Below are 51,397 nucleotides of genomic sequence, written 5' to 3' on the forward strand. Positions count from 1 at the left end.
GTAACTGCTAATTGCTAACGCCTACGCAGGCACCAGGCGGGGATATTGATTCCTCATCTTCGCACCTCAAACATCCTGAACGACACTGAGAAACCAGTGGCGATAGACTGGCGCATTACGGGGCCCCGTGCCGCCAGAGGAGGGTAATTTACCGAGAGGATGTACATACATGCAAATACTGCCGCGCTCGCACTTAAAAAACCCCTTAGACTGTAACACGTGTGGACAGGTGACGAGTGGTTGGTGAGAAAGAGGCATGCCAGGGACGTGCTTGCTCAGACGTAAAGTACAGCATCAGCAGATGTAATTAAATCTGGGGTTTTAGAAATCAAAGATTCAGTGTGTTTAATAGATCAATAATGATGGACAGAGAAGACAAAGAAGATTAATCAAAGTGCTCAGAAAATAGAGCACTTAGGCAAGCAATTAATATGTCAAGGAAACCTCGCAGGGACAAAAGATCTGTTAAAATAAATGTAAGAAAGGCTTCAAGGGCTATTACTTAGGATCATCACCATTGATTTTGTCTATTCGTGTGTGAGTTTGACGTTAATATCCCTATTGATTCGCCACTTTTGAGCAGCTTTTGATAGACACGGGCTAACACATTGCACCCCGTAAAAGGTTCAGTTTCAGATTTCATCACAACGTTCGGACCGTTCCCTCATTTCCTCAAGGATGGGTTGTGAGCATCGATTCGCTCCGCACAGAGCGCATAGGTTCAGCGCATGCTTCGAGGAAACGCGTCTCAACTTTTGTATTAGCGTAATAGTGCATCCAAAACAACTGGGACTGGGAGCCCACGAGTCAATATGGCTGCCGGCCAGGACAGGCTAATTTCTTTGGCTTCACTTCAGATGTTTTGCATAACACGACTCAAACCGACTGACCAAAAAAGTCGAAAGGAGAAAAGCACAGACAGAAGGAAGCAGATCTCACTCTAAAATCTGTACCTTCGCAATCCCTGCAAATCACTGAAAACGGGCGGAATTGTACTGTAAATCACTGGATGTAGAGTGCGTTTGTCCTGCATTTAAAGCAACCGCAGGCCTCTTTTACCTAATGATGACAGCTAATGGTAACGAGCACAAATTAAAGGGCCCATTTTTGATTACGGCTGTTGTTGTTGTTTACCGTGGTTTTATGCTGGACCCACAGGATCTGCAGACTCAATCTACTGCAGCCTGCTTTGTTTCCGGCTCTACTGAAGCAGAAAAGGTGGACTCTTAGTGTATATCTGGGGGGCTTTTCTGGTTGTGATGGTCTCGCTCTCTCTCTCTCTCTCTCTGTTCGATTTCATTAATCAGGAAATCAAGCAGCAATGCTATCTTATACCATTGCTTGGTTCTCGTAACCTCCAAGCACTATTGATTGCAGAGTACAATATACAGTATATACTCTGCACAATTGATTGCAGACTATATATATTATAATCTAACTCTAACATCACGTATCACGCATTTCTACAGATTGGATGATTACTTCCCTCTTTCCATGAAAAAGAAAGGTCTTTGAATAATTTTACTTCAAGTTTTAGATTACACTGCCTCACGAAACATCTAGAAACTAGACTCAATGCTGCACTTGACACTGATTTGACACTTTCTGTACTTTCAATGTGAATACCAGCCCCCCCCCCCCCCCCCTTCTTTTCTACATCTGCTACAGCATCCATGTTGTTATTGCCAGATAACAGTAAATCTTTCGACCAAAGACAAGCTCCTCCATCAGCCACTACCCCTTTTACCGCTTCTCTTGCCAATTCGGCCTCTTTAAAAAAAAAAAAAACCACCTGCACAAAGCTCCTCCCTTAATGGAGCACTACCACTATAATGAAAAATTATGGAGGTTCTATAGAACGGGCTGCTCTTTAGTTATCATGCTGGTCCATGCGGAGGCAACTGCAACATTGATGCATGGCGAGTTGAGCCGAAATGCTTAGTCGATTAATCAGTTAAGTTAATTAACAGATGCCATACTTTTAATCATTTCAGCTTCTCAGATGTTAGAATCCGCTGCTTAGTGAATTGCATACATTTGGGTTTTGGACTGTTTGGACTGCTCCAGGACATGTGCTCTAAGACTGCGACCGAATCCAGCGGGACCCGAGAGCCGCTGAAAGATCACTTGATAACAGGAGCCACACAAACTGCACCCTCAGACAGGCAATCAAAACACCAACAAATTACTCACTTGGCTTAATCTTGGTAGAGACTGTGCCTGTTACAGCATTTAGGTTGGGCGACAGCTTTACTTACTATTGATTTTTTTTTTTTTTTTTCCCTTCTGAGCAAACCTCAGTGAATTTCACTGCGGAGGCTCCTGAAAACATTTACGCTCTAGAGAAAAAGTCCGTACGAGCATGGAAATTGTTGTGATGAAAGCGAAGTGGCCAGTTCAGTCAGGTTCGAATGACACGCTTAAGAATCGATTTGTTGTTGATCAAAGATTTTTTTTTTTTCCTCAAGTGATTCTGAACCGGAAAAGGAAATGGACACAAGCCCTCTGCAGTGGCAGTGGATCAGCAGATGGTGAGTGTCAACCACTTTGTCTGAAACAGGGAGTCGCTTTGGTCCTAATTCCTCAGTGTCTGTTTTAGTGTGTCTCAGGCTTCTATCAAATGTGATCACATTTTTGCACGTGTGTTTTTAAGGACTCAGAATTCGTGGCGGATAGGTCCTTTGGGTCAGAAACTCATTTTCACCACCGCTTTAGTTGCCTTATACCCGCTGTGTTATTTCTACACTAATACTGCTCCAATTAGACACTGAGAACTTGATGCGCTACGAACACGCACATTTAATGTCACTCCAGATGTAAATGCTGTTAAGACAATATGGATGTTTTGTAGAACCGTAAAGGTTGATTATGATGTTTCCATGCTTACTCTTTAGATAACACCCTCAGCCTCTACACACTGTTCACAGCAATGCATCTATTACTGCAGATCACTGTAACCCACATCACTGTCAACCTCATAATGACCCTCGCTGGCCCTCTTGTCGTGAGGCGTCCCCAACGCCGGTTTCTCCTGGCGGAAGGTATATCAATCCTACACCACCATACTGCATCCTGTGTTGCCGCCTGCGGACCGCTCACGTGTCCGCATCAGGCCGGATGCGCTCAGGAGCTACAGTGAGCGGTCTGTTGTTCTCTGTTTTCTCGATGTAAAAGGTGCAAGGACAAACGTTTTCACACTTCATATATGTTTATGACCATCCTCTGGAACACTTTAACCCCATTAGTCAGCATTTATAAGCAGTATATTAACACTTAATAAAACTGTTCATAACACACTATAATATACTTTTAAGCAGATATAAGGACTTTTTCTTCAACATTCATTGATTAATTTTTCAAATCTATTCTCTATAATCTATATCTTTTCCTATGAGGCATCTGTAACTGCTGTATAAATCATTAGCGAATGTGTGTTATAAAACATTTTTTCACTTATTATTTAACTTATTATTTATAACCATGTTATATCATAGTGCCAATCATATTCATTAGAGAAGTTATAATGGTTGACAAATGCTTTTTTTTTTTAAATCATTCAGTCATTATCTTTCTATACACCAGTTAGGGATGGAGGAGTTACAGATGTTGACAACTGCATTAATAAACACTTCCTCATATCTGCTTGCAATGACATTACGGTGCCTTATAAACCATTTTTAATTCTTTACATACAACTTATAAATGCTTGATATTGAGGTTAAAATAAAGATGTCGCCATCTGATATCCAACTAAAAGAAAATATTTAGTCCTTGTCAAAAAAATTAATTTTTTCTTTCATAGGATATAAAACCATCTGTTTCACTTTCAGACGCCACACTATGTAATCAAAATAAAAGTCTCAAGTAGTTCTTTTAACACAATAATTCCATTGATGGGTTACTGAACGAACCATACAGAGCCTCTGTATGAAGTGACTCTTAGTATTTCTTGTTGTACAGTCGATCTAACGACTACAAAGGGAGGCAAAACGACCACAAAGAGACACAAAATAGGTAAAGCTAGATGTGAGACGACTCAAAAGAGGAGACAAATGACCAAAAGGAGATGTAGAACGACCACAGAGACACAAACTTCCTCATGTCTCCTTCAGCGCGGGGCCTTTTGTCTGTGCCCAGAGGCCCATAGTCTCATAAGCTGTCCATGATTAATTCACCATCAGGAAAAACTGTGACTTCAATCAGATTTGACTTCAACCAAATACTCTCCATTCTGTTGTGTTCTCTCAGGTCTCCCATGGCTTTCTAAGTGAGAGCTAATAAAAAAAACACTCAGTTCACTGTTGTTTACTGTTTACGGTCTTGGAGTAAACTGCTGATTTAGTGTGTAGACGCTGATTCACGAGATCACAACACACCACAAAGCAGCAAATATTAGGGAATTCAACTTACCGGTAGAAACTGTTTAATTATCAGGTGTTCAGATTTCCTTGAATTGTGATATGGGAGGAGAAAAAAAAAGATAGTTTCAACTAAATATGCTAAATTGACTTTTATGAACTTGTGTGTGGTTTCTCCGACCTCCATGGCATTTACTGTGTTGCCCTACAAGGCAAATTCCAGTCGTCTGGCACTTTGGGCAAGTCCGGGCAAATGTTAAGATGTGCTGTATTTGCAACTATTATCTGCCCCCTTCCACCGCAACACATAATTTCACTCCATTCTCCGCTACATCGAAAAAAGAGGAGCCTCGTATCGCACATCTGATACCGGAAAGTGCTGGGGAATTAGAATTTGCCATTTGAAAGACAGACGAGGTGCCTCCCTACCAGAGCACCACACACCTCTGTATGCACTACAGCTGTGGCAGATGTATAGTAGTATAATTATATGCGGAAATTACAGTTACTTAGGTTTCAAAGGTACCAGTTCAAAGACGTTCGTAGACTCCTCCACCCCACCACCCAGCCCCCCCACTGGCTTTGTTGCCGCTGTCGTCGGGGAGCCTGCTCTTTGTGTCGCAGATGCTGATGTTAGTTTTCACTTTCAGCTTGCTCCTCCACGCTGTATTTTGCATTTGCGACTGATCTCCGAGCCAGTGGTTAACTTACGGATCAGAGGTGTAAGAAAGAAGAACAGAAAGGAAAAATGAACCCATCTCCTGGGTGGGATCTGTATTTCTCCCACAAAGGCGAGAAAAGGTGTTTGTAAAGCATAAAGATACTTCAGAGCCTGCTGCCAGTCTCTTCTAAAGTATGCAATAATGTATATTTAAATAACTATAAGAAATACTTCAATCACCAAAGTAAAATAGAGGAATCTTGAAAACCCCGTCTGTTTGCTGGTGCCTTACTGACCTCTAGTGGTGAGTGTTGGTATGAGTGTAATAAATTGTGTAAACAGCAATAATGCTTAAGTGGAGGGCTCTCAGGCAATATGGTGATGTTAACTGTAAGTAAATTATATGACACTTGACAGGGCCAGTGTTTATAAAGTGACTTCAGCATTGACTTAACCCAGTGCTAAGGACCGTTGCCTCTAATGAGGGTAATGGCCCCAGCAGAATTCCACTGTTTCCCCCAGTTAATTACAAATTGGAGTCACATGAGATGTGGGGGGGTAAATTCACTGATTGGAAATCCCGTCAAAATGACCAATACTCTCAGAATAGGCCGGTTTTTCCTGCAAATCTGTTAGGGTGGTGGGGGTGTGGCAGAGTTTCAGCTGTAAAACGGTAAAACAAGTGTCTCCGTGGATGTGTATTTACCGGTCGAATATTTCACGTAAGACCAAATGTACGCATGGACAGCCGCAGACCAAAGAACAAGTGTGCTAATTATGCCGCTTTACAAAATGTTAAGTGCAAAATTACAGCCTTTTCCCACTTCAATCAATATTTTTGGCAGACGAATCACAGAGGAGTAATCAAATGTAACGTCAAGGTCACTTCAGTTGAGGTGAAATTACTTCCTTTGAATGAAAAGCATGCAAGCAAATTAAACACATCCCGCATGCAAATTAAGATTATAAGGAATGATTGCAGCACAGTAACTTTATTCGGACAATACATATCGATAGACTTCACTTTTTGTACTTATTTTGCCATGCATTTGGAAATTCACTGTGAACAGGGTTTAAGAATATTCTCATTTCTTCGGGATCGGAGCATCATCCCTCTCCGCTGGGAATATTTCGATTTCTTTGATGATCCGGTTAGCAATAACATCGTTGTTTGCTGAAACCATCCTTCGAGACATCAAATCAAATGGTCCCCCTAAAATGTCAAACAGAGCCTTTGTTAAGAGGGGTTTCACCTGCAGTCTGTTTACAAAAAGCAAATCCTGCTTTAGCACTAGCCACTAATTCTCATTCATTCATTTTGGTTTGTATAACTTCGCAAATCAGTGTGATGCTACATAATCAGGTGGTGATCAGATCCGAAAGCATACACACCGTTGACATCTAGTAGTATTCCTCCAGCTTCTTTGACTATAACCGCACCAGCAGCAATGTCCCAGCAGTGGATCCCGATCTCAAAGAAGGCCTCGACTGCCCCCGACGCCACCAGGCACATGTTAGTGGCAGCTGTCCCTGATCCACGGAGCCTGTCAGGGCAGATCAGTCGGGGATGAATGAATTTAAAATCAGCTGCCCCACAAACACAGCGAACTGCGACCACGGGAGCAGTGAAGGAGGAAAAAAAAGGGTTTAAAGTTTGTCAGGCTGGCTGACAAACCTGTGGTCAAATAATTGCCATAAAACCTACATAATGCCTAAAAAATGCAGATACTACCCTCTGACTTCAGATAATCTTCATGGAAAGTAAGGCCAGATTTCCTTTTTAGCTTTTTGTATATTTTTATTAGTTTCTTTAAGAAAATAGATTTAATTTCGATTATTTACTGTTCAGCAACTATTTTGCAAGGCGTCTCTGTCGACTTACTTACTATAATTTTGTATAGAAATCAATATGATGAATACATTTACAATTTAATACACTTAAATTTGTCGTTTCAACTAACTAACCTGATTAGCTTTAGCAGGAGTAGCTGGGTTTTTTCTCTGATATGGTTGGATGTACGGTAAACCTTATTCGCTTATGTTAAATAACAAATTGAACTACCGAGAAGTTAGCTTACCAAAATCTATATTTTACATTTACAGATAACAGACAGGGAACAGATGTCGTCCATTTTAACTAGTTTGTTTAAGAAAATAAACTTCCCTGATTAGCTATTGTTAACAAGTCATAGTTCAAAGGAAATAAAGGTAGCCTGTTTTGCCAGGTGTGCTAGCATTTAATATTTAAACCAAAATCAATATAATGAATTAACTTACAATTTAATACGTTATTTTGTGAATTACACCAAATTGCATTCATTTCAATGGTGTCAAAAGCTAAAATGGCAATTACTAATACTCTGCTTAGCTAGTTAGCTTTAGGTTTAGAGTTTAGCTAGCTGGGTTTTTCCTATCTTGATTGGAGTTATGCTTCATGTAGTTTGCGAAATAACAAACTGAATTAACAAGAATTCAGTTTATCAAAATGTATATTTTTCAATTACAGATTACAGCAAGAGAAAAGTTTGTAACAATTTCGTTTTAGTTTTACCTAAGACTAGCTTGGCTCACTCTATCAGCTCTGCGCTTTTAGCGGTCTAGTTCTGTTGTTCTGCAGTTGCAGAAACTGCGAAATAGGTAAGTGCGACAGAGGTCTATAAAGACCAACGATTTCCCAACTAGAGTACTGCAGTTTGGGCAGTATTACGAAACCAGAATGTAGTAAGTATAGAGCAAAAGTGAAGTAACAACAGTTCCATCCTGTAGTTTCTGCTAATTTTATGTGCTCTTTCACAGGAATTACACATTTCTATGCCTTTAAAAAATTTTCTGATGCCAAGAAGTCAGATTCTAGTCTTTACTCAATTTTTTAGCAATATATAGTGACTGCATTTTGGCTATGAAGGGGAGTACGCAACATAAAAGCAAGTCAGTGTAGTATGCAATGCAAAACCACTCACCCATGCACAGGGATGCATAGGATCTTCTGCATGGATGAGAAGATCTTGGTTACTTTTTCTGGGGACCTGTCAGTTCCATGCTCAGAAATGATAATGGACTTCTTGATATCTGTAATGGCAGCATGCCAAAAGAGTTACCATTATGCCATTACCGGTGTACACACACACACACACACACACACACACACACACACACACACACACACACACACAGCTACTAGTACCTAGTACAGAATGCATATAACCTTTTTGATCTAAAGGACTCTGCTTAAATGCTTTACTAATTTGTTCTTAGAAAGATATGAAAAATATGTAACCTTGAGGTCAGCGATTACTGAATATGGATCTCTTTCCAGATATGCTGCAAAGCTCCACATGTTTCATTTTCAAATATGCAAACCGGTGTGTAGAAGTGTGTAGTAATTATGTGTGTACCTTTAACTGGTACTGCGAGTAAATATGTGACTATTACCTCGTACATCAGACACCTGAATTGGATCGTCGTCACAGAAAGCACCCTTCCCCTTCCTTGCTTTATACATCTTGTCTTCCAAACAGCTGTACACCACACCAAACTCCAACTGAAAACAGATCATTTTTCAAGCTCTCATGTACTAAGTATGGATTAACTAACTTTTTAACTGTAAAATTCTCTCATTTGATATGACATACCTCCTTATTGACAGCAAAGGCAATTGACACAGCCACGAATGGGAATCTGTGAATAAGTATCAGGGTATGTTATTACATAGCTGTATTTAAAAGTATCTAAGATCAAAAATCAAAAATAATGGTTAAGAAAAATCCTTGAAGGAATAGCTGTGCTTTCTGGTTGAGAGTTAGTTAAGAGGATTGATACTATATCTTTATGGTAAATATGAGGAAATATGAAGCTACTGCCAGGAGGCAGTTAGCAAAAACAGTGAAAGGGTTAATAAGCTAGATTGGCTATGTCTGAAGGTACGAAAATCTGCTTAATTTGCTTTTTTGTATGGAACAAAATGAGATATAATATGTTAATTAATGAGTTTAAGAGATGCTGATAGGCAGATTTTTTTTTTTTTTTAACCTTTGGACAGAGCCAGAATAGCTGTTTTCCCATGTTTCCAGTCTTTATGCTAAACTAAACTAACTGTCTCCTGACTCCGATTACATATTTAGTGTACATGAATGACAGTGTTATTGATCTTCTCAAGAGTATTTCCCACAATATTCCTTAAATGCTAGGCTAACAAGAAATACTGAAATAGTGGGCATTTCCCTTTGACTGACTGAAACTACTGTCTTGACCATGGATATCCAGAAACCGAGCTAGCTAAGCTAACCTTAATGATACCTTCAACCTACAGAGAGAGAGATAAATAATGCATTGAGTGTTTGTGTAAGTTTGGGTAGGTATGAAAGAATTATAAAATTCTCCAAAAACTCCTCATTCATTACGTTATCTGTGCCTTTAATCTGGCTCTGTTGGTGGCCAGGAGAGGTGAAATATTGCAGATGGAGCTCATCTCTGCTTATCTCAGAGGCAATTGTCCTAAATGGACGGGGTCCTGACATTTGATTGGGTGGGTCTTTGACCCGCTTAAAAACTGCGGCTCAAAAAAGTGGGATGTAACAGTGGCAAACCACTGTTTCAAACCAATGAACTGAGTCAAATGTATGGATCGACAATCTTATCAACCCATGCAGACGCTATGAACATTTGGTACCATGCTGTGATTGGTAAGAGGGCAAATCATACCGCTAATGCTTCATGTAACACTATTGAGTTTGTCCAATAACAGAAAGTGTTTGGTTTGAACAGGCCCAAAAATAAATCCACTAACACAACACACTTTCCCATTGCAATAGTGACCACTTACCCATGTACAAAGTTTGTGGTGCCATCCACTGGGTCTATGATCCATGTAGGTTTGTCAGTTAAGACACACGGCTCCCCCTTTGCGACTGACTCCTCCCCAATGAAACTGCAGCACAGAAGAACCAATGGACCAATGAGCTATATCAAGACAAGCTTGAGCAACGTTGTGGTTTTTTGTTTTTTTTTAACAAACAGTACTGGTGTACAGAATCATACTGTACATAGGTGTGTGTGTGTGTGTGTGTGTGTGTGTGTGCGTTGGCAGTATTTCATACCAGTGTGTGCCTTCTCCGAATTCCTGTTTCAGAGACCCAATGATGATTTTCTCCACCCTTTCATCAGTCTTAGTGACAAGGTCTACAGTGGAGCTTTTGGTCATGACCCTAATTTCACTCTCCCCAGCTTTCCTAATTTCCTAAACAGAAAAGGAATATTGTTAGCACATGCTTATTTTGCTTCATAAACTTATTATTAATAAGATCTTGAGGTTAAAATAAGGCATATTTCATATTTTGATAACCACAAAACCTCCAAAAGTTTTCAAGTTTTAGCCGAAACCCAGGCGTCCATCCTAATGCAGTGCAAATTCAAAATGCGCATGAATACAGATGGAGGGAAAGTTCATGTTGCCGCCACCAGAGAGGAAATATATTTAGAGACTTAGACATACCGCCCCCGCTTTTCTTGCCACTTCAACGGCAAAGTCATACGCCTTCTGCCATGGATCCTCCATTTTTTCTACTTCTTACTTATGAGAGCTGTAAAGAACATTGACCATTAATATGTCATTCACATGAAATGCAATAAAGTGCAATTTAAATATATATAAAACAATTACAAGCTAAAATTGGTAGCATGTCTGTCATAAAAGGTCTTTACACCTATTCCCCCTATCTGAGACCAACAATGCGACAAACTTGCGTGATTAGTACACTTCCCTTACAACACAATGAGTTACGTAACAAGGGCAGCTGGCATCCATCTGTCCTGCATTGCTCGAACTCACACCCACAAGCCACAACTTTTCAACTTAAAAATCATTGCGACTTACTAACAGCGATGTTGCTAAAGGCAGAGCTTTGGCTTCAGGGTGTACAACTGAAAATTGTCCTATCATGCATACCGTGTAAATTGCTGTATTAGTACACTAACCCTGGTTAAAATCAAATTGTCTTTTTGGACAGAGAGGTCATACTTAATTATTGTACAGTTTTAACATCTTGTTTGTTGCTGTCAAAAAAATATGCAAAAGAGTCGGGAGTTGTATTTTTTAGCCCTGAATAGTACCTGTAGTCTTCTTCTCGGACTTGAAATCTTACTCACTTAAAAAGACTACATCGTGTTCAAAACCACTTAAGCCAAAACTGGTTTTAGTGTTTACAGATGTGTGTTCATCTGTGGAGAGCGCATTGTGTTTTTCAGGGCAAGACACCACACCTCAACCCACTGAACATTGTTGTCATTTTAAGTCCCAGTCCGCCTTACTACCGATCTTCATATGCATTATCTCCGCTTTTAGAAATCTATATTATGTCTCAGAGCAGAGGCTGCTTTTGTGACGAATCCACTCTACGCCCTACACCTGTACACCTTTAACGCACACACATGCATCATCCATGCACTGCTGAAATGAAAGAAAAACTTACTTTGTGAAGTCAGGTGGTGCTGTCAAAGGTAGCTCCCTAGATGCTAGTGCAACCTCTTTTGAAAAACCTAACTTTAAGTGGCCTCAATGTCGAGATGAGGAAACTAAAAAAATCTGGCATGACAAGAGTGGGAAAAGTACTAGCACCGCCCTCACGTTTCCCCATAGCAACCCAAGGAAAAAAAACATTCTGTTCTCATGAAGGCAGACCTGCAATAACATGATGCTGCACTTACCCTACAGTGGTCGCATAAGTGAGTGGAAAATTTTTTGGGTATCTCTGTAATTCTTCTGTGAAGACCTCAGTGAATAATGTGGAATGAGTCACAGGAAGACACACTCTGCTGTGTACGTTTTCTGTGTCCTTTATGTACATGCAACAGCTGACATCACTAGTAATTAAATGCTGAACAATGCGGCGCAGAAAATTCCGTCCTCTTAGGGTTGATGTCGGCTCATACTGACCTAATAAATCAGATTTTCTGGGGAAAAAAGGTGAAAAAGTGAAACTCTTACTTTTTTTTTGGGGGGGGGGGGATTAAAGAGTACATCCCAGCCCCTCACTTAGTTTTGACATGGGATTTGGCTCGACAAAGAAAGCCCCTGCCAGTTTTATATTTCCTGACAGTTTCTCTGCGATTGGGCTTTCCCCTTTATGTTCTTTTATCGTATTCCACTGGTGGAAAATACTTTAAATGGTCCCCCGGTGAGTCAGCGTAGATGTGTGCATGCATGCCCATTTCCTCACTGTGCCTCCTGAAAGTTGGACAAAGTCTGGACGATATCAGTCAAAGTATACACTGCAGACACACATATCTAGATGTATCTGTAGCTAAGATATCTTGTATGTCCGAACGTGAATCCCTCTTAAGTGCTGTCCTGCGGCAGTTATTGCTTTGACAGGTAAAAGCATTCAGTTATGTCACACCGTAAGGTGTGGTAACGTCAGTTTCAGATTCTTTCTCCTCCTTTCATAGGAGGAGATACTGCAGGGTAGATATATCAAATGACAATATAACGATATCAAGCTGGCAACCCTGCCCTTAAAAATATACAGTGTAGTTTACTTAAGTCTGGGATACCACTCCCAGAGATTAGGGGTACAATAGTGTTAAAGACTATTCTCTGACTCCTCTCATATCTAATGATGACAATGTGTCTCATTTGTTCATGGCCTAAAATGTGAGGATAATGGTGGTATGTGGCTCATTTCAGTGGTTCAAAACAGGTTACACATACGTAAAGGCAACAACACTCGACCCAGTCCAACTATACGTGATCCTCTTTCCGATTTTTGTGTACTGAAGAAATCATTATTTTAAGACAGAAATACAGATTCACACCAAATTATGCATTAGGTTCTGCATTGTCTGGCACTTCTGTCTGTGTTAAGGAAAAAAAAAAAAAAAAGAAAAAAAAGGGGGGGGCTTGCTCAGACATGATGTTCATTCACTGCCACACCTTGCATAACTCAAATTTATGTGTGTTGAAATACCCTGACCCTGTTTCCTCTGCTATTGCACTAGTACTGACAGGATGAGCGCCAAAGCAAATGTCTGACTACTACATCAGGGCCTCTTGAAGCAAGTTGGTCACCTGATATTGCTCTTCGTAGGATACCAGTTATGTTAAACTGGTGATAAAGCTAGCAGACAACATTGTCACTGTCATCCTACTATATTAGTTCCTGGATTTGCTGAGAATCTGATGCACAAGCTTTGCAGCTAAAATAATCAGACCCCTGTTGAATTTTACAGATCAGTAAGAGCAACAGGAGAGCAGTTGTCACACTGTCTTCCCAGTTGTGCACTAAATATAAGACACTCTAAAATGTTGGGAGACAGGCAGAGAGAAGTAATAGGACAAGCAAAACAAATAAATCAGTCCTGCTGTCTCCCCGGCAGGTCCATTATGAATAATTTATCCAGATTGACGGATGTGCTGGATCTTTGGTTCCCAGGAAATCACAGCTGTAACTGAAGCCTGCCATGATGCTGAAGTTGCTGTAGGTCAGTGGTGCACCCTGAAAGATAAGCAGGAGCTTCAGGAAGGTTTTGTCTAGTCGCCGAGCCCTTTCTGAGCTGTATTATTTAACAAGAGTCTACAGATACGCAACCAGCTCTGTGAGGCTGGAATTACACAAAGGGGATCAGAGCTAGATGCTAATGTCAGCATGGTAATCTGTGTTACCATGCTAACATGTGCTAATTAGCAATAAACAGTAAAGCTGAGGCTGATGGGAATGTCATTATTTTTGTATGTATTTGTTCATAAACCAAAACATTGGAAAAAAAAAGAAATTTTGACCTGATGATAGTGCTAGATGAAAAGTCAGAAGATCACCAAAGGTATTCCAGTTCATCCTCAGGGGAACATGAATGTCTGCACCAAATTTCCTGGCAATCCACTCAAAACCTCATGGTGGAGCTAGAAGTCATGGGGTCACCAAAGTCAGAATCAGGATTCATCCACTGGGGACCACGAATGTCTATCCGAAATTTCATGGCAAATCATCCAACAGTTGTCGAGATATTTCCATCTGGACTAGACAGATTGACTGACCAACACTGCCGTCCCTGGAGCCATGCCGCGAGCATGGCTAAAATTGAGAGGGGCTCTAAAGACCCAAAAAAAATCACGAGAAAGTGGTTATTTAAGCTTGGGTATATGATATTTAAGCAATATTATATTGTGGGTTGAGTCTGCTGTACAGTATTTTCAGAATTTGAGTTACTATGAATAAGTGGTTTCACATACTGTATGTCTGTCTTTAAATTAAGATGGGAAATTAGTGTTATTAAGAATGCAACTGCTGGCAAGAGGAGGACAAAAATCTTTTCTGATTACACAGAATAATATAACTTTAATGTATTTCATTTTACTAAATGTCAACCTTATGGTGGCACAAGCGCAAAAAGTCAAGGGGGTCGCCAAAGTCAATAGGCAGAGCACAAAAAGACATACTGAGGTATAGAAACAAAACTGAAGATGTAATTGAAACAAAGAAAAAGCAGAAATACTAGATGAAGGCCCAACTAAAGCTGTTTGGGAAAAAATCTAGGCTGACTCTCTAATCTCCAGGGGCACATTTCTGGGATATAGCAGGAAAACACAGCCTTTCCAATGTTCAAAAGAACAATGGTTGGTACTTCCTTTTTCTGGCAACCAGGACATACAATGAAAGAATAAGGACTCAGTTCTTTGTTCACATTAATGAGTCTTTAAACAGGTAAAAGATCATCAAAAAAATCGAAGGAAATCAAAACGACTCCGGAAATCAATCCCAACACTCATGATTACGTCTGAACCCCCCCTGCTGCACACTAACATGGACCACTGATTTCTGTGGAGGGGGCTGGAACATAGAACAGCTGGGTTTGCTCAAGTGTTTTAAAACCATTTGTTAGTCATCAGCAAACACAAGTTGAAAAATCAGAGACAATAGTCCACAGAGAGCAAAACTCAGGGCTATTTCATAGAGCAAATCAGCCCCGGGGAAGTATGTGCAGCATTGGCAGCATTCATTGAAAGAGAAGGGGGAAATGCAACGCAGATTTTACGTGGTGTAATAGCTGTGAATGCTTTTATCTCTCGACTAAATCACAACGGTAGCAATCAGGTTTTTTTTCCCCTAGCGTTTTATGGCGTTTCCGAGGCCCGTTTTCTGTTTATTTGGTTGCCTGTTCGACGCAAGAGACATTTTTTTACTTTGTAGACTTTCCGAGGAGAAAAGACAGTTTATCATTTTTCTAGGTCAAAGCGAATATGAACATTTATTTGTGTCCTGAACACCTGTCTGATATAGGCTGATGTTAGGATGCCACTGAGATGTTTAGGAGCCTTGCTGGAGGACTGAATGCGAAAGAGACTTGTACATTATCTCAGGCTGGAGAAAATTTTGTCTGGCATGGCAGCTTTTTTTTTGAGTAGAAGCACTTTACAGGAATATGTGAGTGAGGCAGTGTCATGACACATTTAATTGCATATCGTTTCCTAATTTAAAAAAAAAAAAAAAATTTTGGTTAATGTATGAATTTCACAGGGAAGACGTCATGGCACCGAAGTCCCATAACTAGTCGAGGAAACAAATTGCTATTTCAGCATTTCCGCACAAATGTTCATACTCGAGCTTTAGTTCTTATCGTCTTCAGTGTACGGGTACGGCTAACGTGCGTGCATGCCGACACCTGTCTCTGCAGAGCTTCAATTACATGAATTCATCCATCTCTGGTGTGTCAAAGAGAGGCTGGGCAAAAGCAGGAAATATTTAGTCTTTTTTATTTTTTTTATTTGCTGCTTTCATTACATTCTTACAAAAACACTTTTAAACATACTGCACACTTTTTTTTAAGAACACCATCAGTGTATTTCACTCTGGACCTGATAAAGCAGCGGTTATACAGTGCAGCAGTTGCAGTATACATACGCGTGCACAGTGTTTGGTGTACATATTCTTGCATTACCCATAGTGCAAACTAGTGATGGCGATAAAATTCAAGAGTATACTTTCTGTATAAATTAATGTATTTATAAAAACATTTTTAAAAAAAACCCACAAGATCCTAATAATGGAAAAGTAATATTGTGACCTGAAAAGTAACCTGAAAACATTTATACTAGAATTACTTCAACAATGTTATAGTGAGGTATATTAATCAGTGAAGTTCCTTGCACTTGTTCTGGCTGCATCATTCATATAAAATAAATGTAAATAATGGCTATGTGATTAGAAACCATAAGAACAGGAGTGGATTATGACACGGATTCCTTCGTCACATCCTACTCATCATTAATCACGTCATTACTGTCCAAATAAGTGACAACAGAACAGAAAGTCTGAATCTGTGAATGGCTAAGTGCGCACACAACAATGACTTAAAACGAAAGTAGACAGAAGGCTGATAGTCCAAGCACTGAGTATTTAACAAACCCACTCAACTGGTCTCCAGAGTTAAGTTCATCGTTTTGGTTCTGAAGGCAAAGACTGAATCCTGACCTGTTAAATACAAAACAGTTGAGTGCGTTTTAAATGACTTTTTGGCTGAGGCGAGTGCAGAAGGTTACAACTCGTCTGTGTCGTCTCGGCCAACGTGACACTCTGTTATCTCCTTCGCAATGCGTTCTGCTATCGCTCGGCTGCTGGCCACGATCAGCCTCCGAGACATCAGATCAAACGGTCCACCTGGTCAAAAAAACGGGAAAATAATAAGAAATACTGTGATAAAGTTGAGCATCTAAGAGACTTATCGTTTGGTCTATGACGAATTTTAAGCAGTGTATGCTTAAAAATGTGTTTACTAGGAACCTGAAAAACCCTGCTGTGGTCCGGGTCAAACATTATCCAGTGCCAGTTTCTAAAATGTGAGGATTTGCTTCTCTTCTCTGTTTTATAATCACTTTAAAAACTGAATAACTTTTGGGTTTGGACTGTTGGTTGGACAAAACAAGCACTTGAAGATGAGAAAATAATCTTCAAAATAAATCAACAATAAACAATAATGGTTAGTTGCAGCCCTAGCTGTTGTGCTGGAAGATCCACAAAAGTCCACGTTTTGCTGACAGAGATTTGTTACAAGGTCTCTTGTGTCCTGATCAAATACATTTCCTCAGTTTATAGCATTGCACTGTTTACTTTGGGTTTTTACACGACAGAAAAATAATACTGACGATATGGCCTAGAATGATTTATTATTGCGTCGCATTTTTTCAGCACTTCCCAGCGGTATTTAAAAACAGTTCCTAAAAATATAATTAATTAAGGTGACCTGGATCTGGACAAGTCGTTAAAAAAAAAAAAAAAAAAATGGATGGATGGATTAACCAATAATAAAAAGAAAGATTAATTTAAATTAATTTCTGTTTTTGCTCAAATGGACACTTGCCTATAATCAGCCGATGAGCTCCCTAGCTACTGTAGCTTACATTAGCAACAGTGTGTGCGACAGCTACTACAGCTGCTACAATCCACTGTCGCAACAATCCCGTTTTAGTTAATAGGTGTGTGATGACCGCCCACAGTCACATATAAAAACACCGAATAACTAAAGCAGGCAAGAGAAAATATTCGTGACTTTTTCTAAATCAAATTTAAAGACTTTTTAATCCCTTCTAAGGGCTTTATTCACTTATTTATTTTAGATATAACCTCACTGTCATTAGTCTGCACTGATAAGTGGCTGACTTTTTAATGTGAGGGCAAATATATAATTTTGTGTCTACATTAAAAAGTCTTAGGTTTGAATAGTTATAATTTTTTTTTGTTATTCATCACAGAATTAAACAATGCTAGTCATTATGTCAACGATTCAGCATGTACCGGTATTAATTACGCTACCCAGTCCATGAAACAAGCAGAAAGCGTTCATTTTGAGATGCCTGGGCGTATAAAAAGCAGATTGGTCAAGTGAAGACGGGGGCAATGAATTTGTGAGATCGTGGTCTCTTTCTCATTTTCAAAATTTCACACTAAATGGGATCAGATTTTGATTAGAAGAGCTATAACCTTCAGGTATCGTCCAAGGAGGGGAACTGTTGTGGACGCAGCTCTTTCACCTCACATCACCCCTCTGAGATGAACACACAGAGAGGAGTGTCTTGGCAGAAATTGAGGGTGTCGTTACTTTTTTTTTTTTAATAGGACTGCTATTGTCAACAGCACAGCTTCGACTTGGCAAACACTCTTTTGCAGAGTACCTTACAGCTTCCTTTGCATCTTAAGTCATAGGCCAGCTGTTATGTCAGTGGCAGTGTTGCCCAAACTTATCACATTGCTCAAACGCTTCCTATTTTAAGTACAGAGCCAGTAGCTGCCCTCTCCTCATCTCTGACTGTTTCACAGGCATTTGTAAGCAAAATGAGATATAAAAACCAATACCAACGAGAATTAGTAACAATAAAAAAAAAAAATTCATAAACATTAACAACTTCTGTTGCATTTGCACTGAAAGAACAGCAGCCCATTCTCATTGCTTTGTTCTATGAGGCAATACTGCGGTTTTTCCACAAGTCGGTCACCCCATTGCCAATCATCATCATTTCAGTGACTCAGCAGCCTTTGAAAAGTTTAGCAGAAGTGGTGTTCGAAGAGCTCACATTTTATCAACAACTCACCTGAAATGTCCATGATAACTCCTCCAGCTTCGGTAACAACCGCCGCCCCTCCAGCCATGTCCCAGCAGTGGATGCCCATGTGGTAGTAAGCATCGGCCGCACCGCATGCTACCAGACACATGTTGACAGCTGCACTGCCCGGGGAACGGATTCTGTGGATGGAAATGGGATGTTTGCTCTGCATTTGGCTGCACGTGAATTCCAGATGGTCTTGCCTTTATTTGGTAGAGGCCGTAGAGTTGAAGGACGGGAAACGTGGGTGGAGACAGCGGGGTATGACATGCAACAAGGGTCCCCTGGCCAGGAATTGAACCATGGAAACTTTGGTCATGTGGTATGTGTCTTAACTATTAGGCTACTGGGGTGCTCCTGTATCTAGTACTTTCAAAAGTCCATTCCTGTGCTGGATTCAAAGAGGGACGCATGCCTGTTAACTAGCGTTACTGTTTCTATTTTTTCCACCAGTCATACCACAGCTGTATTAAATTACTGAAAATGTCAACAAAAATTTCATACTCCTGCAGCTTCACATTAAAAGTACTTAACTGTCAAAACCCGGGGTGACTTTTATTGTGAAGCAGTCATAGGAGAGAGAATTTTTTTGTTTGTCACAGAGGTAAGTGCAGACCAAAATAGACCTGAAAACAGCTGAATCAATTCATCGAGTAGTCAAATCGAAAGAAAATGAATTGTCAACTATTTTGGTAACTGAAAAATCATTAAGATAATTTTTTTTCAAGGAGAAAAAAAACAAACAAAAACAACAACAACAAGATGTTTTTGGCTCCAGTTTCTCTAGTGTGAGGATTTTATGCTTTTCTGTATTTTATATCGTTGTAAACTGAATACCTCTGCGGTAGAGACAGAGAGACAGAGAGTTGGTTGGACAAATCAAGCTCTAAGAAAATGTCACTTTGGGCTCTGTGACAGGCATTTTTCACTATTTTCTTTTATTTTATAGACTAAACGATTGAGATCGCTATTGATTTATCATATATCTGTTGATTAACAATAATCAACAGATTAATCAATGATGAAAATGTTTTTTTCATCAGCGCACAATTTCTAGATTTTTAAAAGAAGTTATGCAACACAAAGGAGCAACCACAGTGAATTTTGAGATGAAGAGTTATAGGTGGACATGACATACCTCCAACTCCTCAGCAAGATAATCACTTTACTGTGTCTTGCCGTTATGTGAAAAAGTATTTGCATCGTGTGCAACATAAAAATCAGATTGCAGTTGTTCATACCATGATGGAAAAAAGCCAATTACTAATTACACTTGTTGCTCTTCTGTTGTGTATCTGGCCAATTACCTGCTCAGGGACTGTTTGCTGTTCTATTAAACCACCATTGCTGTTACCACCGGTAACTACAGATGTCACCAAATCAACCAGGACTGAGATCTAAATGGATTACAACTTGGTCATAAGCGCATATTTACCCATGTACAGGGATGGTGAGGATCGTCTTGATGTTGGCCAACATTATTTTGAATTGCTCCGGATCCTTCTTGAAGCCCATTTCTGTCAGTACCAGAGACTGGTTGATATCTTGGATGAAAAACAGAATAAAACATTACCATTCCACAAATGACAACCATGTTAACTCCTCTACAGAAAAAGAGCCAGGTTAGGAAAAGACAGAAATCACAGTTCGTAATGTATAACTACTGCCTCTGAGATTTCCCTGTGCAGACTTGTTAGTACAAACAGAAAATCTTGCTGTGATTCTGCCTCCACCTGGTGGATTTCTTACAAACTGCAACACCAAAAGTCTGGTAGGATTATAACCATTCACCTTGTAGTCCAGACACTTTGATAGGGACTCCATTGCAGAATGCTCCTTTCCCTTTCCGTGCCGTGTACAATTTGTCCTCAATGCAGCTGTAGACAATCCCAAACTCTATCTGAGACCAAGAATCAGCAGAGCGAACAGCAGTGATTAATGTGCTGTGGGAGGAGGGCTAAGAATAGAACAGCCATGTAAAGACTGAAAACTTCTGTGCTACTGATCAGAAAAGCAATTACTATGTTAATGTTTCTTACAATTAAGACGCTACAGTGTCAACTACTTGTGGTTCAAAAAAAAAAAAAAAAAAGCCTACCTCTTTCTTCACAGTGAAGCCAATTGATACAGACACAAATGGGAACCTGCACAAAAAAAAAATTAAGATATGAAACATTTGTTTAGTGAACTCCCTTTAGGGTTAAAGCTCAGAGGAGTCAGTTTCTCTTATCAGTTCAGTTTCATCTACATTGTCTAATTATCCCAGACAGAGAGGACAATCCAAGAGAGAACCTAATTAAAAGATAAAAATAGTTAAGAAGTGACAAAGATAAAGCCAAACCGGTACAGTATCAGTACTGAGTTTCTCAGTGGTTCATACGGTATTTAAGGGCAGGCAGTAGTACCTGTGAACAAAATTGGTGGTACCATCGATGGGGTCGATGATCCAAGTGGGACTGTCGGTCAGGACACTTGGTGCGCCTGCTGCTACTGACTCCTCACCTATGAAGCTTCAAAATCACAGAGACAAAAAAAATAAATAAACAAATGGTCATTTTTAGTCATGATACAACAAATAAAATTAATGAAACCACTGCACCTGCTGTGTTTACTCTCACATTTCCACTAGTCCATAATATGCAATATTATTTTAAGTACAGTTTCCACTAGCCCGGAAAGCAAGGCTGTAGTTCCCATGGAGTACACTGATGTCATATCCTCTGTATTTTTATGTAATTTTGGGCATTTGAGCGTCCTGGGGATGCAATCACACTAGGGGAACATCCGACAGGCTGATTCCAGGATTTTAAGACTCTACATTTAATTTAGACTATTCTTTGGCTGACAAAAACAGATAAATCAACACATAACTAGAAGGATTCCTGGCAGTGTAGAGAAGGCTTTTTCATATTTACAATTAGCATTTAACCGATCAAAAACATTTAGACACTTTATTTCTTGGCATCTAATAATGTTTTTTTCCTGTTTATTTTCTATATGGGGTTTGGTTTATGACATTAGTATTTGTAATGTAATGTACTTAATGATAAGAACAGGCATGAACTTTCTTGATACTACAAATTATAGAAAACTGTCATCCAGGTTGCAAAAAAAATAATTGAAACACGTGAAATTAAGCATTAAATAGCATGAAAAACTGAACAATAAACAAGTAAACAAATAGCACAAAAACTAGGACCAAACTTTGAGAGACTGAATAAAGATAAAGATAAAGATGGCCCCTTGGTAAAGTGTAGTCATATACCTCCTTTCATTTCCACGTTGGCTTGTCAAGTACCTGTGTGTGGGGTATTTTTCCTTGATGGACGATATGATAAGCTGCTCCACTCTCTGGTCCGTCTCGGTCACCAGGTCAACGGGTGAGCTCTTCTGCATGACGGCGATGTCCGTTTGGAGCGCCTCACGGATCATCTGGCGGAAGCACGACGACGAAGGCAAAACTCAGCAGGGGGATTTGTTTTTGGTTTTTTTTTGCATGACAAGTTACATCTGCGGTTACATATTGATGGCAATGAAGGGTCAGAGATGACTAGGAATAAACTCCGAGTTTATTGCAGATCCCTGTTACCTTCTCCAAAAAAGGAAAAAAAAACCATTTTGTACAAATGATAGCTAACATTAATCTACAGATCATGGATGAAACTGAACTAACTGAAATAAAACAGAAACAAAACTGACTGATTGTGGCATTAGCATGGCTAATGTTGTAAAACCTTTTCGCTCATAGTAAATTAATTTCCAGGGCACATAAGTAAAAAAATACAGCTTCAGTAGCGCTTCCTTACCTTCCCAGCCTTTTTGGTGACCTCCACACAGTGGTCCATACACTCTAGCCAAGGATCGCTCATGTTGACAAGGAGGAAGAGCAGAAATATTCACAGATACGGACCTGTTAACATAAGCCGAGACTTGGAAGGGACTGTAACAATTACGGCGGAATTCAGTCCGCTTTTAAATAGCTGTTTTTGGGATACAAGCGGTGAGCTAGTGAACGGAAAAAAACTAGGTTAGATAATTAGGGACTAAATCACTTAGCAGGGCGAACGGGAGCTATTTAGCTAAATTAGCTCCCTATGCTAGTTAGCCTTTAAAGGTGAGGAGGTGGTGGGAATAAACGGGCCCTGAGTTTAAAGACAACCCCGGCAACAAACATAAAATAGACGGTTTTGCGAGGCTGCGTTGTAATGAATCTCGTTTAACGTTACAAGGAGCCGCAATGCTAACGAACCCACCTCCAGATAGGCTAACTGCTTCAATGTTGACTTTACCCTACCAGAGGGCGGGACTACAGGTAGCTCTCACCGTCATTGGTCAGTCACTGCCACTGTGGTTGTGAAGCCGCCGCTCTCATTGGCTAGAAAGCTGTAATTTGGCCTCACGTGAAATTCACCGAAAGTCCCCGCGAGACAGTGGAGTCCTTTGACTGAGGAAAAAGTGCAGACAACCGAAGAAGAGCCTGCAATAGAGGAATATTTCCACAAATGTATATGCATAGGGTTTTTGTTTTGTTTTGTTTTTTCTAATATGCATTAAATGGTTTGAGCAAGTCTGGTAGTTGCGGTACATTGTCTTGTATTGGTTTGGCAAGGTGTTTCACTGGAATAAAATATAAATACAGTATATGTTGAAAACAGCTACACTATACAGTGAATGTATGCATATACAGGTATGCACTGGTATAAAACCTGCAGGTATAAAGTACGAGAATACACAAATTCACAAAAACACAAGCATCTGAACCTTTATCTGCAAATCTACACAGCAACATAGTCTTAAACTGCTGTTTCTTTTTTTTTTTTCTTTTTTTTTTTGAGGCATGTACTATTTCACTAAACGGTAATATTTTACATAAACCTTTTTTTTTTGTGGCATTTTAAATAAATCCATACAATAGCTGGTGATAATTCCATGGTGTGAATTTTACCAGAAAAATGTACAAATATATGCATGTTATATGAGAGGGTGTGGACGGGGGCCACGGACAAAAAAAAAAAATCACTATGAAGTCGGTTTAAAAGATGGTTTGGGAACCTCAAGTGAAGATATGATAAACATACAACCCCCCTTCCAGTCCAGAAGGTGGCAGCAGCAACAGTGTATGTGATAATGCACATACAGTATGTTGGCTTCCTCTTTAAGGAGAAGGATAAACGTCAACCATGATGTTGTGCATAGAGGCTTTTAGGGGCTGCAGGCCACTTCAGGTGTTGTTTTGAATGTTGAGTTGACAATGAAGGATGTAATCCATGTTACCTAAAACTTCTCAAAATTGCAATTTCCTGTATGCGCAATTGCTCGCAGTGTTTGCTCGCAGACACTCTAGGTCCTTCTTCTTATCTAGATGGGAGCTAATTCACTGCCCCCTCTCCTGGGTCGAGATGACAAGACGACAAGGCTCCTGAAATCAGGAGAGCACCAAGCCGAGGAGTGACAACACCCTCGAAGACAGGGGGAAATTAATTCAGAAAAAAAAAAAATATATATGTATGTCTGCATGAAAATGACTTTTGACAACATCTTTCTGTGAGATATTACACACTCTCCTCTTATCAGATCCAACCTGCTCTTTCAGCTTTACATCTTTCCCATCAGGTTTGAACTGATGAGTGGAGCGGCGCCAAATGTTTGACCTGTCTTCTTCTTCTTTTTTTTTCAATCATAACATCAAGCGAAATAGTCAGTGGTCCTGCCAGGAAACGCAGCGATACATGTGCCGAGACACCTCGGAAAACCAGAATCATTTCTTCTGCTTTACACTGTGAAACTTGTCTTAGCCAGCACGAGATAGTTGAATGAGAGATGAAAGGTAGTAGCGTTTTGATTATTAATGTTAAGCTTCCTTTGACTTGAGTTCATTATTCATACACTTCCTCTAATGGCATGATATTGGTTCTGCTTTCAAGAAAGAAAAAAAACACATATTGTACATTATAGAGAAACTATTATTATTATTATTACAGGAAATTTCGAGACAGCTTATATGAGCATAATTCATTTTGTCAACAGAGCATTTATGAAGCCTGTGTGTTAAATCAGGGCTTTTGAATTTGCTTTCCTACGCGCTTGCCGTTTCACGAGCCTTGTTCTTTGAGGTCCCATTCAGAGGCTTAACCCCGGAGCATTTTCTGTCAACGAGCTCCAGCAGCCCCATGGAGACGCTCTGTTCCTCCTGGGCCCCGAGCGCTGACGACGAAATTAGCTCTAGGAGCACGAAGGCGCCGTCTCACCCTTACCGTCTCGCAGATCTCACCTCGGGCGAGGCCCCTTTTTCCTCCCAAGGAGGTGGCGGGAAAAATTCAAAATCATTTTCTATCAGCACTCAATGCGATGTCTGGCAGCAGTTAGGCAGACATTCAGTCCAGTTCCTCCGACCTAGAGTCGTGGGGGTACTTCTTTTGTTTGTTTGATTTGTTTTCTTTTTGTTTTATGCTTTGAGAGAAGTCGGTGGATTGAGAGTGACATTCAGCCTGTCACAGGAGAGTAATTGGAGGGCATTTTTCTGTATAATTGGCGACCAACAGCATACATTGACACATATCTGAGGTCTCTCTTGGGTCCTCCCTACAAGCCCTTTGTGGATACTGCATCCTGTGTATTAACACAAAACAAAAGTAAAAATAGAGCAGATGAAAAGTGTCATTCACACTTTCACAGTAACAGTCCGCAGTAAGCTGTGATCTCTCTTGTTTAGAGAGGAGACAACAGTGTCCCAAGCCGAAGCCCGAGTTTAAAACCGAATGTCATGATGTGTGGGGGGCCCGACGTCTTAACGACGGGGGGGGGGGGGCAGACTAACGGAAGCAAATGCAGAATCACGGGGTAAAACGAAAAGACAGAACCCGCGAAACTAAGCCGGGAGAGAGTAGGCTTCGTCTATGAGCCGGCAACCCGTGCGGTACAAGACACTTCCTGGAAATAAAGCGAGGTTGACTCGGCCACGGATGAAGCGTTCGATCCGCCGCTCAGCCGCATCCGCCGGTTGGAAAGTACTCGGATCCCCCCGTTTCTTAAGTAAAAGCGGCGGTACCGCAGTGGGACAACGCGCAGGACCCTTGCACACAAAGAAGTACACAAACTGAGAATGAAAGTCTTGTAAAATGTACTATTTTCAGACTGTTTTAGTATCTTTAAAAGCGCCAACGGCGAAGAATGGAGAGAAGCAGTCGCAGGGTTGCGCTACGGGGTTGACCCGCGAGGAGTAGCGAATCGGGCCGGTAGCGCGGACGAGCCGCAGACCCCCCCCCCCCCCAGCGGGCGTCTGCGGCATTGCAGGTAGGCTCACGCGAAATCCGGCACTAGCAAAGAGCAGATAACGCCAGAAAATAAGAGGCAGACAGTCTTTTTTTTATAAAGATGAAAATGGCCTCGAAGCAGCACGTTTCACGTTCCCATTGCCACCAAAACTTTCCGTTTCCCGCTACCTTATGAAGTGACATGTGCTTTCTTCAAAAATAATACTGGAGGCTCATTTTTGAGACATAAGCATTTCCCTCTGAACGGAGTTTCATATCACTATTGACTGTGTCCAATAACGCAAACAACAACGGAGATATTTCTTCCTCTGGCCCCCTGGCGCCATGTTTCAGGGAACAGCTCACACTCTGTTGCGGGTAGATTCTTAATGGTGCCATAATGGGAGTCATGTGGATCTTTTTTTTTTTTTTTTTTTGCAGCAGGAGGCTGGAAAAAAAACAAACAACAAAAAAAAAAAAAAATGTCTCTGCGGGTTGGTGAGGAGCTGTGTTTGTCAACCTATGAAGGGCAGCCTTTCTCGGGCATGTCAGCCATTAGCCCCGGGAGGAGGGCATACATCACATCACACCGCGGCGGGACTCAAGTTTGGCCAGAAAGCGTTTCCCATTACGGCCATGGAGCCATTTGTTGCAATCCAAACTTCTGCAAGGATAATGGTGAGCATTTACTTTTCGAAGTTTATTCAGACAATTACTAAAAACTGGGCATGTGTACCTATTTATTCACATGAAATTTAATGATAGCATGTGCTATCCAATGCAATGGGGGGAAAAATGTGTATTTTTTGTGTATGTCCTTGAAATGCTAGAAGGTTTGTTGTTGTCTAAGGGTCAGTCATCATCATTTCTTACATTTGTTACAATGTGTGTGCGTGCGTGTGTGTGTGTGTGTGTGTGTGTGTGTGTGTGTGTGGGGTGGGGGGGGACAGTCACACGCCACAAGATAATTAGATTTCAGTTAATCACAAAGAAGACAACACACACCCTGTGTGCTGCCGGGAAAGTACCTGCTGGCCTGGAGTCAAATCCAAAACTGATGGAATTTTTTTTGTTTGTTTTACTTATTTTTTTTGGATGATCTACGCATATTTATTGTGGAGCAATGAGGCGGCCCGGGGTCTCACCATCATGACCTCCACTAGGACACTTGGGACCTTCGTAATGATCAACGTGACTATATGTAAGTAATTCCTTGTGACAATTCCGCATTTTTTTTTTTCTCCTTCTTTTGATATACCACACCCAAAAGTGAAAGATAATGTCTTCTTTCTTCCGTCATTGTGTCCTTTTCAAAGGGTTTATTCTGCTTCAGCTCTACGGTCAACTGACAGCGCAGCTTGGCACAACTCCCAACATTAAGCACATTGTGATCGGAAGGTGTTACAGTTACATCGCTCTAGTTGACCCCAGCTCAAGGTAATGTACGGTGCAGCGATTTGCGCCCGTGTCACAACATTTCCAATCTTGAGTGGGACCCCATTTGCAAATCTTGACGACTCCAGATGAAATTTCACGTCCCGACTCTAGCTTTAACACCAACGACTTGAGCCTCAGAGGCTTGAAGGACTTGACTTTCCTCCTAATGTCCAAAGCCAAAGAATTTTGGCCGGAGCCAGCAGCTCATTAAGAGTCCTGTGTGGAAGCCACATGAAGGGGCAGTAACACACGCTTTGATGTGATCCTGAATCAGATTTTTGTTTTATGCGCCTCTGTGGAAAGAAAGAAACTGAGTCAGAGATGGTAGTATGAAAAAGATATTTTATTTAATGGGAAATTCTAGGTTATTTCCATTCGTGTCTAGTTATAGTACAGTTGATCACTTTTGTTGTATCTCAAGGGGTGATAAACTGTGCCTACATTTTTAAATGACATTGAGTTCAGCCTCATTTAGGCCTTGAAACCCAAAAATTAGTTCTTGGGCTCTGACTTGGGAATTGAGTATCTACATACAGTCTGATGACTCTCCCCACCCCTGGCATACATGCACCAGAAACATTAGGATTGCAATTTACAATTATTTTCATGATTGAATAATCCACTGGTTATTTTCCTGATGGGTCGATTAAACACTTGGTCTATAAAATGTCTGAAAATGGTTAAAAAAAAAAAATAAAATAAAAAAAAGTCCATCCCAGTGACATCTGTAAATCTGTAAATCTGTAAATATCTTGTTTTGTCCAAACAACCCAAAGGTATTAAGTTTACAGTTGCGGTGAAGTAAACCAGCAAATATTCACAACTGAGAAGCTGAGGCATTTTTCTTGGGGAAAAAAAAAAAAAAAAAGTTTCAAAATGATTAACAGAAAACTAAAAAAAAAACAAACAAACTAAAAACTAGTCTAAAAAACATCATCTTTATCTGTAGGTATGACTGTGAGGAGATCTGGAGACAGTTTGAGGAGGCGGTTGTGGGTCAGTCTTCTTGTAATGTGACGGTGGAGGATTATCACCAGATGTTTTATGCAATGCCACAAACGTGGCCGTGTGATAGGGTGAGCAAGATCGACATTTTAGCTCCGCAATTGGACACGTGTCCATCATTTTTAAACGATACCTCATTGGATTTAAAAAATGTTTGAGTTACAATTTGCCCTCTTACTTCTTAGTTCCTCTTCTGGAGTAAAACCCGGGCACTGATGCACAGCTATGCGGCGGCTCGTCGCCACTTCTGGACGCTGGAGGACACGCTGGTTGGCTTCATGTTCAATGACCTCGTCTGGTGTGGACAAGAGGAAGACCACGGTAGTCCTTTTATCGTGTGTTCAAGACCGAGGCATTTAAAAGAGGTCAAAACACTAAAAGTGTAAAGAACAGTCGCAGTGAGGAGAGATTAACCTGCCAACTGCATTTTGAATGTTATCAAGGTCATGACGCTCTGCTATGTAACCGATAGCTGTGAATGTGACTCACAGGTCTTGATTTCAGCTCTTGTCCGGAGTGGTCGGCGTGTAGGAATCATCCGGTGTATTCCTTGTGGAGGCAAGCGTCCCAGAATGTGAGTTTAATGTCCAGACCGCGGGACAGTCGCATCGCCACTCTTCACGCACGGCTGTGCGGTTTATTATTCATTTGCAGCCTACTGTTCCGAAACCGGTTTTGAAATATTGCTCTCCTGTGAATCTCCTCATTCGTTCATTAGTTTGCAGAAATGGCATGTGGCAACATCACTGTATTACTGAATGGCTCCATTGTCAGCGCCTTCAACAGGAAAAGGTGAAAAAAAAAAGAAAAATGAATGAAGCAAATATGTTGCTGTTTGTGTTTGTTGAATATGTAACAAATAATCTGTGTTTTTAATCTCACAGCATGTTTGGAAGTGTTGAACTGGACAGCCTGAATCCACAAAGGGTGGATTATGTCAACATCAAGGTGGTGACCAATCTTGAGGGACCATATATGTGAGGATAAAAACAGCTGACACTTTGTAAAAATGTAACATAAAGTTATAGTCAGATAAAAACGGTGGCATTTTCTACGTCTCCCTCTATAAAGGGCTTTTGAGTTATGACCAATGACTTTTTCATGGTTGATAAATGATTTTCATACTAATACTTTACAGACTGGTTATAAGCCATTAAGAAGAGCAACAATGGGGTTGCCAGGTTTTGAAAAATCCCTCTGCTCTTGTCTTTTCTGCTCCTAAATTCATCACGAGAACCCACTAATGGTCCACTTCTGGAAAAAAACCTGCAGGATCAAACTCCATTCTTTACTTTATTGATAATGAGCAACTGCATAAGTGAATAACTAAAGCTTAAAACCCGGAGGTATCTATGAATACATTTTCGACATTTATGACTGCACTATCTTGGAACGACAAGGCTATATCTTGTTGAGTGCAGGCGTAATGACAATTCAGTTGGATCGAATTGAATTATTACCAAAAAGAAAGGACGTTTTATCAGAGCCAGGCAGCCCAAAGGTTGTTCTTTTTCATAAACAACATTCATAAATGTTCATTTGTTACAGCTTATAAAACCTCTGACTTAAAGGACGACTTACCAAAAAAGTTGTATCCATAAATGAGTTTACAGTTCATGGCCCTTGTTTTTCTCTTCTACAGAGAATCATGTAGTCATGGATCCATTGTAGACCTGATCCAAATCCTCCAGTCCCGAGGGTTCCGCTGGACTTGCACGGACAACGACCAGTGAGTGACATCCAAGACCTCCAAATTAAATGCTAAAACACGCTGATTGAACATGACCTCTAGAATGACACATGGAAGCGTTTTCTGACCTGGCGCCCCACTTATATATGTGACTTTGTTTTTTCCAAAACTTCCAAAACAAATCAACATAAATCCATTATATGACGTGACAGCACTGTTGTTAAGGTTCGGTTACGTTTAGGGAAGGATCATGATCAGATACTGTTGCTCTTTCTTGATAGGGCATCCTGTTGACGCCTCACTCAGATACACGTTTCGATAAATAGACAGATAGGCGGACGTGTAGAGTGTTAGAATTGATACAGATCTTGTTCTTGTCCTTGTAATGAACTTCCTGATGAAAGCACCCCGGAGTAAGAGAAACCATTTATCTCCACAGGACCCTGATGATCCTTCAGTGTATCCAGGACCCCAAACAGTCATCCTGCCGGACATGTGCAAACAGCCTGTTACACAGAAAGAGCCTCACGTCAGACTGAATCACCTACACTTTTTTTTTTTTTTTTTTTTTTTTGTAGTCTGATATCGTTATTTTGCAGTCGTACACTCAGTGAAGGTGGATTTAAATAAACATGATTTCAATGTAAATTCATATGCGAATAAAAGAATAACCTGAGACCCTGATTACTGACATCTTTAGATGCGGGTCAAGAAACGGGCTATTCAAAAGACTTAAAGCAGAGTGTTTTCTTTATACCCCGTACTTTTCATCGATCCATTTCAGGTCTACGCATAAAGCCTCTTGGAGTGCGTTTATGTTCTTACTGCCCTGCTGGTTTGAGCACATTTAGCTGAAGTTTATTTAGAAAAATTCACCACATGAGACAAAAATCCGCTATATTTTTACAGAGAGTCCAGTCTTATTAAAGAGCTTCCCTAAGTCAAAATCAAGATGATTTCAATTAAATGACCACACGGTAAATTAGTGACCAGAAATTCTAGCACCAAAAAAAAAATGCACACGTCACTTAATGGCATTGGTCAAATGGGGGTCCAGCAGCTCATTTTCGGGGCCCGATAGCAGGTTAATCCAGCCATGTCTGACACACCCCTCAGTGTTTAACAAAGGTCACAGCCCCTCAACGTCTCATGTAATCCAATCTTTTTTTTTTTTTTTTTTTTTACAATACGTAGATACTCATCTTATCAAAGCCACTGGAGTTTGATTTGAACCATAAAATACTTGTGATTACACATTTAGGAGACATGGAGGCCCTGTTTGCTGGAATGGTTAACCTCTGTATTTGGCCCTCCGGCTTGTACGCAAAGGTCTGTGGCTATTCCATGACCTTTGAATTACAGCGCACAGGCATCTTTTAAAAGCCGATTAGCAATTAATTGCATGAACTATACCCATCTACTGTAGCAACTCCTTGGTTTAAGTATCTGTCATTAACCTACTTACTCTGGGGGATATAAAAAAAGAGCAAGAGCAGACAAGTTTAAAAAAAAAAACTTAAAGTCAGGAGAAAGGCAAAAATTTGTGAACGGCTTGAGGAAAGACAGGGTTCCAAACTTGCACCACAACTTTCTGAGCGATGTCCACACTGAGGTGCAGTGCAGTCTGGTGGAGGTCCCTGTGTAGCTGCCACTGAGGACACTTAGGTTGTGTCCGCAATATTTTTGAAATAAAGAATGAAAACTCAACACATAGTGGATATATTGTAGACTGATTCCATTAGGTTTAGACCTAACATGTTTCAATCTAACTAATTTAGGTCAATAAAAATAGACCATATTTATATACTTGAATTTTTATTGCCAAATCGAATTAATTAAAACATTAGACATGTTTTTTTTTTTTTGTTAGTCAAGCTGCTTTTTTTGTTTTGGGGTGACGGGGGTACAGTGGGTGGAGCAGAGGCATTATTTTGTATATTTATTCATTCATTCATTCATGTTTTATTTATTTATTCATTGAAAGTGTTTTCTAAAATCCAGGATAGGACCCTGCTTGTGTCAGACTGTCGCCGCTCATTCCGCAGGGGTGAATGAAAGGTAAAATTGAAAAAGTAGGACGTCGGTGAAAGTAGAAGTATTCAGATTATTTACTCAAGTAAAAGCACCAATACCCTCGCTATAAAAATAGCCCATTACAAGTAAAAGTACTGCATTCAAAATTTTACACAGTAGAAGTACAGAGGTATGTGCAGCAAAATGTACTTAAAATACCAAAAGTAAAAGTACCCATTATGCAGATGCGTGCTCTGGTATTAATGATACATTTACATGCAAGTAGTACCATTTCATATAGGTTATTGTTTAGCCTATATAGGTTGTTTACAATGAATCACATTTTATTAACCAATGATATGTTTTAGTTGTAAAAAAAAATTTTAATCTGAATTTCTGGCTAACTAGTGACAATAGCTGCTAAATAAAGGTTGTGTGGAGGAAATAAAAAATAGAGTGGGCCTGATGGAAATATTCAAGTTAAGCACAAGAAGCTCAAGACTTTACTTAAATACAGCCTTTAAGCATGTCATGTCACCAGTGGTGGAAAGTGACTGAGTACATTTACTGTTTTACTTATACTTAAGTACTGTACCTAAGTACAATTTCGAGACCCTTGTACTTCACTTGAGTGTTCTGCTTCTGACTCACTACGTTACGGCGGTAAAAGTCACTGTGCATTGTCATGAGATGCGCCACACTTTTGGTAAAAGTACATTGTGCTGCTTTGAAGTGTGTAGTTTTACTCGGGTACACTTACGGGGGAAGGAACTCTTATTTTGTCACTGGACTTGCCACCGCTGCCCCGAGGTCTCGATGCGATCCTCCACCGGCCCCCCGCCACGAGCGGACTGGGGGGCTCCCGATTGGAGCGCCGGCGCACCCGCGCACGCACCCACGCGCACACGCACAAGCGCGCGCGCGCGTCGGCGCACTTCGGACTGCCACCTCCCAGACGCTGGGTTATTCTTTTCCAATCGAAGGACGTTGGAATGGAGCCGGGAGGGCACCGACCCGCGGAGAAGCGAGGAGGGGGACGCAGGCGCTGCGTCATACTGAGCGTCGCCGCCGGCCTCCTGCTTGTCACCGTCGCCGTCGTGCTGGGACTGACGCTCCGTCAGAAAGCAGACAAACTAAGGCCAACTTTCATGGCTAGGTGCAAGGGGTTCAAGGGGTAAGTTTTTTTTTTTTAAATCTATCTATCTATCTTTTAAGTTTAAGTTTATCTTTTAAGTTTACGCACATTATATCACGTATAGAAGCAAGTGCGGGGCGTCAGCCCAGAGTGAAGAGTTAAATTCGGAATACAATTTAAGATGCGCTGAATACATGTCGTAGTACTCCAGTCGTTTATTGGGTACACCTAGCTAAAACTGCTGCTACAGCCCTGCGGTAATTCCTCCCTCCATTAACGTTACAATGTAGAGAGGCGTTGGTTCAAGTGTGTGCGCATTGTTGGGGGTTTAAGTTTGTGTTTTTGTCACGAAGGAGGATTTTTTTTTTTTTTTGTGGGTTTGTTTTGCGTTAGACTTGAAGAATTTTGCTTAGACGAAACGATGATTTGCTACGGACAGAAGTTGTGGAAGCGGCGGGTGCCACTGACTGACATTTGTGTCGACCCAGTGGGACAGGTGGGGTCGAGAGCCTCAGTAAATCACCGTCGTACAGACAGAAAATAAACAAGTGCCAAAGTAGTTCGGCCCAAGATTGGCCCCCATTTTCACTCCAGTCAATGATTAATTCAAGGGCCTTGTTGCTGCACTGTCTGCAGGGCTGCAGCTGTTAGTGGTGGACAGCGTTCACTGGAGACACAGTGTCATGACTACACATTCTCCAAATAACCTGAATCTGTGTTATTCACTGAAGTTACGTTGATATTGAATGGAAACATGAGTTGGACATAGTGCGTACGGTGCCTTCCAGCCATGACACACTTTTACGGAAGTGACTTTATAATCATAATAATTTTAATTTAATAATTTTATTCATATCGTACTTTTGAAAAAAAAAAAAAAAAAAAAAAGGGCCAGAGGCAAAGTACCTCGCAAGAGACAGAGTACCAACAGATGCACACTCATTATCCACTTCATTAGCTACGCCTGTGCAGTCTAATGCCAGTAAGCTTACTCCAACCATAAAACTCCACTTTTATGATGCCTATGAAATCCAGCCTTTGCTGACCCTGTCACAGGGGTGTTAATTAAATTATACGTTGTAGTACTTAGGTCATAGTTAGTGGCGCCGTTGTACCGGACTGCATTATATTGAGATGTGTTTTCTGACACTCCGGACCCCGAATGTAAACAGCTCTCAATATGATGTAGTCCGGTAAAACGCCGCCCTCAGCGATGGCTTCAGTAATAAACGTACGACTGAATTTACACATTTCTGATGGTGTCAGCAAAAACTGAACATCATTAACTTATTGAAGCTAGATTTTATGGCGGGGCTGCTGTATTAGATGGTATTAGATCGTACGGGTGCCCATTGACCGTAGAATGCAATAAAATATTAGTAATTCAAATTCAAGTGTTCAGGGGAGGGAGAAAAGGCACTGCTTACCTTTGTCAAATGAAAACTAGCTAGTTTGCCAGCAAATATATCAAATAAAATGTAATTCCAACATATGAGCGTAACTCAGAAGGTGTCCTTTTACTGCTGATCTTAAAAAAATATGTGCTAACCGACCCGAAATTTGCTCCGAGACTTTGGCAGTTTGCATCAGATCCACAAGCACCGTCTATTTTTTCTGTGTTTTCTATTGCGATAAATTCGTCCTGACTGATGACATGGACTGGACATACTGTGTAAGGTACGTCTAAACCCTGACACTGACTTCTTATCTCAAAGAGTTTCCTTACAATCAAGGGATCGGTGAATATTCTGTTTACCTTTGTCGGGAAAAAAAAAAAAAAAAGTAATCAAACAGTAAATAAACTGTAATTCAAACATGGGGTCACCACTGTGTAGTAAAACAGAAGGCGTTAGATGGAGAGAAGGTCATGCTTTTAACCGTAAACCTGCACCAGTTTGGTCCTACACTTGATCCACATTCCTGAGACTAAGCAGAACTGTCCTTTATTTTATCAGGTACGACTGCGAAAAGATATGGGAGGAATTCACACAAGCCTATGTAGGGCAGGACCCCTGTAAAGTTCCCATGGAAGCCTACGACCCTCTCGTTGCTGCAGCCCCCCTCAAATCTTCATGCAACAGGGTAAATATCAATCATCACATCATCTGTCTTACCCTGTCTGAGCAGACATCTTTATAATAATGAAGAATCATCTGTTTAATAATGCGATATTAACTGTAGATTATGCTCTGGAGCAAAACAAAGGAGATGGTCCACGACTTCACTAAGAAGAAAGATTGTTTCATCACCTTGGAGGACACTGTGTTGGGGTTTGTCCTGGATGGTCTGACCTGGTGTGGAAAGGAGGGCAGCAGTGGTAAGACTCTTCAGGCGAAAAACAAAGGCTTCAAATGTATTCTTCCTTTACTGTACGTGCCCCTTGTGCTCGTGTGCATGATTTTGCAACCTGTCCGCTATAACTGCTGACGTTGAATGTCAGAGATTACTTTTGACATCTACAGGAGTGTCCTAGTACACTAGTACAGGCATGTCACATCCGGGCAAGTTCCTGATATATAAAAATGACCCAAGCAGCATTCAACAGTTGCCAGCTTCAACAAGGAAAAACTTGCTTTTTCTCTTTTTTTTTTTTTTTAAACTTGACTCATAAAGAGAAAAAAAAACTTTGCAGAGGCGGATTAAATACCTGAGCGAACAGTAGAGAAAAATGTTTTTACTACTTATATGATCCCGTGAAGTGTACATGTTCTGTTTGGTTTTATTTTTCTGAAAACGGCTGAAGTTTACTTCTCACAGGAAGCTACAGTGCAATTTAATCAGGCTGGTACTTAGAGCGTCTTCACCTTTTGCTGTAACTGTGTGATATGGCAACGCCCTAGTTCAAGAAATATCAAAAAATCATATGCTATCAGCTGCTATCACTTGCTCAACACGAGCAAGTTGGCTTAGCACTGAGACTGGGACTCTGTGTGTGTGTGTGTGTGTGTGTTGTTCTAGAAACATTCACGACCAGCTGTCCAGGTTGGACAGAGTGTGAGAACAACCCTGTTCGCTCATTTTGGAAGCGAGCCTCAGCTGCTGTAAGTTATCAACAAGAATTCACAAGTTGTTTTATTTTTTGTTTTTTGTTTTTGGCCACAAAAAAAAAAGCATCAGTCCCAGGAACAAGCAGCGGTTAAAACGACACGCATGGAACATGAGGCGCAGCGGATCTCTGTTGGAGAGGAGAAAAGAAAAAGGTCCCTCTGCCTGGTTCTTTATCAATGAGGCTTTGTGTTGGTCTCCATGGAGCCACATTGTGCGGCTCTCTCCTGAGCGAGCAGCGGGAACCCACACATTCAGAGGAACTCTCACACATTCACGCCTCTTTTGGCATCTTTGGCAAAGTGCAACAGCTGAACGGCTGTCGTCACGCAAATCTGACCTTTCACCACGTTTTAAATATACAGTAAAGAATACAAGCAGATATTTTTTTACAAAATAAATACCACGGCAAATCAGTGGTTACTTGCTAAAATTATACTGTCCAAGGCTCTTGCACACAAACCTGATTGGTGGTTTCACCTGTCAGCTACTCCACTTGCCAGTCAAGCCTCTGGAGAGTTGAAAGGCCTGAAGTTGTTGTCAACCTGGTGCTTTGCCAAACGGTACCAGATATGAAGTCAGTGTGAGGGCAACATTTAAACGCGGTTGTTTTTTTGTTTTTTTTTTTTTGCTGCTCTAATTGTTTGTCTACTCGCACATTTTCATACATAATAATTCCTACTCGGAAACACTGGGAAAACTCAGGGTGGATCCGGAAAAAAACATACAGTATGCATTTCATCAAACAAACCTGTGAAGCAGGAAGTCATTTTTCAAAATAAGAAGGAAAAAAACCAAATAAAGCAAATTGGCGGTATAGACCCCTGAGCGGTTCCTCAAAATATTGCTTTTTGTTTGTGGTCTGAATGTTTCTTTAACGTGCTCTTCGTGTGTGTGTGTAGTTTGCAGATGTTGCCTGTGGTGATGTGACAGCTATGCTGAACGGATCCATCACCACACCGTTCGACCCCAAAGGGTAAGCTGCTCTGCACTCTGACAGTTGATTGAATGTTTACGCAACATTTGGACCGTTACAGACGCAACCAAGATGTCAAGAAAGGCCGGGTGAAGCAATACTATACAAGTGTGGCCCAGTAGAGGCACTTCAATCAGATCCCAATGCAGCTCGTTCCTGTGTCATATTTCTGATATTATCCGGTTACCAACAGCAAAGGAAGCCACATCATGACATATCTTTCTCCTCCTTTGTTAGCAGACTTTCAGCAGGGAAGTGTATTCTAGGCATGATGGACGAGGTTCCTGTCAGTTCCACTGCCTCTGCTGTAAATCAAACAGTAGAGCTGCACTCTTGCTATTCCTGCCACCTGCTGGACAGCTTTGCCACAGTCTCGTTCAGAGCCGCAAACTAACTGTTGGTTTCATCAGCAGTCAGTCTAGAGAGTATTTTCCTGATTAATCATTTTGTCGGTATAATGTCAGAAAATTGTACAAATGCCCATCACGGTTCAAGCCCAACCAACGACCCGAATCAATTCGAATTCCTAGAAGACTGAGTTTTATCAATGGTTTTTTTGAAAATTTGTGCGACTGAACCACAATCCCGTATCACGTCAGGCCTAAATCATTATGTTTCTGCTTTGAGTCATTCTGCAGCGTATGGATTTCTATGGGATCCGGGCCCTCTGTCCCGATTTCCCTTCAAAATGACGTGAGGAGAAAATCTCATTAAGATACTCTGGAGCAAGAAAAAAATTCTCTGAGATTACCACAGATCCTTTACTTAGCACTTCGGGGGCAGTTCAGAAGAAATGAATACAAGCAAGGACAAACTGAAAGTTTAAGGAATTCTTAGTGTGTTGTGGTTGGTTTGACAGTGATTTCACGTCCCATAATTGAAACTTGGTGTAGAAGAAACATATATTTCCATATAATATCAAGTTAAATCACATCTTGTGTATAAGAGATATAAAGGACATTGCTCTGTTATGTTAAATTGTAAATACCGAATTTATAAAACATGTCTGTGAGGTTTGTTCTCAAAATATTTTTTTAGTATGAATCGTCTGTGTTTTTGAAATATTGACTCGTGATTTGAGAATCGTTGTTTTTGTCCAAAAGAATGCCAGACGTGAAGGGACTCTTTCCTTTACTGCTTCGCTTGTTTGCCTCCTACTGTAGCGTAGAAGAAGAGTACTGCACGAAGCCTTTACTTCAGAGCTTTTCTGCTGTTTACGCGCACTATGCTTTTCAGATGAATGCCCGCAACGGCTCTAAACTGTGCTCTTTTATTTCTTGCTGTCAGTATTTTTGGGAGCATCGAAGTTAAGAGGTTGAATTCCACCAGGGTGAGCAGCCTGAATATTGTTCTGGTCACACAGAAGAACGCCGTGTAAGATTAAGACTTTTGCAACCCAATATTCCATTTTTTTTTTCTTTTTATTTGTTAATTTTGAATGTAATAAGCACATCAATGTTCTGCATGTTCTTCCACAGTGGTTAATTTTTGGGGCACAACACACAAATATGAAGACAGACTTACGTTTATACCGGGAATATTGATCGTGTATCATTTGTGTGTGTCTTCTCTTAAGGGCAAACTGTAGAAACACATCGTTGAAGGACTTACAGAAAGTGCTGGATGTAGGAATTACATATAACTGCACGGAAGTGGCCGAGTAAGTACAGCACGTGTGTGCGAAATGAGGTGATGGCACGTATTTTTCTTTACTCTTACAGTACGTCGACTTGGTGTTATTCTGCCTCTTTTTGTAGATCTCAGATCCTGGAGTGCAGCTCCAATCCAGAGATACCGTGTGGCGCCTGTTGGTGAAAATGTCAGATAATAATCTCAGACAAGACAGTACAATAACCAGCTGTAAAGAACAATTGTCTAGAGTTTGTTTTGAAAACTCCTAAGTCACACTCACAAAGATAAGTCTGTGAATCAAATAATGTGCTTTATACGTGTATTTTGTAGATTTAAATTCTTTTCATACCTGTGGGCCAGTTTGACTTAATGTGAAATGTGTCTTTTTACATAAAGTGTCACTGATAAATTTTTACGATATTTCGTGTTTGTAGGTGAAAAGGTTTCAGGGATGTGATGGGGAAGCTTTATAGCAAGTGCTTTATATTATTGTAATACAATAACAATTGTGTGTGTATATGTATATATATATATATATATATATATATATATATATATATATATATATATATATATATATATATATATATATATATATATATATATATATATATATATATATATATATATATCGATTATTCTTGATTGATTGTTGTCAGATTAAGAATATAAAAAAGAACACCATGGTTGTACTATTTTAGATGTTTTCTAAAAACTAAAATATTCCTCTAGCATCTATTTTGCTAAATACGTGAAACTATAATGCTGTTGTTGTTTGTCTCTGTTTCACTTTATTACATTTATCAACATTTAGGTTAAACAGGAGACATTTTACAGGCCAGTTTTCATGGTTGTTAGGGGACTATACAAAGTTTTCATACTGCACCTTTAGTCCTACACTTGAACAGTACGCAGCAAACTTAGGCTGATTCACATTTCAGATAAAAAGCACCCTTCATTTTTTTTTTCAGGATCCACTGTCAAAATATGCTGGATTTCTTTCAACAAGACCTTTGGAGGTAAAAACGTAATGTTCTGGAAGCCTCTGACAATTTAATTGTCCCCTTCCACTATCCGTGCAACAGAGTAAACATCAATCACCACAAATTCCTGTACATTACCCAACCAGAGCAACGGAATGTAGAACACGACATTTATCAATTTGATACCAACTGTTTTTGGGTTAGACGATGCTCTTGAGCAAAACAAAGGATTTGGCCCATAATTACACTAAGAATAGTACAGACTGTTTCACCCTGGAGGACACTCGGTTGGGATCTGTCCCGGATAATCTGACCAGGTGTGGAGCGGGAGGCAGCAGTGGCAAGACTCTTCAAATGCACGATTTTTGCAAATAAAAACGAATCCTTGAGCACTATGGTGTCAAACTTAGGACAAATGCTTTTTAATATCTTACAATGTCTAATGTCAAATTTAAAACTGAATTAAAAAAAAAAAAAGCAATAGCTGCAGGACAAATCTGCAGATGACAAACGGTACCTTATTCTGCCCGCTGACGCTGACATGAAGCTTAGATGCATGGACTTAATGTACATATCAAACCTCAATATAGGTTTTTCACCATTTCAGCAAAATCGGTTACACAAACTTTGTCTGCGTTGATGCTTCTGCAACATGGGAATAAACACTGATTCAAGTCAAAACTATTGATGCATGTGAAGGGGTGTTCTTTGAAAACTGTCTCACAGAAACAGGTTAAACCCTTAAAAGAGCAAAGGGGACATTTGTGAATATTTCCTCTGGCTGCATGTGTGTTTCACTCTAGAAACATTCACTTGTCTGTGCCCGGGATGAGAGAAACAAATCAGTTCAGCTCATTCTGGGAAGGATTCTGTGCTGCAGTAAGAGCCAGACCAGAAAGCACTAGTTTTGCCAATAAATACAACCGTCCTGGGCATGGATGGTGCGATGGAGTATTTTTCCTTCACTGTTAAGTCTCTAGGTCTCAATGCAGAATTACGCCGTGCTTCTCCACACAGGTCACACTCACATGTACCTTACTTTTTTTTTTTTTTTTTTCTTTTTAACAACAGTTCATTGTTTATCTCCAGCACAGTCTGCTCATTCCCCGTCAGCGCTGGCCATCGCGACCAGGGGGCCCTCGGAAGATAAGAAGGACAGGGTGACCGGTGGAGGCGTAAACAGCCAAGATAAGCAGCTGGGGCCATTTGGTTACACAAGTTCTCTCTATAAGTACGACAAAGGTGTACAACGTGAGTTACGTAAAACGTGAGGTCGTGTTTGGGATCGGGTGCCCAATAGAATTTCCACACATATATGTAGGTGCAGTGACTCGAGGAAGACTAACCTGATTTGGACTTAGTCTGTTCTAATGTGAGTCAGTTTGGGTTTACATGCTCCCTGCCTGGAGCAGCCCTCAGATCTGGAGTGGCACCGCACTGGTTAACTTGTTAACATTTGTATCGCTCGACACTTTTCTCCTTGATGCGTCAAGCTTTTCATAAAATGCTGCTGCTTAAGACACCCGAAGATCTCCCGAAAACTTCTTCTGTGGGGTTTTGCGTCTCTTCGTAGTCATTTTTCATCTCTTTTTGGTCACTTTGTGTCTCCTTGTAGTCGTTTTGTGTCTGTTTGTGGTCATTTTGGCTGCCGAGATGGTTGCCCTTCCGGCATGTTCTCCCCTCTCTGCAGAGGACCTCTGAAGCTCTGTTAGAGTCACCGTTGGGTTCCTGGTCGCCTCCCTGACCAAGGCCCTTCTTGCCCGGTTACTCAGTTGGACCCGCTGGACGGCCAGCTCAAGGAAGAGTCCTGGTGGTTCCAGACTTCTTCCATTTCACAGTTATGAGTCCACTGTGCTCCTGGGAACTTTAAACAGTCAAAGCTTCAGAAATGGTTCTATTGTCTCGCTGTGATTTATGCCTTGCCACAAGTTTATCACAGAGGTCTATGGAGTGTCCCTTGGACCTCATGGCTTGTTTTTTTGTCCCGACATGCAGTGTGAACTGTGGGACCTTACATATGCAGGTGTGGGCCTTATATACAGGCAGGCTAAAACATCAGAGCAGCTGTCAAATTATGTTTTACTGATGATGTCCCTTCTTATTGGCTTGGAAATCTTTAAATATTTTTAAAAAGTGTTAAAAATACGTTGCGTGACGATCGTAGTCTAAGTGATGTTTTTACCAGAAACGAATGAAGCCATTCCAGGAGTTTTCTGGGGGCATTTCTCTCACACCGCACAAGCAGAAACTGTTAAGAGTATTCATGAGAAACGTAAATGTTTTCCCAAAATTTAAACACATGTACACTTTAGGAAACATTTTGCTTAGCTTATCATCCGACTTGTATTTCTGCTAAGCACACAATTTTTGACTTTCCTTTTTTGATTCACATGAAACTTGAAACTGCCGCCTAAGGTTAGACTAAACCACTAAACCGCTGAGCAGAATAGAAAGTGTTCATTTAAAACAGAAGGGAAAAAAAAAAAAAAAAGCTTCTGGTTTTATATTTGTAGGTGTAGGCCACAAAACGTCTTATCTCATATATGTCTGACCCTAAAGCGTGTGTATGGCGAAACAGAGAGGAACTTGAACACCGGGCTACGTGTGGAACTGTAAAATCTTTATGAGTGATATTGTTGCGGCAGGAAGAGGGAGGCTCATCGGGCGCAGTGGGACCTCCTCTTTCCTTTCTAGTAACTTGCTGCTGTGTCACACATACCGTAAACAGGCTGTGTCGGTGCTGGGAAGAGAGAGGTTCGGGGTTCTCGCTGCACAGGTGTCACACGAAGAAGGCCCCCCTCTGTAAAACCGCGACACGGGGTACTGTGAGAAAACACTGTGATGCCGGTAAACACTCTCACAGTTTGAGTCACGGCCACTCAAAGTACACACCATGAAAGACGATCTCTGTGTAGCACTTTTAAGACAATAATAAAGGTGCTTTGAGATCAGACGGAAAAGTGTGAAGGGCAGATAAATGAAACTGTAGTAAAACTAGAATGTAAATCACTGAAACTCCTTCTGTAGTCCCCCTTTTAACCACTACAGTGACCTCCATCAACCGGCTTTTACGTCACACTTTACATGACATTTTTTTACAACGCTAGCTTTGGAGCAAGCTCAAATAATTCCCGTTTCAGGCCAAGGGGGCAGCTCGGTTGTCCCATTTCAGCCGTTAACATTTCTAGGTACAGTCTTGAGTGCGGGGCTGCGGGAAAACACAACGCCTGTGATTTTCATCCGTAGGATTTGTTCGAGGGCTAGTCGTGCCTAGATATGGGTTTGCCGAAGGCTGCAATACCAAATTGGCAAGTAAGCTAGAGCGACTTGTTTGTCTCAGCATATGCGTCACTCAGGTGCAGCTTTCCTGACACGCTAAGAGCCCTGAAGGTGGTTACCTGAACTTGGCACCCTCGCTCGAAAGGGGATTCCTGTGTCAAAATCTACTACTACTAAGTTTCAGTTTCTTGCTTATGTGTGGGACATTTCAGAAGCAATTGGCGTGTAATCAAATGATCCCAGCGCAGACCTGGGGCCAAGTATGACCGCGTGGTGACAACGTGGGGTTTCATTTATCCAGGCCATGGGTGTAGCTAGCAGAGCCAGAAAATGTAGGTTTGGCCAATGGAAACCACCGCACCTGGCTGAAAGAAGCACAGTCAAAAGACCTCCAGATTTGTAAACTCCACATTTCTCGCAGAATGTGACTGGAAATGTCCGTCTATAAACTGTCAGCTTCGGCAATGACTGGCAACCTGTCAGCTCGCATCGGGCTGATGGTGGCAAACTGCCGCCACCATCAGCCCGATGCGAGCTGGAATAAGCTCCTGGCCAAAGTTACCCTGCACAAGCCACGAGGGTTAGAAAATGGATTGGGTTTTGGGGCGGGTGTGATCAAGGTTTCCGGTTCCGCCTGTCCATGCGTCCACGTGTCTTTGAGCAAGGTCCCCCAACTGCTGTGTAGGTTGCGGGAAAACTGTAAGTCACTTTGGACAGAGGCAAAATTGATGTAACGTTATGGAAGAACAGATGCCACCAACAAACGCATCAGGAGTGAAATTAGCGACTGAGACCGTAACATGGATGGATTACCGAGGGGGGGATCCAAGGAGTCAGGGATCCCCGGGACCTGAGCCTCGGTGTGAGGGGACACAAAACGACCTCAAGGAGCCACGAAACAACCACAAAGAGACACAGAACAACTACAAGGAGTGACATTTTAAAAAAAAACTGCAAAAATGACATCGAACACACACACGAAGCGACCACAAAGAGACGCAAAACAATAAAAAGAAACAACATAAAAACCGAACCAAAACAAACAAACACACAAAACAACTACAATGAGATGCAAATGGACCAGTTATTTTGTGTGTCTCCCAGTTGGGGTGTCTGGCTCGTCTATGGGATCACAGGATAATGCGTCCACGACTGTAGCTTCGCTCTTTTGGAAAGAATTCAAGTATTTTCTCAGTAACATCAATACATGGAGCCGTTTTGGTTATCACCGGACTTCTAAAAAACCATATCTACTTTCCATTTTCATTTTTGACTTTAAAAGAAAAGAACAAAACAGAACCTTCCCAACATTTACTGAATGGAAATGGAAGCTTCCACAGCAACTACAGTTTAAAAAAAAAAAAAAAAAAGTGTTATCTTTGTTGTGTGAAGGGACAGGAGAGGAATCACAATTATGTATATTCATTTGGGCATCAGTGGTTTTAATGTCAGGTCGTCACCTTTTTCCCAATAGCAGGATGATGATCCTGCATTAAACCAGTTTCTCTCTCTCTCTGTGTGTGTGTGTGTGTGTGTGTGTGTGTGTGTGTGTGTGTGTGTGTGTGTGTGTGTGTGTAAATATTCAAAAAATAATATGAACACAGGTTTTCTATACCAGAGAATGAATGACTGGCCATGCATTGCGTCCCCTGCACTGGGTGCCGTTTACTGGAGGAGGATCGGTGGCGTATTTTCCCCTTCCCCTTCTTCCCTGAAACGACTCTGAGTCAACACACCAGCAGATTGTGTAACTCGATAATCCTGCGCGATGTGTGATTTTCCCATAACACGCGGCCCATAAATATGTTGTTTTGTTTTTTTTGAAATATATTTTCTCTTTTGGGCAGTTTCATCTCGGCACTACCCCCTTGAGGCGTTTTCCGGATTTCGAGGCGCGTGTGTGCGCAGTTTACCCACGCAGGAAGTGAACCGACGCTCAGCTCACAGGTTCACACACAAACTGCAGGTTGCGCACTGTAAAAAAAAAAAAAAAAAAAAAGACTGACACGAGTCCAAAAGTAGACTATGGTTCTTTTTCATTTAAAAATAAAAAGGTATTTCTTGTTACATGTATATTTGTATTCGTGAATTATTATGAATATTTATCCATCAAGGCGAGTTTCCCTTTAAAACAATGAAATAAAGAAAATTATAAAACGGAAAAATGACAAACGTCCTTATCACCGACTTTTTTTTCCTCTTTTTTTTTTTTGCCACTGTAAGAGACGAATTTTTCTCTTAGTCATCGATTCATAACCATAAACACATCACCCATTACCGCTCGGGCTGTTGATCAACCGGTTGTACTTTCCTGCGCACCGGCGCGGCCCCCGGCTGAGGGAATCCCGGCCACTGATTGGGCAGGGCCGGGCTTACCACGTCACACGGGATCCTCGGTATAACCGAGGCGCAGCGCGAGCCGCCGCTTCAAAAATACACAGGCTTTCGTCGAGGGGGGGGGGAGGGGAGTATATACAAATCAACTGAAAATTACACTATGGTGAGTTTGTTTTATGTTTTTTTTCTCATTTCACTTAGACCTGTGCATGATTTCAAGTGTGTTATTTGTAGAATGTGTCTCTCTCAAACTACCGGGGAGGGGGGAGGGGGGGGGGTTCTTAGGTGCAGTGTGGACCGTCCAATACCTCATCAGCAAACATTATAATAAGGTGGTTCGTCTCTTTTCATTGGGAAATTATCCGGTGCGGAGATATCTGAGAGCCCCACGTGCAGCCTGGGTTTGGAGGGGGGAGAAAAAAAAAAAAAAAAAAAAAAAAAGTCACACGGCCCCGATCCTCTGTGGATCCGGATCCCCCGCGGTTCTGCGCCAGCTGCCGCCGTTGCGCCGTCGCGGCGCACACGCCGAGCTCTGCGCGTTGTTCAGCGCGGCGTCATCTCCAAAACGTAGCCCGCCGGGCGAGACCGGCGGTGGGACGAGCAGCCGAGGCGGTTGCCCGCGGTCAAAAGTGCCAACGCTGCGCCGCGAGAAAGAGAGAGAGGAAGAAAAGAGAAGTCCCGCATTCGTAGTTTTAAGTGCAAGAAGCAGAAGTGCAAAAACTACCAGCAGCAAAAGTAAAGTGTCCGAAGTAAAAGTACTCGTCAGGTGGCAGAATGGCCCCTGTGTAGTCGAGGCGGATGAGTGAAAAGCTCAATGACTGCCCCTGAATTGTTGGGGAGTCGAAGTATCGAGGGACGCAGACTTGGAAATACTCACGGAAAGTAGCCCACAGGTACCCCCAGATTCGTACTTAAGTACTGTAATTGAGTAAATGTACTTAGTTACTGCCCAACTCTGGGATCAGACGTGGATTATTTCCATTAATCGGTTAATCTGGCGGTTTTTTGTTTTTTTTAACCGATGCATTTATTTCACATTTATAAACTGTATATATATATATATATATATATATATATATATATATATATATATATATATAATATAAACATTTAATGAATGGTTTCGAACTCACTCCCATGTAGTTGTAAGCAGCGATACGGTCACTTCAATGGTTTATTGAATGTACAGTGTTTTCTTATAAAAGACGTGTTTTATATTATTACAGCTGTGTTACAGCTGTGTTCTCTTTCATTATCTGTTTATACAACAGCCGCCAGCTGTGGTCGGAGGTACAGTAGTTGACGCTTATATCTGCTTACAGCTACATTATAATGTGTTATGAACCGTTTCTTAAATGTTTATATACTGTTTATAAATGCTAAATAGGGGAACGTCGGATAAAAGGGTTGCGGTTTAAAGAATGAAAGCTCAAAAAAAATAATAATAATAATGGAAAATTGTACATTACAAGGTTCTAAGAGGTGAATATGATATATTTAAAAAAAAAAATTTCGCTCCCTGCAAATGTTAAATTCACAGTGATAGAAAAGAGAAGGAAAAAAAAAGAATAAAATTATTGTTAAAAAATAACTGTTTTTGAAAAAAGGACCTGCCAGTATATATTTCAGCACTTATCCTAAAGGACAGCTTTGGCCTGTTTTCAGCCGACTGTCAGAAACGGCTGTGACATGGACACCGCGAGTCCGATGCCTCTGAGCGCCTGTCGCCTCCCTCCGGGCTTTCCGCAGCCGCCGCGTGGCGACGCCGCGCACGGATCCCGGGCCGGCGGGCCCGCTGCCGCGGACAACAAGCCAACTCGCAGGCTGTATCCCTCACTGCCACATGTGGACAGGTGAGGCCCGTCACCGTCATTGCTGTCGGGCATTTACCTGTTACTTGGTCTTATTGATAAAAAGGCCAAATTATTGCAAGATTTTTAATTTTATATATATATATATTTTAAAAGACGCATATCATGTGCTTCCAGCTACGACATCCGTGTCGTGCCGGACGGCTCCACTGTGCGAGGAAAGCCTCGCACAGCTGCGGACCTCAGTCCCGAGAGGCTGCCTGGAGACACGCAGGTAAAGTCAATGGACGCAACGTCGGAATATACGTCTGTGTGTGTGTGTGTGGGGGGGTGTTCCTTTGTGTTCCTGGAAAAAAAAAAAGCCCCGAGCAAAAAAGTTTCCAGAAAATGTAAAAGGAAGTCGGCGCGCACACGGCCGCCCGGCTGCCGGTGGATGTGGCGTGTGCCGAGGGTTAAAATTAAAATACCCCCCCCCCCCTTTGCTCTCCTCAGTCGGAGGCGCCCGCAGCCGTCGGCGACGTCAGAATGAGAGCGCAGATCCTCGCCCTGGAGGAGCAAAGGGAGGAAGTGAGTGCACCACAGAACTGAGATTTCATGTTCGTCCCCGGGGACGCGTGCCTGCACGTTTGGTCCTAACGAGATTTCGTGTTCTCTCCGTCTCACTCAGCTGATTGCCATCAACGAGACGTGGGCGAAAGAGTACCGAGCCATGGCGCACTACTACAGAGAGCAGGTGAGAACCTCGTCGGTTTGCTGTTTTATTATTATTATTATTTTATGCCACTGCGTCACGCGGGCGCCTCTTTCTTCACCCCCAGGTCCGGGGTTTAAAAGCGCTGCTGCAGCGGGAGCACGGCGGCCCCGGGGAGGGGGCGTGCGAGCAGGGAGGAAAGCCCACGGCCCAGTGTACAAAACTCAGATTCAAGGCAGCCAAAGACGTGGCCGGCGAACGCGTGAGTGCACCGGACACATTTTAAAAGGATTTTTTTTTTTTGATTTGATTTGATGAAACCTGTGTATAATAATTCGACCCCCCCTCCTCCTTCCACAGACCCGCGATGCTGAGGCGAGCTCTGAGTTGCTCGGAGCAGAAAAGGAGGCCCGGGAGCTGCGGGCGCAGAACAGCGCTCTGGCCCAGAGAGGGCGGCATCAGCGTGAGGAGATCAGACGCCTGAACAAGGTGAGGGCGCGGACACGGCCGCCACCCACTTCTGAGTGTTGGGGGCTCTTCTTTTGTGTGTTTCTACAGTGGCTTCTTGTTTTGTTTTACAGGCCCTGGAGGAGGCGCTTCTGACCTCTCGACCTCTTGGGCCGAGCAGGGAAACGCTACAGGATCTGTGGAAACATCAGGTCGGCTTTGCTCCTCACCATCTATAGATACACTGTATACACACACACACACACACACACACACACATATAAAAACATTGGTCGCTGCGTGTGCTTTTTCAAAGGATTAGTTCCACATTTTGGGGAAAGGCGTGCGGAGAATTCGATGGGAAGGTCGATACCACTCCCGTGTCCGTAGCCGTAGTTTCATATTCAATCACACAGATGTAAGAATGGCATCAATCCTCTCGAGGCGCTCCCCGCCAAGGCCCATTTGATGTCCTTATATCACGGTTTGTTTTTTTCCCCTTCTCGTCCGTTTTCCAGGCAGAGGTCTACAAGGACGACTTTTTGACCGAGCGGAAGGACAGGGAGACGCTCAAACAGAAGTATTTGGAGCTGGAGAATCAGTTTAGAAGAGTCCGCAGGGAGCTGCACGTCCTCAAATCCAAGGTACGGCCCCCCCCGTTTGGGAGTTTAGGTGCTTGTATCCCGCCGCCGTATGTTTGCTGCTACAGGTGCGGGACGTTAACACGGGTGGCTCTGTTTTTACAGCTGCCGCGGACCCGTCCACCTCAACCCGTGCCTGAATGCGGCTGCGCAAGTCGAGGGCACCTGTCCAAAGTGGGAGGTCCGACCGGTTAACCGGCGCCGCACGGCGTTGAGAGAGGCGGCACGCCCTCGATAACAAACCGCGAAAACCCAGTGGACTCCTCGCGCGTTTTTTGAGATGACAATTCGCTGCGCTGCGTGGGAGCCTCTCCCGGAGCGTGATGGCCGCATCGGAGTTCATCATTCCCAGGGACTCTGCGAGATCATCATCGGGCAGGGCGACGCCCCCTTCCCCAGCTCCGTCTCAGTCCACGACCGAGGTCCAGCTTCGGGGGGGGTTTTTGGTCGCAATCGTAACGCAAGACGAAGAGAAGCGGCAAAAAAAAGGGGGTGGCGTAGAAATACTCCGCCCAGTGCGTGCGGTGCTCCTCCACAGGTCCTGAGGTGGATTATCAGTTACCGCACAACCCCAACACTATTGACACGAGGGATGCCCCTGTTCTCATCACCTGTTATCTGCAGTATTAAAAAAGAAAGAAAGAGAGAGAGCAAAGCAAGTGGTCTGGCCTCGTCTTCGCAAAAGGCGAATGCTGAAAAACCCCACGGAGCCACACGGGCACAGCTGCGCCTGCGAGGAGGAGGAAACGACTGAAAGTCGCGCGACGACGGAGAGCCGCTCCGCGTCTCCCCGCCGTCTTCGAAAAGGGGGCGTTCACCTCGCCGGTGTGCGGCCACTTTCGGGGGACCCGAGGCCCGAAGATCGAGGCAGCCCGGGGGAGAGAAAGTGTACGGGGAGATGTTGTAAACTGGTGAGCGTTTGAAGGGATTCGTTGGGACATGTCCCCCCCGTTTCTTGTTTATTTATCACGCATATAAACCACTGAATGAAAAGCGTGTCGAGTCTTCTGTACAGTTGAGTAAATACAGAGTAAACAGGGAAATGGCAGGGCAGGAGTGGGGGAAAACACACACACACACACACACACACACACACACACACACACACAAAAACATGTCTGTCAGTGAAACCACATCCTCCCCCTTCACACCTTGATCCCAACCTGGATGTCCCACAAGCTAATCACAAGTAGCTACAGTATGTTAACTGCTAGGAAACAGCAAATTATTAGACATTTAGGGCACAAAAAAAAACAGTCTGCTGTAAGTTTATTCAGTTTTCAGTTTATTTAAAAACAAAAAATAGGCCACGATGACTGTTGATACGAGCATTACATGTTCAAATTGATGTACTGCCGCTGCCGGTCTGTGAGGGTTGGTGCTAGTGCGGTGGAGGGTCACGCCTGTTAGCGTAGGAGCTCCCCGGACTTCCTTGCCCTTCAAAGCGGCCTTCGAGGAGCACACCGGCGGTCGACGGCGCCCCCCGATGCCCCCCGGCCCAGCGAGGCGATTTTAACGCGCCCCCTAGTGGCAGCGAGAGCCGCCCGACCCCGAAAGGGCAGAAATCTGTGCTCCACACAAAGTGAAACCGTGACTGGGGAAGGAAGGCAGCACCACGTCACCACCGGCCACGGGGAAGATAAACGCCAGTGGGTAGTAAAAGCACGAGGGAGACACGCGACACGGGCGTTCTGGGCCTTTTTGACGGCCCCCCCCCTCAGAGAGAGGGAAAGTGGGGATACGACCGGCGAGGAAACGGATCCTGGTCAGTGTCAGTGTCGTCGGCACTCGCGGACACCCGGCGCCATAGCCGGTGCGCCGCTGTGTGTACCAGAGCCTGGGAGACAGCGCCTACCCGGAAACCCGTAGACGTCTCCATTCAACGCCCCGACTTCGATAACCCGGTGGGCTCGGTACCTGTGACCTACGTTCCCCCCTCCTCCACACTCACCGACACGGAGACAGCGAGTGTCCCACGACGGCGCCAAGAGTTTTGGAGAACTCCTGCCGAGGGGGGGCCGCCGTGCCGCCACGAGCCCGGCCGAAGGCTGGCCGACTGATCCGGGGAGCCCCAGTCGGAGCCCCAGTCAGCAGGCGCGCCGCCATCGCCGGCGGACAGTCGGTCGCATGGCTGAGCGATGGCAAGACGTCTCGGACCTCCGGCGCCCTCTGCTGGCGGCCACCGGGGAGCGCAACAACTGACTTTTTACATTTCTCTGCTTCACGTTTCCCTTTTTTATATTTAGTTTTATTTTTTATTTTTTTTTCATTCATGGGGACTGAATTAAAAAAAATGAAAAAATAAAACTAAATATAAAAAATAAAATAAATATATTAAATTAAAATAAAATAAATAACTATATATATATATATATATATATATATATATATATATATATATATATATATAATATA

The 51,397-nt window shown here is 42.1% G+C and overlaps 5 protein-coding genes across 6 annotated transcripts; 3 read left to right on the forward strand and 2 right to left on the reverse strand.

The window, feature by feature from the left end:
* Positions 1-5,992: 5,992 nt before the first annotated feature.
* Positions 5,993-11,610, reverse strand: LOC120790143 (inositol monophosphatase 1-like). The gene is made up of 9 exons (XM_040127469.1): positions 11,487-11,610; positions 10,511-10,598; positions 10,116-10,255; positions 9,842-9,946; positions 8,652-8,697; positions 8,452-8,560; positions 7,980-8,088; positions 6,412-6,563; positions 5,993-6,232 (listed from the first exon to the last, which is right to left on the reverse strand). Exons 2-9 carry the CDS (start codon positions 10,571-10,573, stop codon positions 6,105-6,107), a joined length of 852 nt encoding a protein of 283 aa, XP_039983403.1. The 5' UTR covers positions 10,574-10,598; positions 11,487-11,610; the 3' UTR covers positions 5,993-6,104.
* Positions 11,611-16,032: 4,422 nt separating this feature from the next.
* On the reverse strand, positions 16,033-22,919 carry LOC120790208 (inositol monophosphatase 1-like). The gene is made up of 8 exons (XM_040127564.1): positions 22,414-22,919; positions 21,906-22,039; positions 21,013-21,117; positions 20,706-20,751; positions 20,399-20,507; positions 20,043-20,151; positions 18,596-18,747; positions 16,033-16,667 (listed from the first exon to the last, which is right to left on the reverse strand). The coding sequence occupies exons 1-8, from the start codon at positions 22,474-22,476 to the stop codon at positions 16,546-16,548; spliced, it is 840 nt and encodes a 279-aa protein (XP_039983498.1). The 5' UTR covers positions 22,477-22,919; the 3' UTR covers positions 16,033-16,545.
* Positions 22,920-26,369: 3,450 nt separating this feature from the next.
* On the forward strand, positions 26,370-30,538 carry LOC120790041 (ADP-ribosyl cyclase/cyclic ADP-ribose hydrolase 1-like). Its single transcript, XM_040127293.1, has 10 exons — positions 26,370-26,538; positions 26,982-27,061; positions 27,177-27,297; positions 28,247-28,373; positions 28,488-28,623; positions 28,794-28,876; positions 29,021-29,094; positions 29,187-29,279; positions 29,945-30,031; positions 30,432-30,538. The coding sequence occupies exons 2-10, from the start codon at positions 27,010-27,012 to the stop codon at positions 30,529-30,531; spliced, it is 873 nt and encodes a 290-aa protein (XP_039983227.1). The 5' UTR covers positions 26,370-26,538; positions 26,982-27,009; the 3' UTR covers positions 30,532-30,538.
* A 2,441-nt stretch (positions 30,539-32,979) lies between these two features.
* LOC120789958 (ADP-ribosyl cyclase/cyclic ADP-ribose hydrolase 1-like) lies at positions 32,980-39,296 on the forward strand. 2 transcript variants are annotated; one of them, XM_040127178.1, is made up of 8 exons: positions 32,980-33,179; positions 35,096-35,222; positions 35,322-35,457; positions 36,099-36,181; positions 37,088-37,161; positions 38,449-38,535; positions 38,738-38,821; positions 38,919-39,296. In XM_040127178.1, the coding sequence occupies exons 1-8, from the start codon at positions 32,998-33,000 to the stop codon at positions 38,974-38,976; spliced, it is 831 nt and encodes a 276-aa protein (XP_039983112.1). In that variant the 5' UTR covers positions 32,980-32,997; the 3' UTR covers positions 38,977-39,296. The 2 variants fall into 2 exon arrangements, with proteins under 2 accessions (XP_039983112.1, XP_039983113.1); XM_040127179.1 differs by lacking the exon at positions 38,449-38,535.
* A 4,223-nt stretch (positions 39,297-43,519) lies between these two features.
* Positions 43,520-49,791, forward strand: LOC120790206 (TNFAIP3-interacting protein 3-like). Its single transcript, XM_040127562.1, has 10 exons — positions 43,520-43,675; positions 47,058-47,245; positions 47,381-47,477; positions 47,696-47,770; positions 47,871-47,936; positions 48,022-48,156; positions 48,255-48,383; positions 48,476-48,553; positions 48,860-48,985; positions 49,088-49,791. Exons 1-10 carry the CDS (start codon positions 43,520-43,522, stop codon positions 49,175-49,177), a joined length of 1,140 nt encoding a protein of 379 aa, XP_039983496.1. The 3' UTR covers positions 49,178-49,791.
* Positions 49,792-51,397: the final 1,606 nt, after the last annotated feature.

Source organism: Xiphias gladius, chromosome 5 (assembly GCF_016859285.1).
Source record: "Xiphias gladius isolate SHS-SW01 ecotype Sanya breed wild chromosome 5, ASM1685928v1, whole genome shotgun sequence".
NCBI lineage: Eukaryota > Metazoa > Chordata > Actinopteri > Istiophoriformes > Xiphiidae > Xiphias > Xiphias gladius.

Bases quoted from the DNA above. Each gene is read 5' to 3' on its own strand.
- LOC120790208 (XM_040127564.1), bottom strand. From the start codon at position 22,476: ATGAGCGATCCTTGGCTAGAGTGTATGGACCACTGTGTGGAGGTCACC. The intron at 20,508-20,705 runs GTAGGCTTTTTT...TCTTGGTCTCAG, and splicing joins GCTTCACTGTGAAGAAAGAG to ATAGAGTTTGGGATTGTCTA. The intron at 18,748-20,042 runs GTAAATATGCGC...TTCCATCCACAG, and splicing joins CTCACCATCCCTGTACATGG to AATCCGTTCCCCGGGCAGTG.
- LOC120790143 (XM_040127469.1), bottom strand. From the start codon at position 10,573: ATGGAGGATCCATGGCAGAAGGCGTATGACTTTGCCGTTGAAGTGGCA. The intron at 9,947-10,115 runs GTATGAAATACT...TCTGTGCTGCAG, and splicing joins TTCGGAGAAGGCACACACTG to TTTCATTGGGGAGGAGTCAG. The intron at 8,089-8,451 runs GTAATAGTCACA...CTGCCATTACAG, and splicing joins TCAGGTGTCTGATGTACGAG to ATATCAAGAAGTCCATTATC.
- LOC120790206 (XM_040127562.1), top strand. From the start codon at position 43,520: ATGACTGGCAACCTGTCAGCTCGCATCGGGCTGATGGTGGCAAACTGC. The intron at 47,771-47,870 runs GTGAGTGCACCA...CGTCTCACTCAG, and splicing joins TGGAGGAGCAAAGGGAGGAA to CTGATTGCCATCAACGAGAC. The intron at 48,157-48,254 runs GTGAGTGCACCG...CTCCTTCCACAG, and splicing joins AAGACGTGGCCGGCGAACGC to ACCCGCGATGCTGAGGCGAG.
- LOC120790041 (XM_040127293.1), top strand. From the start codon at position 27,010: ATGACCTCCACTAGGACACTTGGGACCTTCGTAATGATCAACGTGACT. The intron at 27,062-27,176 runs GTAAGTAATTCC...TCCTTTTCAAAG, and splicing joins AATGATCAACGTGACTATAT to GGTTTATTCTGCTTCAGCTC. The intron at 27,298-28,246 runs GTAATGTACGGT...CTTTATCTGTAG, and splicing joins CTAGTTGACCCCAGCTCAAG to GTATGACTGTGAGGAGATCT.
- LOC120789958 (XM_040127178.1), top strand. From the start codon at position 32,998: ATGGAGCCGGGAGGGCACCGACCCGCGGAGAAGCGAGGAGGGGGACGC. The intron at 37,162-38,448 runs GTAAGCTGCTCT...TCTTGCTGTCAG, and splicing joins ACACCGTTCGACCCCAAAGG to TATTTTTGGGAGCATCGAAG. The intron at 38,536-38,737 runs GTAAGATTAAGA...TCTTCTCTTAAG, and splicing joins GTCACACAGAAGAACGCCGT to GGCAAACTGTAGAAACACAT.